This window comes from Panulirus ornatus, chromosome 8, assembly GCF_036320965.1.
Source record: "Panulirus ornatus isolate Po-2019 chromosome 8, ASM3632096v1, whole genome shotgun sequence".
NCBI lineage: Eukaryota > Metazoa > Arthropoda > Malacostraca > Decapoda > Palinuridae > Panulirus > Panulirus ornatus.
In genome coordinates this window covers 35439908-35511996 of record NC_092231.1, presented here as the reverse complement: position 1 = coordinate 35511996, position 72089 = coordinate 35439908, and the positions used below count along the sequence as shown (strand labels likewise).

Below are 72089 nucleotides of genomic sequence, written 5' to 3'. Positions count from 1 at the left end.
TATATATATAGTATATATATACATATATATATTATTTATATATATATATATATATATATATATATATATATATATATATATATATATATATATATATATATATATATATATATATATATATATATATATATATATATATATATATAGCGGCCCCATCCATGGACAAATTGAGCAACCATGGAGACATCACGCACCCCTGCCGCAGACCTGCATTCGCTGGGAACCGGTCACTTTCCTCTCTTCCGACACGTACACATGCCTTACATCCTTGATAAAAACTTTTCACTGCTTCTAGCAACTTGCCTCCCACACCATGTATTCTTGATGCCTTCCACGGAGCATCTCTGTCAGCTCTATCATGTGCCTTCTCCAGATCCATAGGTGCTACATACAAATCCATTTGCTTTTCTAAGTATTTCTCACATACATTCTTCAAAGCAAACACCTGATCCACACATCCTCTACCACTTCTGAAACCACACTGCTCTTCCCCAATCTGATGCTCTGTACATGCCTTCACCATATATATATATATATATATATATATGTGTGTGTGTGTGTGTGTGTGTGTGTGTGTGTGTGTGTGTGTGTGTGTGTTCCCTGGGGATAGGGGAGAAAGAATACTTCCCACGTATTCCCTGCATGTCGTAGAAGGCGACTAAAAGGGGAGGGAGCGGGGGGCTGGAAATCCTCCCCTCTCGTTTTTTTTTTAATTTTCAAAAAGAAGGAACAGAGAATTGGGCCAGGTGAGGATATTCCCTCAAAGGCCCACTCCTCTGTTCTTAACGCTACCTCGCTAATGCGGGAAATGGCGAATAGTTTGAAAGAAAAGAAATGTATTTATATATATATATGTATATAATATATATATATGTATATATATATATATATATATATATATATATATATATATATATATATATATATATATATATATATATATATATTTTTTTTTTTTTTTGCTTTGTCGCTGTCTCCCGCGTTTATATATATACTTCCCACGTATTCCCTGCGTGTCGTAGAAGGCGACTAAAAGGGAAGGGAGCGGGGGGCTGGAAATCCTCCCCTCTCGTTTTTTTTTTTTTTTAATTTTCCAAAAGAATGAACAGAGAAGAGGGCCAGGTGAGGATATTCCCTCAAAGGCCCAGTCCTCTGTTCTTAACGCTACCTCGCTATCGCGGGAAATGGCGAATAGTATGAAAAAAAAAAAAAAAAATATATATATATATATATATATATATATACATATATACATATAATTTTTTCGCCTCTCTGTCTTCCTGTCTCACATTTCTACCTTTCCCTGGCATCATTCACCCAAACCGTCGTACTGACTCTTACAGAACGCTGAACACTCGATCTTCAAGGAAGTCTGGGAGAAACTGGTCGCCCCGGATCCTTCCAGCGTGGTCGCGAACAGCCAGGATGGCATTAATAAGGTAAAGTGGACGATAAACGTCATCATTAAGGTAAGGCTGATTTACTTGGCCTCATTTAGGTAAATGTCGACTTCTATGGCATCAGTAAGGTAAATGTAGACTTTCATGGCATCATAAAGGTAAATGTCGACTTTGAATAAATTCTTGGTTCTTGCTTTCAGCGTTCGCTACAACCTTTTATCCTGCTCCTAATCTATCACTTATCAGTTTAGCGTCACTGAAGATACATTGAGGTATCGTTCCCACTCTCACTGTGAGTCAATTATATGTCTTAGAAATAACAATGGCTCTTTCGCTACTTTCGCTGAGTTTTAGGAAATATTTTTGACATGTGTTTTTTTGACAACCCTCTGTAAAGTATGATTTCAATCCATTTAAATAGCCAACACCAAATATCAGTTTAGAAATCTATCATCCTGTTGTAAGGGTCGTGTCAAAGGCTTTGTAAGGGTCGTGTCAAAGGCTTTACCTTTTGGCAGTTCCATAAAACACAGTTAGCCAACTCATCTCCAGTTTCAAAGATGTTTCTTGCCCTATGATAGGCATCCAGTTAATGTCACTCATGAGGTCTTTCCAGTGAGTCCATGTCAACTCTCGATGATTTAATTCTTTTGACAGAGTAGCCCCTTTCTTCATTTTCTGTTTATATCTTCTAGCAATTTGCATACCAATCAGAGACAGATCCATAGTTCAGGAGACCTCCACGTTCACTTTTCTTTAAAGACTGTATCACAGTTCCTGTCTTCCACCCTATACATACACAATCCTCGTAAAGTAAGATACTGGAATACTTCTCTTACGGTCTGTGTCCTTTACATTTTCTCTTTCCATTTGTCAAGATTTCATCTGGTCTATGGCTCATTATAAGCCCCGGCACGCCCTCTCCCCTGATAACGATGAATTCCAAGATCTGAAACCCATTCCAGTCCAGCAGTCACAAGAACTGTGAATCCTTAATGGCATACAAATGCACATCTAAACTTCGTATTTGATTGTCCACGTATACCTTCATGTTTGTCAGTTAATCATCATCATAAATCATTTGATTTACTTATCTCGTCTTTTGGTAATAGCTTGCTCCTGATAATTTCATGGAGCAGTGTTGGGCGATCCTTTCTGATGTGTTCCTCTTTTCATATTTTCTTTTAATCATTTCTTCCCCCTAATATCTTTCTTGCTGTTATACCTTACACATTTCTACTGTAGTCTGCCTAGTCTCTTTTGGTTATTAACATCTGCTGAGCCTGGCTTTCTTCGGTTGAACTGACCTTCGTACTCGTCCACAAGGTATGCACCTACCAACCCGTTCATTCTACATGTATTTCACAAAATCTGTTTAAACACGATTTTTTCCTTCAGCTCTTCAATCCATCCTCCCCGTAGTCTGTATTTCTGTAAAGGTTATTCAGCTTATGTTCGTTTTCTTTCTTATATCATCCTCTGATTATGGAGTTCTTCACTTTTTCCTTGTGCACCTCCTCAATGAGGTTAGGTTTCATCTTGAACACAAAATGGTCGACTGTTCCCGAGCGCAACTGTATAGTCAACCACTATCATTTCCAGGCTACTACAGGTAAGAATTATAACCGCTGCAGAAAGTGTCGGCTCCTTTGTGTTGTACTCAAGGGTATGTTGGTACATATACCTCTCCTACGGGAACTTATATCTCGATGTGTCCTGCAAGATCAGTAATTCCTCTTCGAATACGGGTGCTTAACGGAATTCATCCTTGAATTCTGCTTTGAAAATGCTCAATGCCCCACATGAACTGTGTCTGCAGTCACCTTATGTTCCTTCAGTGGACCATGTATGATCAAGTGCAAGCGTTCAATGAGTAACGTCATTTGTTTACTTGTAGCAACAGTTGTCCGACGAGCGTAAGGTAATCTGTCTACCCTTCCACTACTCCCTATACAGGTGGTGAACGAGAGGTATATATACATGATGGAAGGAAACGAGTTCAGGGTGTTGTTCGGCAGACAGTGTCGGGTGATCCTGGTGAAGACCATGTACTTCTCCACACAGACTGGCTTCGCCCTCGCCCCCGACTCACCCTACAGGAAGGTCTTCGATACACAGTGAGTTATTCCTCAAGAAGGTCTATGACGCAATAAGTAGTCATTTGGAAAAATCTTGGACACAGCAAGTAATACCTTAGGAAGGTCTTTGACTCAATTACTATTTGTGCCAGGTCAGTCTTTGACACACTGAATAATGCCCAAGGTAGTTTTTTTGACTCAGTAAGAAATGCCTAAGGAAAGTCTTTGCCTTAGTGTGTAATGCCTCAGGAAGGTCTTTGACTCAGTAGGTAATGCCCGAGGAAGGACTTGGCTAAAGAAAATAATGCCTCTGGAATTTTTTTTGACTCAGTGTGTAATGCCCTCAGGAGGTTATTTTACAGAGCGAGTAATTTCCCTGTGACGCCTTCAGCAGAGAGTAAGTAACCCGAGGTCTCGGGAGTAAGGCATTTAAGAAAGCTTTTTGGACTTACAGTGAGTGACATCGCAGCCAGAGACTGGCATACAGTATATAGCACCCTGGCGAATGCTTCCCAAGTAATTTCAGTTCCTTCAGAATCAAGTGAAGATTTACCTTCTACTGTGGTGGCCGCCATTTGGGATATTTGAATAACAGCAGAATGTTTTTGACTGTAAGACAGAACAAACTTTGCAAGCAGGACATATAGGAGGATCGGTGAAGGGGTCACAGGGGGAAGTGGTAACAGATAGTGATGAAGTAATGAAGAGATGAAGTAAGTATTTTGAAGGACTGTCGAATATGTTTGATGACAGAGTAGCAGGTGGAAGGTGATTGATTCAGGGTGTCATGCGAAGCAAAAGAACCATGGAGAGTGATTTGGTGAAAAGATAGGAGGTGGTGAAAGTCTGGCACAAGATGAAATGTGGCAAGGCGGCAAAAGTGGATGGTATTGCATCTGACTTTATTGAGAAAGGGGTTGGCTGTGTTTTAATTGGTCGGTAACAATTTCTAATGTATATATGGATCATGGCAATGTATCTAAGGATTGGTGGAATGCAAATATAGTGCGATTATATGAAGACAGGGTGATAAAGGAGATTGTTCAAACTGAGAGAGGAATAAGTTTGTTGAATATATCTGGTGAGTTGTGTGGTAGAGTATTGATTGAGAAGGTAAATGCATGTACAGAGCATCAGAATGGGGAAGAATAGTGTAGTTTCAGGAGTGTTAAAGGATGTGTGGATCAGGTATTCACGTTAAAAATTGTGTGTGAAAAATACTTAGAAAAATAGATGGATTTGTATGAGGCATCTATGGATCTAGGAGGAAGCAGATGATAGGGTTGATACAGACTATATGGTGTGGAAGGAAACCTACTAGAAGCAGTGAGAAGTATCTATCAAGGGTGTATGACACATGTAAGAGCATGAAGAGAGCAGAGTGAACGGCTACAAGTGAAGGAATGTCTGAGGCAGGGTTGTGTGATGCCACCATGGCTGTTCAATTTGTTCAAGAATGGGGAAATGACGGAGGTAAATGCGACATTCTTCGAGGGAGGGGCGAGTATGCAGTCTGTGGGGGGATGAGATGGCCTTGGAAGTGTCAATTCTTTGTTTGTTGATGAAGCAGCACTAGTTGCAGATTCGAGTGAGAAACTGCAAAAGTTAGTGACTGAAATTGGAAGAGTGTGTGTAAGGAGAGAGTTGAGAATAAATGTGAATATAAGCATGGGTATTAGGTTTAGCATAAGGTCCTGGGTTCGAGCTCTGGCTGTTGGAAGATATTTTGCATTCTATGAAAGTGTGCGTTCACATGCACTATATTCGTGTTCATATATCTCCGCGTTTGTACAGGTAGGTTCTGTAAAATGCTATCTACTGGTTATGTGAGCCTGATAGGATTTGACCGGTCTAGATGCGGTTGTTCGTGTATATGAGACGAAGGGCATTCGATGACTTAGTGATGGAATAATAATTTCCCTATTACGGGTGATCATAGCCTAGCCGTAGTCTCACACCTACCACGTATAAGGTCCTGGGTTCAAACCCTGGCTGTTGGAGGGTTATGTTTTCTATGAATGTGCGCGTTCATAAGCAATATATATATATATATATATATATATATATATATATATATATATATTTTTTTTTTTTTATACTTTGTCGCTGTCTCCCGCGTTTGCGAGGTAGCGCAAGGAAACAGACAAAAGAAATGGCCCAACCCCCACCATACACATGTATATACATACGTCCACGCACGCAAATATACATACCTACACAGCTTTCCATGGTTTACCCCAGACGCTTCACATGCCTTGATTCAATCCACTGACAGCACGTCAACCCCGGTATACCACATCGCTCCAGTTCACTCTATTCCTTGCCCTCCTTTCACCCTCCTGCATGTTCAGGCCCCGATCACACAAAATCTTTTTCACTCCATCTTTCCACCTCCAATTTGGTCTCCCTCTTCTCCTCGTTCCCTCCACCTCCGACACATATATCCTCTTGGTCAATCTTTCCTCACTCATCCTCTCCATGTGCCCAAACCACTTCAAAACACCCTCTTCTGCTCTCTCAACCACGCTCTTTTTATTTCCACACATCTCTCTTACCCTTACGTTACTCACTCGATCAAACCACCTCACACCACACATTGTCCTCAAACATCTCATTTCCAGCACATCCATCCTCCTGCGCACAACTCTATCCATAGCCCACGCCTCGCAACCATACAACATTGTTGGAACCACTATTCCTTCAAACATACCCATTTTTGCTTTCCGAGATAATGTTCTCGACTTCCACACATTCTTCAAGGCCCCCAGAATTTTCGCCCCCTCCCCCACCCTATGATCCACTTCCGATTCCATGGTTCCATCCGCTGCCAGATCCACTCCCAGATATTTAAAACACTTCACTTCCTCCTGTTTTTCTCCATTCAAACTCACCTCCCAATTGACTTGACCCTCAACCCTACTGTACCTAATAACCTTGCTCTTATTCACATTTACTCTTAACTTTCTTCTTCCACACACTTTACCAAACTCAGTCACCAGCTTCTGCAGTTTCTCACATGAATCAGCTACCAGCGCTGTATCTTCAGCGAACAACAACTGACTCACTTCCCAAGCTCTCTCATCCCCAACAGACTGGGGAAGAGCAGTGTGGTTTCAGAAGTGGTAGAGGATGTGTGGATCAGGTGTTAGCTTTGAAGAATGTATGTGAGAAATACTTAGAAAAGCAAATGGATTTGTATGTAGCATTTATGGATCTGGAGAAGGCATATGATAGAGTTGATAGAGATGCTCTGTGGAAGGTATTAAGAATATATTGTGTGGGAGGAAAGTTGTTAGAAGCAGTGAAAAGTTTTTATCGAGGATGTAAGGCATGTGTACGTGTAGGAAGAGAGGAAAGTGATTGGTTCTCAGTGAATGTAGGTTTGCGGCAGGGGTGTGTGATGTCTCCATGGTTGTTTAATTTGTTTATGGATGGGGTTGTTAGGGAGGTAAATGCAAGAGTTTTGGAAAGAGGGGCAAGTATGAAGTCTGTTGGGGATGAGAGAGCTTGGGAAGTGAGTCAGTTGTTGTTCGCTGAAGATACAGCGCTGGTAGCTGATTCATGTGAGAAACTGCAGAAGCTGGTGACTGAGTTTGGTAAAGTGTGTGGAAGAAGAAAGTTAAGAGTAAATGTGAATAAGAGCAAGGTTATTAGGTACAGTAGGGTTGAGGGTCAAGTCAATTGGGAGGTGAGTTTGAATGGAGAAAAACAGGAGGAAGTGAAGTGTTTTAAATATCTGGGAGTGGATCTGGCAGCGGATGGAACCATGGAATCGGAAGTGGATCATAGGGTGGGGGAGGGGGCGAAAATTCTGGGGGCCTTGAAGAATGTGTGGAAGTCGAGAACATTATCTCGGAAAGCAAAAATGGGTATGTTTGAAGGAATAGTGGTTCCAACAATGTTGTATGGTTACGAGGCGTGGGCTATGGATAGAGTTGTGCGCAGGAGGATGGATGTGCTGGAAATGAGATGTTTGAGGACAATGTGTGGTGTGAGGTGGTTTGACCGAGTGAGTAACGTAAGGGTAAGAGAGATGTGTGGAAGCAAAAAGAGCGTGGTTGAGAGAGCAGAAGAGGGTGTTTTGAAGTGGTTTGGGCACATGGAGAGAATGAGTGAGGAAAGATTGACCAAGAGGATATATGTGTCGGAGGTGGAGGGAACGAGGAGAAGAGGGAGACCAAATTGGAGGTGGAAAGATGGAGTGAAAAAGATTTTGTGTGATCGGGGCCTGAACATGCAGGAGGGTGAAAGGAGGGCAAGGAATAGAGTGAATTGGAGCGATGTGGTATACCGGGGTTGATGTGCTGTCAGTGGATTGAATCAAGGCATGTGAAGCGTCTGGGGTAAACCATGGAAAGCTGTGTAGGTATGCATATTTGCGTGTGTGGACGTATGTATATACATGTGTATGGGGGGGGGGGGTTGGGCCATTTCTTTCGTCTGTTTCCTTGCGCTACCTCGCAAACGCGGGAGACAGCGACAAAGTATAATAAAATAAATAAAAAAAAAAAAAAAAATATATATATATATATATATATATATATATATATATATATATATATATATATATATATATATATATATATATATATATATATTAAGAGAGAGAGAGAGAGAGAGAGAGAGAGAGAGAGAGAGAGAGAGAGAGAGAGAGAGAGAGAGAGAGAGAGAGAGAGCGCAGGTATAATACTAAAAACTTTATCAATCTCTCAGTTACCTTGAAGACTAAGTGTACTCAGTTACAGAAATGATTCTCAATAATTCTTAAATCTGCTGAGTATAATCTTTTCCTCTCCTGTTGCTGCGTTGCTGAGGCTGATGAGGATGCGAGACGGAGGAGTGCTGAGCAGGTCGTGGCACAGGTGGCAACCGCCCCCCACCCTCTGCACAGCACCGAGGGTTGTCGCCCTCGACATACACCACCTCTTCACCGCCTTCCTGCTACTGGTGTTGGGCCTCATCCTGTCCATCGTGCTCCTCCCCTGTGAAAGGTAAGGCAGTCACCACCAGCAGGTTATCACTGTTGCTGAGGCAAAAAAAAACTTATAATACCTACTTGTTATCTTATATACAGACTAGTTTACGTACCACCTCACTTAATCATTTGCTTGATCAGTTACTTACTTGTTATCTTACTTACAGACTAGTTTACGTACCACTTTACTTACTTATGTGCTTGATCAATTACTTACACCCCCAAGGCTAGCTTTCCAGCTGATTAGCATAAGAAACGTTATAATATGTTAAGGCAGATATATACAGAGTGAGGAACATCTTTATTGAAGAGTCTTTTGCCAAACCTGACAACGTCTCGCTGTTATGAGCTTCGCCAAGTCACTCAGTGACTTTGGCATATCCCGGCAGAGCGACGCAACTGTCATCTGAGTAAGACTCCCATCCCAGAAAGGTGTTGTTAACACTACTGTTAGCATTCCTTTTCTTGTGTATAGTGAGTTAATGTGAAAAGCTTACACTTATATTAAGCGCATTATGAAGTGTATTATCTCTCACCACCACCGAAATGTGTAAATTGAAGTAATTGATTTAGTATAATTCAATTAATCTAATATGACTTAAATGGCTTTAATTGTTTAATCAAATATTGACAAAGCGTTTTGTGATAGCGTGGATGAAGGGCTCATGCGCAGGTGGAGGCAAGCCTAGAACGTACAGTGGGTACAAAAACATGTGTGTAACATACAGTTCCTCCACTGTATTTAACGGAGGGTTACCAGTTCCATTTGGTGAAGTATTGAGGCATTGATTCCCTTTTCGAGTGATCTTGATCCAGGTAAAGATTTTTCTTTTTTTTCACGTTTGATGATAATGTACGTCGGTGTCTGGTAGATACTTCTTCCTGTACGTCAGCTTGCTGGAAGATATTTCCCAGTGTACGTCAGCTGGTTGGTAGATACTTCCCAACGTAGGTCAGCTGACTGGTAGATACTTTCCAAAGTAGGTCAGCTGGTTGGTAGATACTTTCCAAAGTAGGTCAGCTGATTGGTAGATACTTTCCAAAGTAGGTCAGCTGGTTGGTATCATTCTACCATTTGGTTTGTGCTCAGATCCAATTGTCCAAAATTATCTATTTCATTTCAATCAAGATTTCACCTTCATATAGGAATCATCAAGAATCTACAGAAAAGAGAAAAGGCTGCGTCACAAAACTGGGATACGAAATATAAAACAAAAACAATATGTATATAAGAAACAAATTCAAGCACACACACACAGACACACACACACACACATACACACACACACACACACACACACACACACACACACACACACACACACACACACACACATATTATATGTGTGTGATTACTATTTGTGTGTTACAGAAAGAGAATTTTACACATGTGTAGCCCCTCCTCTTAATCTTGTTGATATGCCATATTATCATTCCTATACATGTATGCACACACACACACACACACACACACACACACACACACACACACACGCGCACACACACATTTACACTACTCTTTGCCAGGTGTGTGTGTGTGTGTGTGTGTGTGTGTGTGTGTGTGTGTGCGTGTGTGTATGTGCTTGCGTGTGTGTTTGTGCTTTTTGTGTATTTCATTATAATCGTTACTGAATTCAAACGTGTCTTCGTTTGCTGAAAACAAGCGTACAACAGAATCATAATATAGTGTACCCTAATATAGTTTTCTCTCGTGTAACTCCTGGCTTTCAAAAAACGGTTCAATGGGAGACTAAACTTTAAATGCATGCCTTTTTTTTTTTTTTCACCTTTTTTAAATATCAGAAGTATATTTTGGAATTATGCCAACACTGTGGCACTATAGAAAATAGAATATAGATATCGGAATTTGGAAAAAAATATGGTATATCTATGCTTTTTTTTGTCATTCTAACTTTGGATTCATCGACCTTTCTTCAAGAACGGATTAGTTTTTAAGGGAAGGAAATGGTATAAAAAAGATAAAGAAATAAATCTGAAATCCTTCAAGCATTTGTAGACCTTATCGGTAAAAAATTGATGGAAGGGTCGAGTATATGATTTTAGTGAGCTGAAGTAAGCTACTTGTTAGAAAGGCAGAGAGGAGCGACCACAAGCTGGGCCAACGAGGGAAACACGACAGTCACTGTAGTGCTGCACCGGTCACTAGACCTCACAGTACCCAGGGTATCACCTCACTGCTCAGTTGTTGCCTCCTCTGCCATACTTAACGTTCTGTGCGGATCTTAACTTTAATTTTTATTCTCCTGAAGTGTAAAACAAACGTAATATATAACCCATGTTCGGAGCTTAGTTGCTTCGCGCATGCGCTATTTCAGTTGTGGTGGTTCGCTCATACCTTCACTATATAGCGAGAATAGCTTATTACGCTTTTTTTTTTTTTCTCCCCACCGGCTGCTGAAAATAGCAGCGTCTCATCGTCCAATTATCTAACGTCACTTCTGTTTCACAGGCTACACTGGAACGCCGTCGGGAAGCGGAAATTACACAGAGAAAAGCTGCTTCTGCCCCTGCCCGAGTCTCTCCGCGCTGCCACCGACCCTTTCAGACCCCAGCCTCTGGTAAGACTGGGTCCGGGTCCCATCTTCGTCCAGCCTCAGAGACCTCAAGACTTCAACTCACTTCGAGGGTTACACGACTTCGTCTTCAACAGTCGAACTTAGACCATCTTATAGTCATTCATTATACATCCATTTGGCTGCTTCTTTTTGTACTTGTCTGAATGACGTCGATTTCTGACTGGAAAGACAGAGTGTAGTGATATCCACTAGTAAAATACGAATGTGGAATGCAGGCTGAAAGAACTGGATCGAATATGGTGATATAAGGGGTTCAGGTGCGTCAGTGTCTGTCTTAGATGGAGGGTAATACTGCTCAAATGTACTTCATGTGCGCCCAGGTGAACGCTGAACCATGATGTACAGGGCAGAGAAGTTGGTCATGTCTATCGCGTCTCATAGAGTCTCAGCAAAGGTAAAATGTCGGGCGTATGGTTATGGGAACGAATTAGTGTTAATTATGTCATGTGTGGACCACTAGACAACTCCTGGCGCTTCTACTAGCTTTGTGGAACTGATGTCTGGCATGTTTGGTAGAGCTGGTACATATAAGCCAGGATAACAAGTGTCACATTGAGTAAACAAGTGTTCAGACATGCACCATCTGTGAGGAACTTGTCGGACATAATCTTGACAAAGTCAAGTTTGAAATCTAAGGAGTAAGTTGATCCAGACAGAGCCAATCACACTTAATAAAGAAAAAATGAAGATCTACCTTTATTGAAACTTAGAATCTCGTCTCAGAAGTAACAAAACGAAACAGCAATAACTCATCATCCTTCAATAACTCATCCACAATAACTCATCATCCTTCAATAACTCATCCACAATAACTCATCATCCTTCAATAACTCATCCACAATAACTCATCATCCTTCAGTTCCTTAAAAAAAAAAAAAGAAATTCATCTCTTTGAGAAGCTCAAAGAATACAATGGAATTATAGTTATCCAATATATCTCACCCATGATCATCTCTGGTAACGTATACAAAATCTTGACGAGTTTTTTTGGTTATGTGTTTGCTGACTGTGAAATACACTGTAAGATTAATGATTTGTGCATTTTGATCTGTAAGTTAGGAAAGCGTACAATGAAATTGTTAACTAGAACTGTGTATCATTGCAATGCTGACATGATGCCTAGAATCTACCATTAAACTGACTTGCTTCGTCTCTGTATCTTAACGTTTATTGAATCATTTCTCTCTATACATTTCTCTGAGTGCTGTGGTAAGTTACTAGTAAGTTATAAGCCCCAGTGCAGCCCCACCCCCCCAGAATATGAAGGTACTGCTTGTCACTGTTTGGAAAGCTTATGTTGTGCATGTCGAAGCAGAGAATCTCTCATATACACATTTGTCATATACCTGGACACGTAACGTAATGGCTCCTACATAACTGGTCACATAGCATCAAGAGTTGATGAATCAAATGAAAATGAAACAACATTAGAAGTAGACTAGATAACAAACCTCAACTAATCTAAATCTAAGCATAGATTGTACTGTATCTAAATCTATATCTTCGTAAAACTAATGTAGGTAAAGAGAAATACCGAATCTGAACTTAAATGAAGATGTGGTTGATGAAGCGATTATGGGTATGATCAGGGGACTTAGAGTCCTTTGAGGAAACGAGGGAATAAATGAGGAAAGACTTGTTGAGTTGAACACATGCCTTGAAAAATAGATGCACTCACATATATGGGGGGGTGAAGGGGATTAGGAATCAACCTATATTATTAGATTAGGTAGTGATCGACAAGTTACTGATTAGTTAGCTAAGCTCCTAGACGTTTGTATGGCCCAGGGTGAGGTGCTTGAGGAATGGTACAATACTTGCATGGTAATCTTGTGTACGGGAGATTGGTAATTAAGAGGATGGTGGCATGCACAGGGCATCAGACTGGTGAGGAGCGATGTGGCCTCAGGAGTGGTAGAGAATGGGTAGATCAGGTGTTTCCTTTAAGGAATATGTATGAAAAGTACTTAGAGAAAGAGAAGGATTTGTATGTGGGATTTATGGAGCTGGAGAAAGCGTAGGATAACTTTGACAGAGATGCTTTGTAGAAGGTGTATATATATATATATATATATATATATATATATATATATATATATATATATATATATATATATATATATATATATATATATATATATATATATATATATACATATATATATAGAGTGGAAGAAAAGCTACTGAATGCAATGAGGAGTTCATACCGAGAGAGTAAGGCGTGTGTGCGAGTAGGAAGGGAGAAGGTTGAGCGGTTACCAGTGAAGTGAAGGTGGGTCTGTGTCGAATGTGTATGTCACCATGTATGTTGGATCTGTTGATGGATGTGGTGGTGAGGGAGGTAGCTGTGTACGCCTTGGACAGAATGGCAGGTCTTCAATATGCTTTAAGGGTTGGGGGTTGGCTGAAAGGTGAGTCAGTTGGTGTTTGCAATCCTGCATTGAAAGTTGATGATATCTGTATCTGCCTTATGCAAGCACAGCTTGACTTAATGAAAATACCCAGCAATTCCATTAACTGGGTTTGCAAAAAGGCTTCCACTTCATAAACAGGTTTCAATTTCGAACACGGCACTTCATAAGGTAGCGTATATGTCTTTATTACACATTATGTAACATGGGGAATCTCCCTCAAAAAAGGGTGTTTGAAGCTGAGTTGATTCACTTCTTCATCCACAGTTATGCCCCGTAATCTTCATATGCTTTGTGAGAAAGCTGCACTTGGACAACTTATCCATGAGGCATAGCTACTCTAGAACCTTTGGAAAACCAACCTAAATCCTAGCTTACTACTCAAAATCTTGGATTTTTTTTTTTTTTGGTTTGCTAAGCAACAGCAATTTATCTTTTTAGTCAAACTAACATCATAGTCAAAACAACATCTTCGTGAAAATATCTTCATCAAAGCATCATCTGTCAAAAAGACATCTTTGTCAAAACATCATCTTCGTCGAAACAAAGTCTTAGTGAAAAGAACATCTCAGTCAAAACTATATTTTAATCAAAGAATATCTTAGTATACAAACACCTTAGTCAAAACAGTAATTAGTTAGAATAATATCTTATTAGAAAACAGTATCTTGGTCAAAAACGATATTTTAGTGAAAAACAGAATCTTGGTAAAAAGAATATGTCAAAACAATATCTGTCATAACAATATCTTAGTCAAAACAGCATCTCAGTAAAAACAATATCTTAAAAAACAGTATCTTCGTTAAAACATTTTATTCAAAACAATATTTTGGTCAAAACAATAACTTAGACGAAAACAGCCTATTAGTCAAAAGGATATCTTAGATAAAACAACATCTTAGTACGTACAATATCCTATTCAAAGCAGTATCATAGTAAAAACAATTTCTTAGTCTAAAACAATATTTGAGTCAAAACATCTTAGTAGAAACAACATTTTAGTCACTAACAGTACCCTAGTCAAAAACAATATCGTAGTCAAAAGAGTGGTCTTAGTCAAAACAATATCTTAGTCAAAAGAACTTAGTCAAAACAATATCTTAGTCAAAAAAATGATCTATGTCAAAACAGATCTTTGTCAAAACAATAACTTAGTCAAAACATTATCTTAATCAAAACCATACCCTATGTAAAAAAAAAAAATCTTAGTCAAAAAATCTTAGCCAGTGACATTATGTTAGTCAAAACAATAATTTAGTCAAAAACAATATCTTAATACAGTGTCTTAGTCAAAACATCTTAATTAAACCAAAATATTAGTCAAAACAATATATCAGTAAAAACAGTATCTTGGTAAAACAGTATCTTAATCAAAACAATATTTTAGTACAAACAGTGTCTTGGTAAAACAATATCGTAGTTAAAACAATCTCAATAAAGAATGATATCATAGTCAAAACAACAATATACTAGTCAAAACAATATCTTAGTCAATAGCAGTATCTTAGTCAAAACAACATCTTAGTCACAAAAAAAATATCTTAGTCAAAACGGCATATTGATCAACACAACATCTTCAGGAGTTAATAGCGACCTTGAGACACCAAAAATACAACCCTGGATTAAACTCTCTCGCACTGTTCGCTTGCCAGACACCTTGCTTAATTAAGGTCAGTGCTACGAAACAACTTTCTGTTCTTCCTTATAGACTCTGATAAACTTACTGATGTTTTTTATGGTCTATAGTAACTAGGTTATCGTTATCCTCCTGCAGGGAAGTGAATATGAGAGAGTGTTTGACATCATCTCAGTTCATCATGACAAATACGACTTCCCATTTTCCCAGAAAAACCAACAAAAACATTCAAGAAGGACTAAAAAATTTTGATAAAGAAGTAACTGTCAGACACTCAGTTTTTAGGTGCTAAAAGTAATGGTCATGAGATTCGATCTTGTATGGACCTCCGTGGTGTAGCGGTTAGCGTTCCTGACCGTGACGCATTCCCTAGTCACCCAGTATCGGGCGCATAGGTTCGAATCCTGGTTGAGGCAATCGGTCCACCGTCAACTTAACTGTTCATCCACCCTTAGGGGTTGGTCGATGAGTACTTTGCTCAGGCTAGATTAGGGCCTCAGTTGCCCTTGCTGTCTGAGCCAACATAAAAGACTTGACAGGAACTAACTAACATATTAGATCTAACTGTACTGACAGGCAATGCCTGGAACGTTTGCTTAACCCGAAGCACCAGTAAGTATGTCACCTCTGAGGCTATACACACTTCCATCTCTAGTGTCAGACCTTCAAAGAAAGTTATCCATAAGTAAATGCTCAGGAGGGGAATAATGCCCTACCCTCACCTAACCCAACAGAACCCTTCCTCAGTATATCCACATCTATCACATCCAACGGCTATTCCAGTGCTGTGCCGTTCATTCCTCCTTCACCATCATCCCTTCCTCCTCACCCACACTCTTCCAGTCACTGCCAGTTCTCTCAGCCAGACACACAACACTGGCACAACCCTGGTCATCGTTCTGTCTTCCCTTCTCGAAACTAGTGGTGACGGAGACAAATTCAGTGATGCCATACACAAACTTACAACATTCTACCTCCTCTTCCTCTTCACACATCTTTCTCCCTCCGTTGATGCCCAAACCTCACTGTCTCGACTCCTTTTTAGCCTTTGATATATCCTGGCTCTCTCTATACAGATAAGGAAGTTAGAACACTTGTGCTGTTCTCCAGGTGATAACCTCGTCGTACGCCATCAGGTCTTCTCTTCTCTGTCCTTATCATGTGTTCCAGACGCGCACCTTTATGCCCTTCACGAAACCCTTACCATACGACGCTTCTCTGTCTTCCATACTTCCTCCTCATAGAAAAACTGTGGCATCTATCACCGCTGCCAAGTAGCAATCAACGAAGATTCCCTAGCTGCCAAAGACCTAGCAGGTCACCATCCCTCACCACCCCTGCAAATCCAAGCCCTGAAGATGGTACAGTTCCATGTGAAATAATATTACAATATCGTCATAATTGACAGTTGAATGAATCTAGATTTTCCTATGCAGTACAGCTTAACTGTACTTCAGTAATGTATTCATCCATGAATAGATATTGTGGACATATATCAAGGCAAACAGCCTGTGAGACATACGGGAAGTCGCTATTCTTAGCAAAAGTTACTTCAAACGCGAATTTCTCCGCTATCTCTCTGCGCTTCGAAACATTTCCCTCACACTCTGCAGCCACCACAAACGACCTAGCAAATCAAACCTTCCCCAGCTTGGCTTCCAGAGAAGTTAACTGAGAAATATTTTTCTACGGTAGCTGAGACGGCACGGGCAGCTGAGGACATGTGGTCTGAGGTGGTTTGATCGAGCAAGTAATGAAAGAGTAAGAGAGATGTGTGGTTGAGAGAGCAGAAGAGAGAGTATTTAAATTGTTTGGTCACATGGAGAGAGTAAGTTAGGAAAGATTGACAAAGGAGATATATGTGTCAGAGGTGGAGGGAACGAGGGGAAGTGGCAGATCAAATTGGAGGTGGAAGGATGGTGTGAAAAAGATTTTGAGCGATCGGGGCCTGAACATACAGGAGGGTGAGAGGCGTGCAAGGAATAGAGTAAATTGGAACGATGTGGTATACCGGGGTCGACGTGCTGTCAATGGACTGAACTAGGGCATAGGAAGCGTCTGGGGTAAATAATGGAAAGGTCTGTGGTGCCTGGATGTGGATGGGGAACTGTGATTTTGGTGCATTACACATGACAGGGAGAGATTGAGTGTGAACGAATGTGGCCTTTCTTGTCTGTTTTCCTGGCGCTACCTCGCTGAAGCGGAGAATAGCGATGCTATTTCCTATGGGACGGAGTAGCGACAAAAATGGATGAAGTATGAATATATATGTATATGTGCGTATATGTATATATATATATATATATATATATATATATATATATATATATATATATATATATATATATATATATATATATATATATATATATATTTTTTTTTTATACTTTGTCGCTGTCTCCCGCGTTTGCGAGGTAGCGCAAGGAAACAGACGAAAGAAATGGCCCAACCCCCCCCCCCCCATATACATGTATATACATACGTCCACACACGCAAATATACATACCTACACAGCTTTCCATGGTTTACCCCAGACGCTTCACATGCCTTGATTCAATCCACTGACAGCAAGTCAACCCCGGTATACCACATCGCTCCAATTCACTCTATTCCTTGCCCTCCTTTCACCCTCCTGCATGTTCAGGCCCCGATCACACAAAATCTTTTTCAATCCATCTTTCCACCTCCAATTTGGTTTCCCTCTTCTCCTTGCTCCCTCCACCTCCGACACATATATCCTCTTGGTCAATCTTTCCTCACTCATCCTCTCCATGTGCCCAAACCACTTCAAAACACCCTCTTCTGCTCTCTCAACCACGCTCTTTTTATTTCCACACATCTCTCTTACCCTTACGTTACTCACTCGATCAAACCACCTCACACCACACATTGTCCTCAAACATCTCATTTCCAGCACATCCATCCTCCTGCGCACAACTCTATCCATAGTTCACGCCTCGCAACCATACAACATTGTTGGAACCATTATTCCTTCAAACATACCCATTTTTGCTTTCCGAGATAATGTTCTCGACTTCCACACATTCTTCAAGGCCCCCAGAATTTTCGCCCCCTCCCCCACCCTATGATCCACTTCCGCTTCCATGGTTCCATCCGCTGCCAGATCCACTCCCAGATAAATAAAACACTTCACTTCCTCCAGCTTTTCTCCATTCAAACTCACCTCCCAATTGACTTGACCCTCAACCCTACTGTACCTAATAACCTTGCTCTTATTCACATCTACTCTTAACTTTCTTCTTCCACACACTTTACCAAACTCAGTCACCAGCTTCTGCAGTTTCTCACATGAATCAGCCACCAGCGCTGTATCATCAGCGAACAACAACTGACTCACTTCCCAAGCTCTCTCATACCCAACAGACTTCATACTTGCCCCTCTTTCCAGGACTCTTGCATTTACCTCCCTAACAACCCCATCCATAAACAAATTAAACAACCATGGAGACATCACACACCCCTGCCGCAAACCTACATTCACTGAGAACCAATCACTTTCCTCTCTTCCTACACGTACACATGCCTTACATCCTCGATAAAAACTTTTCACTGCTTCTAACAACTTTCCTCCCACATCATATATTCTTAATACCTTCCACAGAGCATCTCTATCAACTCTATCATATGCCTTCTCCAGATCCATAAATGCTACATACAAATCCATTTGCTTTTCTAAGTATTTCTCACATACATTCTTCAAAGCAAACACCTGATCCACACATCCTCTACCACCTCTGAAACCACACTGCTCTTCCCCAATCTGATGCTCTGTACATGCCTTCACCCTCTCAATCAATACCCTCCGATATAATTTACCAGGAATACTCAACAAACTTATACCTCTGTAATTTGAGCACTCACTCTTATCCCCTTTGCCTTTGTACAATGGCACTATGCACGCATTCCGCCAATCCTTAGGCACCTCACCATGAGTCATACATACATTAAGTAACCTTACCAACCAGTCAACAATACAGTCACCCCCTTTTTTTTATAAATTCCACTGCAATACCATCCAAACCTGCTGCCTTGCCGGCTTTCATCTTCCGCAAAGCTTTCACTACCTCTTCTCTGTTTACCAAATCATTTTCCCTAACCCTCTCACTTTGCACACCACCTCGACCAAAACACCCTATATCTGCCACTCTATCATCAAACACATTCAACAAACCTTCAAAATACTCACTCCATCTCCTTCTCACATCACCACTACTTGTTATCACCTCCCCATTTGCGCCTTTCACTGAAGTTCCCATTTGCTCCCTTGTCTTACGCACTTTATTTACCTCCTTCCAGAACATCTTTTTATTCTCCCTAAAATTTAATGATACTCTCTCACCCCAACTCTCATTTGCCCTTTTTTCACCTCTTGCACCTTTCTCTTGACCTCCTGTCTCTTTCTTTTATACATCTCCCACTCAATTGCATTTTTTCCCTGCAAAAATCGTCCAAATGCCTCTCTCTTCTCTTTCACTAATACTCTTATATATATATATATATATATATATATATATATATATATATATATATATATATATATATATATATATATATATGTATATATATATATATATATATATATATATACATATATATATATATATATATATATATATATATATATATATATATATATATATATATATATATATTCCTCACGTGTCGTGGAAAGCGACTAAAGGGGACGGGAGCGGGGGGCTAGAAATCCTTCCCTCCCTGTATTTTTACTTTCTAAAAGGGAAAACAGATGAAGGAGTCACGCGGGGATTGCTCTTCATCCTCGAAAGCTCAGACTGGGGTGTCTAAATGTGTGTGGATGTAACCAAGATGAGAATAAAGGAGAGATAGGTAGTATGTTTGAGGAAAGGAACCTGGATGTTTTGGCTCTGAGTGAAACGAAGCTCAAGGGTAAAATGGAAGAGTGGTTTGGGAATATCTTGGGAGTAAAGTCAGGGGTTAGTAAGAGGACAAGAGCTATGGAAGGAGTAGCACTACTCCTGAAACAGGAGTGGTGGGAGTATGTGATAGAGTGTAAGAAAGTAAACTCTAGATTGATATGGGTAAAACTGAAAATGAATAGAGAGAGGTGGGTGATTATTGGTGCATATGCACCTGGGCATGACAAGAAAGATCATGAGAGGCAAGTGTTTTGGGAGCAGCTGAGTGAGTGTGTTAGTAGTTTTAGTGATGGGAGATTTGAATGCAAAGGTGAGTAATGTAGCAGTTGAGGGAATAACTGGCTCACGAAAGAGAGACTTTTGGATGTTAATGTGCTGAGTACTGCAACTGTAGAGATGTCTGATCATTATATTGTGGAGGCGAAAGTGAAGATTTGTAAATGTTTTCAGAAAAGAAGAGAGAATGTTGGGGTGAAGAGAATGGTGGGAGTAAGTGAGCTTGGGAAGGGGACTTGTTTGAAGAAGTACCAGGAGAGACTGAGTACAGATTGGAAAAAGATGAGAACAAAGGACGTAAGGGGAGTGGGGGAAGAATGGGATGTATTCAGGGAAGCAGTGATGGCTTGCACAAAAGATGCTTGTGGTATGAGAAGCGTGGGAGGTGGGCAGATTAGAAAGTGTAGTGAGTGGTGGGATGAAGAAGTAAAATTATTAGTGAAAGAGAAGAGAGAGGCATTTGGACGGTTTTTGCAGGGGAAATAATGCAAATGAGTGGGAGATGTATAAAAGAAAGAGGCAGGAGGTCAAGAGAAAGGTGCAAGAGGTGAAAAAGAAGGCAAATGAGAGTTGGGGTGAGATAGTATCATTAAATTTCAGGGAGAATAAAAAGATGTTTTGGAAGGAGGTAAATAAAATGCGTAAGACAAGTGAACAAATGGGAACATCAGTGAAGGGGGCAAATGAGGAGGTGATAACAAGTAGTGGTGATGTGAGAAGGAGATGGAGTGAGTATTTTGAAGGTTTGTTGAATGTGTTTGATGATAGAGTGGCAGATATAGGTTGTTTTGGTCGAGGTGGTGTGCAATGTCAGAGGGTCAGGAAGAATGATTTCGTTAACAGAGAAGAGGTAGTAAAAGCTTTGCGGAAGATGAAAGCCGGCAAGGCAGCAGGTTTGGATGGTACTGCAGTGGAATTTATCAAAAAAGGGGGTTGCCTGTATGATTGACTGGTTGGTAAGGATATTTAATGTATGTATGACTCATGGTGAAGTGCCTGAGGATTGGCAGAATGCTTGCATAATGCCATTGTACAAAGGCAAAGGGGATGATAGTCAGTGCTCAAATTACAGAGGTATAAGTTTGTTGAGTATTCCAGGGAAATTATATGGGAGGGTATTGCTTGAGAGGGGGAAGGCATGTACAGAACATCAGATTTGGGTGGGGCATATGGTTTGAGATGTGGTAGAGGATGTGTGGATCAGGTGTTTGCTTTGAAGAATGTATGTGAGAAATACTAAGAAAAGCAAATGGATTTGTATGTAGCATTTATGGATCTGGAGAAGACATATGATAGAGTTGATAGAGATGCTCTGTGGAAGGTTTTGCAAATATATGTTGTGGGAAGTAAGTTGTTAAAAGGAGTGAAAAGTTTTTATCCAGGATGTAAAGCATGTGTACGAGTAGGGAGAGAGGAAAGTGATTGGTTCTCAGTGAATGCTGGTTTGCGGCAGGGGTGCGTGATGTCTCCATGGTTGTTTAATTTGTTTATGGATGGGGTTGTTAGGGAGGTGAATGCAAGAGTTTTGGAAAGAGGGGCAAGTATGTAGTCTGTTGTGGATGAGAGAGCTTGGGAAGTGAGTCAGTTGTTGTTCGCTGATGATACAACGCTGGTGGCTGATGAGAAACTGCAGAAGCTGGTGACTGAGTTTGGTAAAGTGTGTGAAAGAAGAAAGCCGAGAGTAAATGTGAATGAGAGCAAGGTTATTAGGTTCAGTAGGGTTGAGGGACAAGTAAATTGGAAGGTAAGTTTGAATGAAGAAAAACTGGAGGAAGTGAAGTGTTTTAGATATCTGGAAGTGGATTTGGCAGCAGATGGAACCATGGAAACGGAAGAGGAAAGTGATTGGTTCTCAGTGAATGCTGGTTTGCGGCAGGGGTGCGTGATGTCTCCATGGTTGTTTAATTTGTTTATGGATGGGGTTGTTAGGGAGGTGAATGCAAGAGTTTTGGAAAGAGGGGCAAGTATGTAGTCTGTTGTGGATGAGAGAGCTTGGGAAGTGAGTCAGTTGTTGTTCGCTGATGATACAACGCTGGTGGCTGATTCATGTGAGAAACTGCAGAAGCTGGTGACTGAGTTTGGTAAAGTGTGTGAAAGAAGAAAGCCGAGAGTAAATGTGAATGAGAGCAAGGTTATTAGGTTCAGTAGGGTTGAGGGACAAGTAAATTGGAAGGTAAGTTTGAATGAAGAAAAACTGGAGGAAGTGAAGTGTTTTAGATATCTGGAAGTGGATTTGGCAGCAGATGGAACCATGGAAACGGAAGTGAATCGTAGGGTGGGAGAGGGGGCGAAAGTTCTGTGGCGCGTTGAAGAATGTGTGGAAGTCGAGCACGTTATCTTGGAAAGCAAAAATGGGTATGTTTGAAGGAATAGTGGTTCCAACAATGATATATGGTTGCGAGGCGTAGGCTATAGATAGAGTTATGCGCAGGAGGGTGGATGTGCTGGAAATGAGATGTTTTAGGACAATATGTGGTGTGAGGTGTTATGATCGAATAAGTAATGAAAGGGTAAGAGAGATGTGTGGTAATAAAAAGAGTGTGGTTGAGAGAGCAGAAGAGGGTGTTTTGAAATGGTTTGGTCACAAGGAGAGAATAAGTGAGGAAAGACTGACAAAGAGGATACAAATGTCAGAGGTGGAGGGAACGAGAAGTGGGAGACCAAGTTGGAGGTGGAAAGATGGAGTGAAAAGGTTTTGAGTGATCGGAGCCTGAACATGCAGGAGGGTGAAAGGCGTGCAAGGAATAAAGTGAATTGGAACGATATGGTATACCGGGGTCGACGTGCTGTCAGTGGATTGAACCAGGGCATGTGTAGTGTCTGGGGTAAACCATGGAAAGTACTGTGGGGCCTGGATATGGAAAGGGAGCTGTGGTTACGATGCATTATAAATGACAGCTAAAGACCGAGTGTGAACGAATGTGGACTTTTGTTGTCCTTTCCTAGCGCTACCTCGCACACATGCGAGGGGAAGGGCTGTTATATCATGTATGGCGGGGTGGCGACGAGAATGAATGAGGGCAGACAGTATGAATTATGTACATGTGTGTGTATGTATGTGTCTGTGTGTATATATATGTATACGTTGAGATGTATAGGTATGTATATTTGCGTGTGTGGACGTGTATGTATATACATGCGTATGTGGGTGGGTTGGGCAATTCTTTCGTCTGTTTCCTTGCGCTACCTCGCTAACGCTGGAGACAGCGACAAAGCAAAATAATAACAACAATAATATATATATATATATATATATATATATATATATATATATATATATATATATATATATATATACATATATATATGAAGGTGCGCGTTCATATACACTTTATTCGTATATATGTATATATATATATATATATATATATATATATATATATATATATATATATATATATATATATATATATATATATATATATATATATATATATATATATATATATATATATATATATATATATATATATATATATATATATATATATATATATATATATATATATATATATATATATATATATATATATATATATATATATATATATATACATATATATATATATATATATATATATATATATATATATATATATATATATATATATATATATATATATATATATATATATGTATATATATATATATATATATATATATATATATATATATATATATATATATATATATATATATATATATATATATATATATATATATATATATATATATATATTATCTTGTGGAGGCTAAGGTGAAGATTAGTATGGGTTTTCAGAAAAGAGGAGTGAATGTTGGGGTGAAGAAGGTGGTGAGAGTAAGTGAGCTTGGGAAGGAGACCTGTGTGGGGAAGTACCAGGAGAGACTGTGCACAGAATGGAAAAAGGTGAGAACAATGGAAGTAAGGGGAGTGGGGGAGGAATGGGATGTATTTAGGGAATCAGTGATGGATTGCGCAAAAGATGCTTGTGGCATGAGAAGAGTGGGAGGTGGGCTGTTTAGAAAGGGTAGTGAGTGGTGGGATGAAAAAGTAAGAGTATTAGTGAAAGAGAAGAGAGAGGCATTTGGACGATTTTTGCAGGGAAAAAATGCAATTGAGTGGGAGAAGTATAAAAGAAAGAGACAGGAGGTCAAGAGAAAGGTGCAAGAGGTGAAAAAAAGGGCAAATGAGAGTTGGGGTGAGAGACTATCAGTAAATTTTAGGGAGAATAAAAAGATGTTCTGGAAGGAGGTAAATAAAGTGCGTAAGACAAGGGAGCAAATGGGAACTTCAGTGAAGGGCGTAAATGGGGAGGTGATAACAAGTAGTGGTGATGTGAGAAGGAGATGGAATGAGTATTTTGAAGGTTTGTTGAATGTGTCTGATGACAGAGTGGCAGATATAGGGTGTTTTGGTCGAGGTGGTGTGCAAAGTGAGAGGGTTAGGGAAAATGATTTGGTAAACAGAGAAGAGGTAGTAAAAGCTTTGCGGAAGATGAAAGCCGGCAAGGCAGCAGGATTGGATGGTATTGCAGTGGAATTTATTAAAAAAGGGGGTGACTTTATTGTTGATTGGTTGGTAAGGTTATTTAATGTATGTATGACTCATGGTGAGGTGCCTGAGGATTGGCGGAATGCGTGCATAGTGCCATTGTACAAAGGCAAAGGGGATAAGAGTGAGTGCTCAAATTACAGAGGTATAAGTTTGTTGAGTATTCCTGGTAAATTATATGGGAGGGTATTGATTGAGAGGGTGAAGGCATGTACAGAGCATCAGATTGGGGAAGAGCAGTGCGGTTTCAGAAGTGGTAGAGGATGTGTGGATCAGGTGTTTGCTTTGAAGAATGTATGTGAGAAATACTTAGAAAAGCAAATGGATTTGTATGTAGCATTTATGGATCTGGAGAAGGCATATGATAGAGTTGATAGAGATGCTCTGTGGAAGGTATTAAGAATATATGGTGTGGGAGGCAAGTTGTTTGAAGCAGTGAAAAGTTTTTATCGAGGATGTAAGGCATGTGTACGTGTAGGAAGAGAGGAAAGTGATTGGTTCTCAGTGAATGTAGGTTTGCGGCAGGGGTGTGTGATGTCTCCATGGTTGTTTAATTTGTTTATGGATGGGGTTGTTAGGGAGGTAAATGCAAGAGTCCTGGAAAGAGGGGCAAGTATGAAGTCTGTTGGGGATGAGAGAGCTTGGGAAGTGAGTCAGTTGTTGTTCGCTGATGATACAGCGCTGGTGGCTGATTCATGTGAGAAACTGCAGAAGCTGGTGACTGAGTTTGGTAAAGTGTGTGGAAGAAGAAAGTTAAGAGTAAATGTGAATAAGAGCAAGGTTATTAGGTACAGTAGGGTTGAGGGTCAAGTCAATTGGGAGGTGAGTTTGAATGGAGAAAAACTGGAGGAAGTGAAGTGTTTTAGATATCTGGGAGTGGATCTGTCAGCGGATGGAACCATGGAAGCGGAAGTGGATCATAGGGTGGGGGAGGGGGCGAAAATTTTGGGAGCCTTGAAAAATGTGTGGAAGTCGAGAACATTATCTCGGAAAGCAAAAATGGGTATGTTTGAAGGAATAGTGGTTCCAACAATGTTGTATGGTTGCGAGGCGTGGGCTATGGATAGAGTTGTGCGCAGGAGGATGGATGTGCTGGAAATGAGATGTTTGAGGACAATGTGTGGTGTGAGGTGGTTTGATCGAGTAAGTAACGTAAGGGTAAGAGAGATGTGTGGAAATAAAAAGAGCGTGGTTGAGAGAGCAGAAGAGGGTGTTTTGAAATGGTTTGGGCACATGGAGAGAATGAGTGAGGAAAGATTGACCAAGAGGATATATGTGTCGGAGGTGGAGGGAACGAGGAGAAGAGGGAGACCAAATTGGAGGTGGAAAGATGGAGTGAAAAAGATTTTGTGTGATCGGGGCCTGAACATGCAGGAGGGTGAAAGGAGGGCAAGGAATAGAGTGAATTGGAGCGATGTGGTATACAGGGGTTGACGTGCTGTCAGTGGATTGAATCAAGGCATGTGAAGCGTCTGGGGTAAACCATGGAAAGCTGTGTAGGTATGTATATTTGCGTGTGTGGATGTGTGTATGTACATGTGTATGGGGGGGGGGGGTTGGGCCATTTCTTTCGTCTGTTTCCTTGCGCTACCTCGCAAACGCGGGAGACAGGGACAAAGTATAAAAAAAAAAAAAAAAAAAAAAAAAAAATATATATATATATATATATATATATATATATATATATATATATATATATATATATATAATATATATATATATATATATATATATATATATATATATATATATATATATATATATATATATATATATATATATATATATATATATATATATATATATATATGTATATATATATATATATATATATATATATATATATATATATATATATATATATATATATATATATATATATATATATATATATTTTTTTTTTTATACTTTGTCGCTGTCTCCCGCGTTTGCGAGGTAGCGCAAGGAAATAGACGAAAGAAATGGCCCTACCCCCCCCCCCCATACACATGTATATACATACGTCCACACACGCAAATATACATACCTACACAGCTTTCCATGGTTTACCCCAGACGCTTCACATGCCTTGATTCAATCCACTGACAGCACGTCAGCCCCGGTATACCACATCGCTCCAATTCACTTTATTCCTTGCCCTCCGTTCACCCTCCTGCATGTTCAGGCCCCGATCATTCAAAATCTTTTTCACTCCATCTTTCCACCTCCAATTTGGTCTCCCTCTTCTCCTTGTTCCCTCCACCTCCGACACATATATCCTCTTGGTCAATCTTTCCTCACTCATTCTCTCCATGTGCCAAAACCACTTCAAAACACCCTCTTCTGCTCTCTCAACCACGCTCTTTTTATCTCCACACATCTCTCTTACTCTTACGTTACTCACTCGATCAAACCACCTCACACCACACATTGTCCTCAAACATCTCATTTCTAGCACATCCATCCTCCTGCGCACAACTCTATCCATAGCCCACGCCTCGCAACCATACAACATTGTTGGAACCACTATTCCTTCAAACAAACCCATTTTTGCTTTCCGAGATAATGTTCTCGACTTCCACAGATTCTTCAAGGCCCCCAGAATTTTCGTCCCCTCCCCCATCCTATGATCCACTTCCGCTTCCATGGTTCCATCCGCTGCCAGATCCACTCCCAGATATCTAAAACACTTCACTTCCTCCAGCTTTTCTCCATTCAAACTCACCTCCCAATTGACTTGACCCTCAACCCTACTGTACCTAATAACCTTGCTCTTATTCACATTTACCCTTAACTTTCTTCTTCCACACACTTTACCAAACTCAGTCACCAGCTTCTGCAGTTTCACACATGAATCAGCCACCAGGGCTGTGTCATCAGCGAACAACAACTGACTCACTTCCCAAGCTCTCTCATCCCCAACAGACTTCATACTTGCCCCTCTTTCCAAAACTCTTGCATTTACCTCCCTAACAACCCCATCCATAAACAAATTAAACAACCATGGAGACATCACACACCCCTGCCGCAAACCTACATTCACTGAGAACCAATCACTTTCCTCTCTTCCTACACGTACACAAGCCTTACATCCTCGATAAAAACTTTTCACTGCTTCTAACAACTTTCCTCCCACACCATATACTCTTAATACCTTCCACAGGTATCAACTCTATCAACTCTATCATATGCCTTCTCCAGATCCATAAATGCTACATACAAATCCATTTGCTTTTCTAAGTATTTCTCACATACATTCTTCAAAGCAAACACCTGATCCACACATCCTCTACCACTTCTGAAACCACACTGCTCTTCCCCAATCTGATGCTCTGTACATGCCTTCACCCTCTCAATCAATACCCTCCCATATAATTTACCAGGAATACTCAACAAACTTATACCTCTGTAATTTGAGCACTCACTCTTATCCCTCTTGCCTTTGTACATTATATATTTATTTTCCTTTGTCGCTGTCTCCCGCGTTTGCGAGGTAGCGCAAGGAAACAGACGAAAGAAATGGCACAACCCACCCCCACACACAATGTACACACACACACACGCCCACACACGCAAATATACATACCTATACATCTCAATGTACACATATATATATACACACACAGACATACATATATACCCATGCACACAATTCACACTGCCTGCCCCTATTCATTCCCATTGCCACCTCGTCACACGTGGAATACCATCCCCCTCCTCCCTCATGTGTGCGAGGTAGCACTAGGAAAAGACTACAAAGGCCTCATTCGTTCACACTCAGTCTCCAGCTGTCACGCAATAATGCCCGAAACCACAGCTCCCTTTCCACATCCAGGCCCCACACAACTTTCCATGGTTTACCCCAGACGCTTCACGTGCCCTGATTCAATCCACTGACAGCACGTCAACCCCGGTATACCACATCGATCCAATTCACTCTATTCCTTGCCCGCCTTTCACTCTCCTGCATGTTCAGGCCCCGATCACTCAAAATCTTTTTCAATCCATCTTTCCACCTCCAATTTGGTCTCCCACTTCTCCTCGTTCCCTCCACCTCCGACACATATATCCTCTTGGTCAATCTTTCCTCACTCATTCTCTCCATGTGTACAAACCATTTCAAAACATCCTCTTCTGCTCTCTCAACCACGCTCTTTTTATTTCCACACATCTCTCTTACCATTACATTACTTATTCGATCAAACCAGAGGTATAAGTTTGTTGAGTATTCCTGGTAAATTATATGGGAGGGTATTGATTGAGAGGGTGAAGGCATGTACAGAGCATCAGATTGGGGAAGAGCAGTGTGGTTTCAGAAGTGGTAGAGGATGTGTGGATCAGGTGTTTGCTTTGAAGAATGTATGTGAGAAATACTTAGATAAGGAAATTGATTTGTATGCAGCATTTATAGATCTGGAGAAGGCATATGATAGAGTTGATAGAGATGCTCTGTGGAAAGTATTAAGAATATATGGTGTGGGAGGCAAGTTGTTAGAAGCAGTGAAAAGTTTTTATCGAGGATGTGACTATATATATATATATATATATATATATATATATATATATATATATATATATATATATATATATATATATATATATATATATATATATATATATATATATATATATATATATATATATATATATATATATATATATATATATATATATATAAAATATATATATATATAAATATATATATATATATATATATATATATATATATATATATATATATATATATATATATATATATATATATATATATATATATATATATATATATATATATATATATATATATATATATATATATATATATATATATATATATATATATATATATATATATATATATACATATATATATATGTATATATATGTAGATTTATGTGCTGAAAAAGGACTGATGATTGGGAATACCTGGTTTAAAAAGCGAGATATACATAAGTATACTTATGTAAGTAGGAGAGATGGCCAGAGAGCGTTATTGGATTACGTGTTAATTGACAGGCGCGCGAAAGAGAGACTTTTGGATGTTAATGTGCTGAGAGGTGCAACTGGAGGGATGTCTGATCATTATCTTGTGGAGGCTAAGGTGAAGATTTGTATGGGTTTCCAGAAGAGTGAATGTTGGGGTGAAGAGGGTGGTGAGAGTAAGTGAGCTTGGGAAGGAGACTTGTGTGAGGAAGTACGAGGAGAGACTGAGTACAGAATGGAAAAAGGTGAGAACAATGGAAGTAAGGGGAGTGGGGGAAGAATGGGATGTATTTAGGGAATCAGTGATGGATTGCGCAAAAGATGCTTGTTGCATGAGAAGAGTGGGAGGTGGGTTGATTAGAAAGGGTAGTGAGTGGTGGGATGAAGAAGTAAGAGTATTAGTGAAAGAGAAGAGAGAGGCATTTGGACGATTTTTGCAGGGAAAAAATGAAATTGAGTGGGAGACGTATAAAAGAAAGAGACAGGAGGTCAAGTGAAAGGTGCAAGAGGTGAAAAAAAGGGCAAATGAGAGTTGGGGTGAGAGAGTATCATTAAATTTTAGGGAGAAAAAAAAGATGTTCTAGAAGGAGGTAAATAAAGTGCGTAAGACAAGGGAGCAAATGGGAACTTCAGTGAAGGGCGCAAATGGGGAGGTGATAACAAGTAGTGGTGATGTGAGAAGGAGATGGAGTGAGTATTTTGAAGGTTTGTTGAATGTGTTTGATGATAGAGTGGCAAATATAGGGTGTTTTGGTCGAGGTGGTGTGCAAAGTGCGAGGGTTAGGGAAAATGATTTGGTAAACAGAGAAGAGGTAGTAAAAGCTTTGCGGAAGATGAAAGCCGGCAAGGCAGCAGGTTTGGATGGTATTGCAGTGGAATTTATTAAAAAAAGGGGGTGACTGTATTGTTGACTGGTTGGTAAGGTTATTTAATGTATGTATGACTCATGGTGAGGTGCCTAAGGATTGGCGGAATGCGTGCATAGTGCCATTGTACAAAGGCAAAGGGGATAAGAGTGAGTGCTCAAATTACAGAGGTATATGTTTGTTGAGTATTCCTGGCAAATTGTATGGGAGGGTATTGATTGAGAGGGTGAAAGCATGTACAGAGCATCGGATTGGGGAAGAGCAGTGTGGTTTCAGAAGTGGTAGAGGATGTGTGGATCAGGTGTGTTCTTTGAAGAATGTATGTGAGAAATACTTAGAAAAGCAAATGGATTTGTATGTAGCATTTATGGATCTGGAGAAGGCATATGATAGAGTTGATAGAGATGCTCTGTGGAAGGTATTAAGAATATATGGTGTGGGAGGAAAGTTGTTAGAAGCAGTGAAAAGTTTTTATCGAGGATGTAAGGCATGTGTACGTGTAGGAAGAGAGGAAAGTGATTGGTTCTCAGTGAATGTAGGTTTGCGGCAGGGGTGTGTGACGTCTCCATGGTTGTTTAATTTGTTTATGGATGGGTTTGTTAGGGAGGTGAATGCAAGAGTTTTGGAAAGAGGGGCAAGTATGAAGTCTGTTGGGTATGAGAGAGCTTGGGAAGTGAGTCAGTTGTTGTTCGCTGATGATACAGCGCTGGTGGCTGATTCATGTGAGAAACTGCAGAAGCTGGTGACTGAGTTTGGTAAAGTGTGTGAAAGAAGAAAGTTAAGAGTAAATGTGAATAAGAGCAAGGTTATTAGGTACAGTAGGGTTGAGGGCCAAGTCAATTGGGAGGTGAGTTTGAATGGAGAAAAACTGGAGGAAGTGAAGTGTATTAGATATCTGGGAGTGGATCTGGCAGCGGATGGAAACATGGAAGCGGAAGTGGATCATAGGGTGGGGGAGGGGGCGAAAATTCTGGGGGCCTTGAAGAATGTGTGGAAGTCGAGAACATTATCTCGGAAAGCAAAAATGGGTATGTTTGAAGGAATAGTGGTTCCAACAATGTTGTATGGTTGCGAGGCGTGGACTATGGATAGAGTTGTGCGCAGGAGGATGGATGTGCTGGAAATGAGATGTTTGAGGACAATGTGTGGTGTGAGGTGGTTTGATCGAGTAAGTAACGTAAGGGTAAGAGAGATGTGTGGAATAAAAAGAGCGTGGTTGAGAGAGCAGAAGAGGGTGTTTTGAAATGGTTTGGTCACATGGAGAGAATGAGTGAGGAAAGATTGACCAAGAGGATATATGTGTCGGAGGTGGAGGGAACGAGGAGAAGAGGGAGACCAAATTGGAGGTGGAAAGATGGAGTGAAAAAGATTTTGTGTGATCGGGGCCTGAACATGCAGGAGGGTGAAAGGACGGCAAGGAATAGAGTGAATTCGAGCGATGTTGTATACCGGGGTTGACGTGCTGTCAGTGGATTGAATCAAGGCATGTGAAGCGTCTGGGGTAAACCATGGAAAGCTGTGTAGGTATGTATATTTGCGTGTGTGAACGTATGTATATACATGTGTATGGGGGTGGGTTGGGCCATTTCTTTCGTCTGTTTCCTTGCGCTACCTCGCAAACGCGGGAGACAGCGAGAAAGCAAAAAAAAAAAAAGAAAAAAAAAAAAATATATATATATATATATATATATATATATATATATATATATATATATATATATATATATATATGCATTTGAACATATACATATCTATACATACATAGATACATACATATATACGCATGTACATGATTCATACTTGCTGCTCCTATTCATTCTCGTCGCCACCCCTCCACAAATCAAATGACAACCCCCTTTCTCGGCATGCAGGCGAGGTAGACCTAGGAAAAGACAAGAAAGGCCACATTTATTCACACTCATTCTCCAGCTGTCATGTATAATGCACCGGAACCACAGCTCCCTTTCCACATTCAGGCCGAACAAAACTTTCCATGGTTTACCTCAGATGCTTCACATGCCCTGGTTCAATCCATTAACAGCACCCCGATCACTCAAAATCTTTTTCACTCCATCCTTCCACCTCCGATTTGGTCTCCCACTTCTCTTCGTTCCCTCCACCTCTGGCACATATATCCTCTTTGTCAATCTTCCTTCACTCATTCTCTCCATGTGACCAAACCATTTCAATGCATCCTCTTCTGCTCTCTCAACCACACTCTTTTTATTACCAAACATCTCTCTTACCGTTTCATTACTCACTTGATCAAACCATCTCACAGCACATATTGTTCTCAAACATCTCATTTCCAACACATCCACCTTCCTCCGCACAACCCTATCTATAGCCCACGCCTCGCAACCATATAACATTGTTGGAACCACTATTCCTTCAAACATACCCATTTTTGCTTTCCAAGATAACGTTCTCGACTTCCACACATTCTTCAACGCGCCACAGAACTTTCGCCCCCTCTCCCACCTTATGATTCACTTCCGTTTCCATGGTTCCATCTGCTGAGATAATGTTATCGCCTTCCACACTTTTTTCAACGCTCCCAGATCTTTCGCCCCCTCCCCCACCCTGTGACTGACTTCCGGTTCCACGATTCCATCCGCTGCGAAATCCACTCCCAGATATCTAAACCACTTCACTTCCTCCAGTTTTTCTCCATCTAAACTTACCTCCCAATTGACTTGTCCCTCAACCCTACTGCACCTAATAGCCTTGCTCTTATTCACATTCACTCTCAGATTTCTTCGTTCACACACTTTACCAAACTCAGTCACCAGTTCTGAAGTTTCTCACCCGAATCAGTCACCAACGCTGTATCATCACCGAAGAAGAACTGACTCACTTTCCAGGCCCTCATCCACAACAGACTGCATACTTACCCCTCTCTCCAAAACTCTCGCATTCACCTCCCTAACAACCCCATCCATAAACAAATTAAACAATCATGGAGACATCACGCACCCCAGCTGTAAACCCACATTCACTGAGAACCAATCACTTTCCTCTCTTCCTAGTCGTACACATGCCTTACATCCTCGATAAAAACTTTTCACTGCTTCTAACAACTTGCCTACCACAACAGATACTCTTAATACCTTCAGAGGAAACACCTGATACACAGATCCTCTACCACTTCTGAAACCACACTGCTCTTCCCCAATCTGATGCTCTGGACATGCCATCACCTTCTCAGTGAATACCATCCCATATAACTTCCCAGGAATACTCAACAAACGTATACCTCTGTAATCTAAACACTCAAATTTATCCCTTTTGCCTTTGTACAATGGCCCTATGCATGCACTCCGCCAATCCTCAGGCACTTCATCATGAGCCATACATACATTAAGTATCCTTGCCAACCAGTCAACAACTTAGTCACTCAATTTCTTGATAAATTCCACTGCAATACCATCCAAACCCGCCGCCTTGCTGGCTTTCATCTTCCGCTAAGCTTTCACTACCTCTTCTCTGTTTACCAAATCATTTTCGCTAACCCTGTCACTTTGCACACCACCTCGACCAAAACACCCAATATCTGCCACTCTATCATCTAACACATTCAACAAACCCTGAAAATACTCACTCCATCTCCTACTCACATCATCAATACTTGTTATTACCTCCCCATTAGCCCCCTTCACCGATGTTCCCATATGTTCTCTTGTCTTACTCACTTTATTTACCTCCTTCCAAAACATCTTATTCTCCCTAAAATTTGATTTTACTCTCTCAACCCAACTCTCATTTGCCCTCTTTTTCACCTTTTGCACCTTTCTGTTGACCTCCTGCCTCTTTCTTTTATACATCTCCCAGTTATTTGCACTATCTATCTGCAGAAATCGTCCAAATGCCTCTCTCTTCTCTTTTACTAATAATCTTACTCCTTCATCCTACCACTCACTTTCCTTTCTAATCTGCGCACCTCCCACGCTTCTCATGCCACAAGCATTTTTTGCGCAGGCCATCACTGCTTCCCTAAATACATCCAATTTCTCCCCCACTCCCCTTACGTCCTTTGCTCTCACCTTTTCCCATTCTGCATTCAGTCTCTTCTGGTACTTCCTCGCACAAGTCTCATTCCCAAGCTCACTTACTCTCACCGCACTCTTCACCCCATGCCCTTTTCTTTTTTGAAAACCTCTATACATCTTCACCTTCCCTTCCACAATATGATGATCAGATGTTCCTCTCATTGCACCTCTCAGCACATTAACAGCCAAAAGTCTCTGTTTCACACGCCTATCAATTAACACATAAACTAGTAAGGCTCTTTGGCCATCTCTTCTACTTACATACGTATACTTACGTATATTTCTCTTTTTAAGCCAGGTATTCCCAATCACAAATCCTTTTTCAGCACACAAATCTACAAGCTCTTCACCATTTCCATTTACAACACTTAACACCCCATGAACACCAATTATTCCCTCAACTACCACATCACTCAACTTTGCATTCAAATCATCCTTCTCTATAACCCGGCCTCGTACATCAAAACTGCTAACACTCACCTAGCAGCTCCCAAAACACTTGCCTCTCATGATCTTTCTTTTCATGCCTAAGTGCATAGGCACCAATAATCACTCATATCTCACCATCCACTTTCAGTTTTACCCATATCAATCTAGAGTTTTCTTTCTTACACTCTTTCACATACTCCCACAACTGTTTCTGGTGTAGTTTTATTCCTTCCCTTGCTCTTGTCCTCTCACCACCCCCTGACTTTACCCCAAAACATTCCCAAAGCACTCTTCCCCTTTAACCTTAAGCTTCGTTTCACTCAGAGCCAAAACATCCAGGTTCCTTTCCTCAAACATACTACCTATCTCTCTTTTATTCTCATCTTGGTTACATCCACACACATTAAGACATCCTAATCTGAGCCTTCGAGGAGGATGAGCACTCCCCGCGTGACCCCTTCTTCCGTTTCCCATTCTAGAAATTTTAAATACAAGAAGGGGAGGGTTTCTAGTCCGATATATATATATATATATATATATATATATATATATATATATATATATATATATATATATATATATATATATATATATATATATATATATATATATATATATATATATATATATATCGGAAAGGATCACAATTTTGCGCGTGATCAAGATATTCCTATGAGTCCACGGGGAAAATGAAACACGATAAGTTTCCAAGTGCACTTTCGTGTAATAATCACATCATCAAGAGAGAAATATAACAGTTAGTTGATATACATCGAAGAGACGAAGGTAGGACGCCATTTGGTAAACATGCGATTGTCCAAGACATACAACGAGCTTTAATAAACTTATCGTTTTACAAATTTTGTCAACAATAAAGCTATCTAATTTGTATAGACCATCACTAGTATTAAGATTATAATTCTTTGTGTATTTAATGATAGAAGATTCAATGATATTTCTCGTGGTAATAGAGTTAGAGTTAATAACTGAGATGGCATTACTCCAGTCAATACAATGATCCTAGTTTTTAACGTGATTAAACAAGCATTTGATTCTTGTTCCGTTCTTATACTATATTCATGTTGCATAGGTCTAACAGAAAGATCCTTACCAGTCTGACCAACATAGAATTTATTACAATTTCCACATGGCTCTTTATAGATGCATCCAAGAGAATTTTCTGGTGAATTCCTGATTAAGATATTTTCTATAGTATTATTTTTGCTGGAGGCAACATTTACATTAAAGGATTTAAGCAACATGGAAAGTAAAGTGAAATTATTATAATAAGGGAGAACTAAAAGAGGTTGGTGTCACTGGGAGGTTTGGGATCAACTCAATAAAATGATTTCTTTGCTAACTTAAGGGATTTATCACTGAAAAATCTAGGGTACTCTAACTTAGATCCAATAGAATATATCTTCGTGTTTCATTTCCCCCGTGGACTCATAGGAATATATATATATATATATATATATATATATATATATATATATATATATATATATATATATATATATATATATATATATATATATATATATATATATATATATATATTTTTTTTTTTTTTTTGCTTTGTCGCTGTCTCCCGCGTTTGCGAGGTAGCGCAAGGAAACAGACGAAAGAAATGGCCCAACCCACCCCCATACACATGTATATACATACCTACACAGCTTTCCATGGTTTACCCCAGACGCTTCACATGCCCCGATTCAATCCACTGACAGCACGTCAACCCCGGTATACCACATCGCTCCAATTCACTCTATTCCTTGCCCTCCTTTCACCCTCCTGCATGTTCAGACCCCGATCACACAAAATCTTTTTCACTCCATCTTTCCACCTCCAATTTGGTCTCCCTCTTCTCCTCGTTCCCTCCACCTCCGACACATATATCCTCTTGGTCAATCTTTCCTCACTCATTCTCTCCATGTGCCCAAACCATTTCAAAACACCCTCTTCTGCTCTCTCAACCACGCTCTTTTTATTTCCACACATCTCTCTTACCCTTACGTTACTTACTCGATCAAACCACCTCACACCACACATTGTCCTCAAACATCTCATTTCCAGCACATCCATCTTCCTGCGCACAACTCTATCCATAGCCCACGCCTCGCAACCGTACAACATTGTTGGAACCACTATTCCTTCAAACATACCCATTTTTGCTTTCCGAGATAATGTTCTCGACATCACACATTCTTCAAGGCTCCCAGAATTTTCGCCCCCTCCCCCACCCTATGATCCACTTCCGCTTCCATGGTTCCATCCGCTGCCAGATCCACTCCCAGATAGCTAAAACACTTCACTTCCTCCAGTTTTTCTCCATTCAAACTCACCTCCCAATTGACTTGACCCTCAACCCTACTGTACCTAATAACCTTGCTCTTATTCATATAAACATATATAAACATATGTATCTGTGTGTGTGTATGAGTGGATGGGCCATTTTTAGTTTGTGTCCTGGTGCAACCTTACTAATGCGGGAAGCAGCGAACAAGTATAATAAATTAATAAAAGAGAAATATAGCTAACCTTTACACCACGATGGTCCACGCTCTGGGTTACACCAGCTACGCCTCTGAACATGAGATGGGCCACATTCATGGTAGAGTGTCTGTGGTCTTAGAATTTTCTTCAATACCTGAAGAAGGTGCCAAAGATTACCGTTGGCGGGTGTAACTTGACACATACACACACACGCACACACAGACACACACACACACACACACACACACACACACACACACACACACACACACACACACTGGAACCTCCTCCTCAGCTCCTGTCTTGCACAAGTTACCCAGTCGTGTATCCTAGACCGTCACTGTCACATATTGTTGAAAACTTCTGCCCTGCTGGCGACAGTGTATGACGTCAGGTGTCGTAAAACTTCAGTGAGCCTTAGTTACCTCTCCATGATGCGTCGTGTTTGATAACGCATCAAGGGAAGTCGAACCCTGACTCAGCGTCGTCAGGGGTCCGTGGTTGATTACCGTTTCTCGAGGGCGCTGACCCGCTAGCTACGCCGGGAGCTTCGATGGGAGTTAAGGAACCAGAACAGAACAGTATTACTAAGACGTCTCGTTCTCACACACGCCTAAAGTCTGCGACGGAAAGTCATGACAGACGATTATTATATCTTCTCAGATAAACTCACCAGAAGTGTTCTTAGAGACGATAAAACCATTTTCCAAATCCTTATCATATGTTGCCGCAACTAACTTCGTAATACAACGTAAAGCAGAGTTAGATAATGCGAATGTCTCCTATCCACGAAGCCATCTGATGTGTACTGGGAAGGTGGTAAGCAAATTAGAACATAAAGACGGAGGGTAATAAGAGAGAGAGTAAGTGAAAAGGGTAGACGGACGGAGGGAGAGAAATATACGGAAGGAGTAGATAGAAAGAATGATAGTCATAAGAACGTAAGGATATGTTACAAAGAGAAAGATATATAAAGAGAGACATTGGTATAAACGGAAGAAAAAAAAATAGAGAAGGCAGGAGGATGAGGGATGTAAACAAAAGACCAGGGTGGACCGAAAGAATAAGGGAGAGAGAGAGAGAGAGAGAGAGAGAGAGAGAGAGAGAGAGAGAGAGAGAGAGAGAGAGAGAGAGAGAGAGAGAGAGAGAGAGAGAGAGAGAGAGAGAGAGAGAGAGAGAGAGAGAGAGAATATATATTTATTTCTATGAGTCCACGGGGAAAATATATATATGGGGCAGAAGGTAAGGAAGACGAAAGGAAGAGAGAGAACCATTGAAGATACTGAGCTAGCTTTAAGAGGTGGACCAATTATCTTTAACCAGTTTTATCGTCAATAAATTGCCACTACCGCCAACACTCCCTCTCATCACCTGGTTCTGAGTGTCGTCGTAGGTAACTCCCCTCCTCCGCTATACCTATCCCCGCACTTCTCAGAGGTCCGCTATGTTAAAACCACCTCCTCGGAGGAACGACAGATCCTCCCTCATCACCTCCCTCCTAGAGCCACTCACCCACAAACGACCCTCAGCGACCCAGGGACCGCTTGCTCTCTATTATCTGTATTGTGGATACTTACGTTTCCTGCTTTAACCTTTATCGTACACGTATGAATGGTCTCTCTCTCTCTCTCTCTCTCTCTCTCTCTCTCTCTCTCTCTCTCTCTCTCTCTCTCTCTCTCTCTCTCTCTCTCTCTCTCTCTCTCTCTCTCTCAGTAACTCCACACGCGTCTCCTAACGATTGTATATCTCTCCTTAGTCGATAAATTTCCTAACTTCGCTCAGTTCTCATTTCCCTCGTTCTCCAAGTAGACAACTTTGGGTTGATTCTTTTAACAAGATATTGTGTCGTACGCAACCGGCAAGTCTTACTGTATTAGTTTATCACCTGTACAGATTGTGTCTTAGGTTCAAAATGTAACATACGATTCAGAAGTGAGAGAACATCTTAATCACTATTGCTTTGGTTTTCATGTGCTTTCAAAAATATAAGCATTGCCATTATTGCTTCAGCTTTTTCATATTCATACAAGAGACCAGAACCACAACGTATGTAACGGTGAATAAGAATGAGACATTTCCTACACCTTAAGATAGGTAAACAGGAAATAAGAGAACAGAGATATGAAGGAAGGTATACTTAACGAGAGAGAGAGAGAGAGACTGAAGGTAAAGAGAAGGTAGCTTCCTCTTTACTCAACCGTCGTAACATTAAGTCTTGACTTCCTCTCCAACACCATGTATGAATAGGTTTCTTCATGACTGTTAAATTCGCGCTTGCTACAGGCTGAAAACTGATCTATGACACGTAGCAGTGGGCAGGTTATAATTACATCAGTACTGCAGATGATGTACTTAAGATGGTTAATTTCTTTAAGCTCTTTTAAAAAAGCCTTTTATTAGACCTGGACTTAGCTATCAACAAGTCCAACAGTTTTTCAGAACTAACTTTATAAGGAAACTATAACGTTTTACATAAGATTTCTTGGACCAAAATGGGATTTTACATAAATACTTTTTTATGCATGATAGATATGTAGATATATATGCCTGTTGTAAGGGAGAAAGAATTATGCCTCCGTATTCCTGGCGTATCGTAAAAGGCGACTAAAGGAGTTTGAAGCCGGGGTCTAAGAACCCTCCTCTTTTTGTATGTTAGTTTCTCAAAATGGAACAGAAGAAAGAGCCAAGCAGTGAGCTCTTATCCTCCTCGAAGGCTCATGCTGGGGTTTCTAAATGTGTGTGGATGTAACCAAGATGAAAAGAGGGAAGAGATAGGTAATATTTTTGAGGAAAGAAACCTGGATGTTCTAACTCTGAGTGAAACGAAGCTCAGCGGTAAAGGGGAAGAATGATTTGGAAACGTCTTGGGAGTAAGGTCAGGGGTTAGTGAGAGTACAAGATGTCAGGAAGGAGTAGCACAACCCCTGCTGCAGGAGTTGTGGGAGTGTGCGAAAGAGTGTATGGAAGTGAGCCTTAGACTGATATGGGTAAAAAGGAAAGTTGATGGCTAGAGATGGGTGTATTAATGCTTCTGCACCTGGCCATGAGAAGAAAGATGATGAAAGGCGTGCTTTTGGGAGCAGCTGAGTGAGTGTGTTAGCAGTTTTGATGCACGAGACCGGGTTATAGTGATGGGTGATTCAAAAGCAAAGGTGAGGAATGTGAAAGTTGAGTGTATGATTGGTAATACTGGATATTCAGTAAAGTGAATAGAAATAGTAAACAGGAGATGTGCTGAAAAAAGAACTTAAAAAGAGGCACATAAACAATGTACGTATGCGAATAGGGGATATGGTCGGCGGGTATCACCGGATTACATGATGAATTTTGAATGTAAATGTGCAGAGAGAGGTAGCTGATGGGATGTCTGGTCACTACCTTTTGGAGGCGAGGGTGAAGATTTGTAGAGGTTTTCGGAAAAGAGAAAATATTATGGGTGAGAAGAAGTTATGAGAGTGAGTTTGGAAATGAGACTTGTGTGGAGAAATACTAGGAAAGATTGAGTGTCGAGAGAAAGGTTAGAGAAGATGAAGCCAGGGGAGTGGGTGAGAATGGGAGTTATTTAGGAATGAAGTGTTTGCATGTGTGAAAGATGCTCGTAGCATGTGAAAGGTGGAGAGGTGGGCAGATTAGGAAGGGTAGTGAGTGGTGGGATGAAGAAGTAAAGTTGATAGTGAAAGTGGAAAGAGAGGTGTATAGGCGGTACTTATAGGGAAGGAGTGCAAGAGAAAGAGAGTTGTATGGTCGGTACTTACAGGGAAGGAGTGCGAATGATTGGGAGATGAATAAGAAAAAGCGGCAGGAGGTCAAGAAGAAAGTGTTGGGGATGAAAAGTGGGGGCGAATGAGAGATGGGGTGATGGAGTATCAGTGACCTTTAGGAGGAATAAGATGTTTTGAAAGGGGAAAAATTACGCGAGGAAAAACAAAAGAACAAATGGAAAAATCGGTAAAGAGGACAAAGTGGGAAGTGTTAATAGGTAATAATGAAATGAGGTGGAGATAGATAGATAGATAGATAGATAGATAGATGGAGAGAGAGAGAGAGAGAGAGAGAGAGAGAGAGAGAGAGAGAGAGAGAGAGAGAGAGAGAGAGAGAGAGAGAGAGAGAGAGAGAGAGAGAGAGAGAGAGAGAGAGAGAGAGAGAGAGAGAGAGAGAGAGAGAGAGAGAGAGAGAGAGAGAATTTTGAAGGACTATTGAACGTGTTTGATTATAGGCTAGCAGGTGTAGGGTGTTTGGGTCAGAATGGCTTGATGGGGAGAGAAGAGGTGGTGAAAGCCATATGTAAAATGAAATGTGGCAAGACGGTAGGAGTAGATGGTATTGCAGTAGAATCTATTACGAAAGAGTGTGACTGTGTTGTTGATTGGTTACTTAGGATTTTCCATGTATGTATAGATCATGGCGAGGTGCCTGTGGATAGGTGGAAATGTATGTATCATAGCACTGTATAAAGGTAAGAGGGATAAGGGTGACTATACAAAATACAGACATATGAGTTTGTTGGTAGTGATGACCGAGAAAGTCAAGCAATGTACAGAGCATCAGACAGGGGTAGTGCAGTATGGTTTTCAGAAGTGGTAGAGGATGTGAGAATCAGGTGTTTGCTTTGAAGAATGCATGTGAGAAATACTTAGAGAAATAGGCGAATTTGTATGTGACATTTATGGATCTGGAGAAAGCATATGATAGAATTGACAGAGATGCTTTGTGGAAAGCCTAATGGATGTTTGAATGCAGAAGGAGAGCCGGTAGAAGCAATGAGATTTATTTTTTCATCAACAGTATAAAACATGTGTACGAATATGAAAAGAGGAGAGTAAATGTTTCTAAATGAAGTGGCTCTGAGGCAGGAGTGTATGATGTCAACATGGTTGTTTGATTTGTTTAAGGATGGGGTGGTGATGGAGGTAAGGCGAAAGTCTTGTTGAGAGGAGCAAGTATGCAGTTTGTGGAGGATTAGAGAACGTGGGAAGTGTCAATTGTTGTTCGCCGATGATACAGTACTGGTGGCTGATTCGAGCGAGAAACAGCTGAAGTTAGTGACTGAGTTTGTAAGAGTGTGTGAAAGGAGGAAGCTGAGAGTAAATGAGAATAAGAGCAAGGTTATAACATTTAGCATAGTTGATGGATAGGTTAGTTGGGGCTCTGAATGGAGAAACAATTAGAGGAATGAAGCATATCAGATATATATGAGCGAACATGGAGGCGAATGAAACAATGGAAGCGGAAATGAGGCATAGGGTGGGTGTAGAGGTGAAGGTTTTAGGAGCACTCAAGATTGTGTGGAAAGGAAGATCGTTATTTGGAAGGGCAAAAATGGTTATGTTTGAAGTATACTAGTTCCAACAATATCATATGGATGTTTGAGGATAATATGTGGTGTGAGGCGGTTTGATCGAGGAAGTAATGAAAGGGTAAGAGAGGTGTGTGGTAATAAAAAGTGTGGTTGAGAGAGCAGAAGAAGGTGTTTTGAAATGGTTTGGACTTACGCAGAGAATGAGTGAGTAAAGGTTGACGAAGAGGAAATATGTCAGAAGTAGAGGGAATAAGTATGAGGGGGGGGACCAAATTGGACATAGAAGGATGGAATGAAGAAAATCATGAGTGATCAGGGCCCAAACATGCAGGAGGGTGAAGAGTGTGTACGGGGTAGAGTAAAATGGAACGATGTAGTATACAGGGGTCGAAGTGCTGTCAATAGACTGGGCCAGGGCATGTAAGGAGGCTGGGGTAAACCACTGAAAGGTCTTTGGGTCTGGTTATGGATAGGGAGCTATTGTTTCGGTGCATTACACATGACAGCTAGAGGATAGATGTGAGCGGATGTCTTTCTACGTCTGTTTCTGGCGCTACCTCGATAACTGGAAAACCAAAAAAAAAAAGGAAACGACGATCACATATGGAAAAAAGATGAGATACATTCGAAATCCTTCATATATATCAAACATATACTTGATGGCGCTGCAAAGTGTGTTCACTGGAACCTGAAGGCAACTCAAGTTTACAGGTTCAGTGGGAACGAACATGGACTGGTGAACAGCGCGCTGGTGTTATGGTCTCTGGACATATGGTGCTCTACTCTTTCACGGGCGGGGCTGGCACATTCTCAGTATCAATGTATGTTTAACCATCGCCCTGGTCTCACTACCACAGAGAGAGTCCTTGATAAAAAAGAGAGTTCGTTTTCTATTTCCGTGATAAGCGGGAGGACCTGTAGTAACCGGAGGTAAATGAATCTTACACAAACCACAATGAAACCTGAGAATGTGAGCGATGGCAACTTTATAACGGCGGCGGAGGGAGAGGGTGTTGATGCGAGCCTCTGCTGGGAACATCACTTCAGTATGGAGTTGACCTCCAACGCTGTGGTTCTGTCATTCAGCCAACGTCTGCGGGAGTGAGAGTTCTCTATATATATGGTCCTCGCAAGGCGCGTTGTACAGGTAAAGAGAAATCCAGAGATACTTTGTTACCAAACTTTATATTTTTTCTTTTCGTGATGAGGAACGTTTGCTTGCGTGATTACAGATAGAAGATGGCGTAAGGTAACTGGTAATTTTGCGGTGAGATTTCAATATTAAGGCTCAGGTATCAGAATTCAGTCATAGTGACTTTAAAGTTTCACAGAATAACAAGAAGAGGAGAAAGGATTGTACATACTGTCTCAAATAATTAGGTAAACATGAGAACTTGTGTGTGAGGAAGATGCTTGGGTAACGATTGTCAGATAATGACATATTCTGGCTCTCGAATGGCTTTCAGGATTGAGATTGTAATGGAATCATGGAATGGTGGCAGCTTCATGACTTATATGACTGATAGCGCCGTGTTTATGTGGTGACGACGCTGGCGACTTAGTTAAGGAGGCAGCAAAAGAGACATTTCTTACCAACAGATCTGAAATCAGACTTCGACTTGGTGATGATCGTATAGAAGGCTGCAGAGTGAGGAAGACTCGGCACATGATGGATCTCAGTGACCGAGAGATTTTCATAAGTAATACACACAACGTTCCCATGGCTCGTAAAACATTATCATGTGCTGCTTCCATCACTGGGTTCTACTAGTGTAGTTAGCTGTTTATTGAGGATGAAGAGGAACATAGAATATATGCATATCTGATTCTGCTTCAGGAAATACTCTTTCTAAACATGGGCTGAGTGTGAACAAGAATGAGGAGCGTCTATTGTAAATCTACTTCCATAAATGTGTAGTCTTGGGGCTATGTGTCTGTGCTATTTTCTATTAGATATTCAGTCAGTGTGATCTTCAGTTAGGTGATTCATTTCATATGTAATCCTATGGGTGGTAGTAGGGATACTGTGTGTGGAACTGTATCTAACAGAGGAGACCTCCAGACTTGAGGCAGGCTCGTTGAGAATCATGCCAGCACAATGGACATTGAGTCTCACATGCCGACAGGAGTTGACGCTACGGTAGGAAACGCCAGAGGCCTAGTGTAGATCTCTCAGTTAGATATTCCAAGGATGGTGTTCCTGAAATGTAAATGGAAAAATGATGAGAGACGAACTCTGTCTATATTTTAAGATTCAGTAACATTTAGATGGTGTTATACTAATGTTACATTGTTGAAGCTTCGGTAGAAGATATAGCTAACCTTCTCAATTGCTCTAAGAAATGAAAAAATACGGATTTTCAAAGCATTCTTTACAGATATAGTCACTTAAATTGCGCAGTGGATCTACCTTTTGCGTTGCCTAAATTCATACGTGTGTTCAGTCAGTCGTTTTCTTTCTAATCGGTCCATTACTACAGTTGTTGAACTTAGGTTTCCAATCTTTCCTGTGAACTGTGTCTGCGCCTCTCTTCTTTCTCTGTGCACATAAACTTCTAACCAATACCCGCAGGCAAGCCTACGATGATTGTAACTCGGTTCTGTACTTTTCTTCTGGTAGGTATCAATCTTCCTCACTTGTTGGTGTTAATTTCTTACTTTACTTAGACTTTTTCCTTTACATTGGACTTGGATAACATCTCATAGTGGGGTTGAAGCAATATAGTCAACTTTCTTCCATTTTCTAATAAAATGTCCATCAAATCGTAATTTTCTTCCAAAGTTATTGCTTCTACTTACTAGAATTTGATACGCACGCTCCGTGCATTAACATATCTTGATATATGACCGAGACTTCTCGTTACTGGCATTGTGTGTGTGTGTGTGTGTGTGTGTGTGTGTGTGTGTGGCAGCATTGGAAAAGGGAAGCCTGACGATGACCCCAAGTTAACCTGCCCCGGTCCCCACCTGCCTTTATCCCGTCCCCACCTGGGAACACGCCCCTGCCCTGGTCTGCCTTAACTCCTACCTACTTCGATCCCAGCCGGCGGCCACTGACAGATCCCAGCACATCCCGCGACCTTCTCTCTACCTGGGAGAACCTCAGACATGCCCTCAACCTTGAAACTTACCACTACTTGCCTCGTTCAGTTCCTCCTCGTCTACACCTGTCAAACGTGTTTCTTATACTCTTGGTTCTACTTACTCCCCTTGTCGCTACATGCCGGGTATGTGCTTAACTTGAATCCATTTTTCCTCTCTCCCTCTTCTAAGTTGTCTGAGTACGCCAACATTGTGTTTTCTTCCATGGGTAATTTGTATTGGCCAGTACGACCCTCTGAACATGACGTTACGACCCTTTGAGCTACGACGTTACGACCCTAGACTATGATGTGTCAGACCTTGAGCATAACGGTGCGACCCTTTGAGCATAACGGGACGCGCTCCTTGAGCACGCCGGTACTCCTCTTGAGCACGACGGTACGACCCTTGAGCACGACGGTACAGCACTTGAACACGACGGTACGGCCCTTGAGCACCACGGTACGACCCCTGAGTATGGTTGTACGACCCTTGGGTGTGACGACCTTGAATCGTGTCGTTGGGTCTCAAGGGATTAAGAAAATATACTTATATCTTCACAACCTTCTGTGGAAAAGCCACTTACCCGAGATGGTCTGGCCAGCAACCAGCAGAGATATATAAGACCCACACGGGTGGTGACTCTATGCTTCAAATTTTTGTTAAGGAAGAAAAGGATAGAATGGTGGATGGAGTGGATGTGCTCAGACCTGTGGGTTGTTTGTTGTGTGTGAGGGGAACACACACACACACACACACACACACACACACACACACACACACACACATACACACACACGTTCAGATAATACACGAATGTAGGACAGAAGTGAAAACTGTAGTTAACATCATGTTTCCTCATTTGCAGACTTAATGTATCAATTCTAGTTGATACAATAGCTCTGCATCATGGGGATTTAACCTTTTCTTTCACCAGAACTTCCTGGGTCATCTGCTTGGCTTGTGGAACACCTCTGCAAATTTAGGGGATGGATGACAGTTTCGAAAAGAATATCGCCCAGTAATATGTATGCAATATAACACTTCCAAGTTGTCCGTGTCTCATACAGAAGCTTGAAAGTTGCGGAGAAGATAAAAACTTTAGATTCATTTACAGACTTTTTTTTTTACCGGCTACAGATAGTCCTGGTGGCATTAAACTTGGCTGAAAAGGGAATAATTTTTTGGCTGGTGATGTAAAAATTTTGTACACGTGTGAATATAGTGGATATATAATATATGAGATACATAAAGGAATTCATACAGTAAGAGCCATTGGGCTGTACTGCGGTACTGAAGACAAAGCAATTCCCTTTAGTTCCCGTTTCTCCTCTAACTCAACCTTGGATGACTCTAATATTCCTTCATCCCCTGATGCTCCTCTTACTAGTCCTATGCCCCTCTTCCTACTCTCTTTTCGAACAGTTCGAAAAACGTTTCTCTTTCTGGACACAAGCAATGCTTATGGTCCTGATAGCATCCATACCCATGTACTGAAAGAGTGTAACTCTGAACTTGCACCTGTATTTGCCCGTCTTTTTCGTTTCTGTTTAAAAACCAAAACTTTTCCGTATCCTTGGAAGCATGCATTGATGCATCCCATCCCTAAAAGAGTGACCTTTTTAACTCCTCGAAGCATTGTCCTACTGCTTTGACGTCTACCATTTCCAAAGTCTTTGAATCTCTCTTCAACTCCCATATCCTCAAACATCTTGATTCTTATAGTCATCTCTCTGATCAACGGTATGGCTTCCGTATGGCGAGATCCACTGGTGACTTCTTTCCTATCTTACTAGTTTCTGGTCACCAACCCTGGAAGATTTTGGGGAGTCATGTGCAGTCGTTTATATCCACAGCTTTTGAGAGGATGTAGCATCGAAGTCTCAATCTAAACTCCCCCTTTTGGCTTCCCTTCTCCATTTTGCTTCATATCTAGCTTCCTTTCCGGCCGATCTTTCTCTGTGGTTATTGACGGATCAGCCCTTCCCCCTTTCTCCATCAACAGCGGTGTCTCTCAAGGTTCTATTTTGTCTCCTACATTTTCTCGCCTTTTTTCAACAGTTTTCTACTTTCCACAATTAACCAAATGCACTCATACGCTGATGACAATACTGTATTGCTCCACATCCCTCAATTCTGCTCCTCTCACTCGATCTGCATTTCATTTCGACGCAACTTCCTCAATAAACTCAGACTTGGACAGGATATCTCAGTGGTGTAGACGACATCTGGTTAGGTTTAAAGCATTTAATTCCTCTCAGACCCAGTTTTTACCCATCTCTCTATGGAAATTTCATTACAACTTTTCTCTCTCCTTTAACAGTTCTATTATTCCACCTTTTGAAATATTGAACATATTTGTATTACTGTAACTTCCACTCTTTCTTGTAGGCCTCGCAATAAGGAAATAGCTAAGTCAGCCTCTAGGGAACTTGGAGTTCTATTCAGATGTCGAAAGTTCTTTTCTTCCGAAGAGTTCCATTTATACACAGGATTGATCCCTTCTTGTATGGAGTACTGCTCTCACATTTGGGGTGGTTTTAGCTCTGCACACGTTACTGGACAGAGTTGAGTCGACAGAGGTCCAACTCATGAACTCTCCCACGCTAACTTGACATCTTGCCGTACGCTGCAATTTTGGTTCACTTTCCCTTTCTATGGTTATATTTTTTGGGGTTTTTGCTCCCGGGAACTGGATGCTTGTGTGCCCCTATCACTAGTTAGACCACGCAATACTAAGCATGCTGTTTCATCACATGATTACTGTATGACTATCGGCAACTCAAGGGTGGGCCGTTTTGATATCTGTTTCTTTCCCTATACGTGGGAGCTTTAGAACGCTCTACCTTCTCACTTCTTACCCAATAACTATGACCTGGCACATGTTGAAGGACAGATTTTCCAATTCCTCGAAAATTCGTAAATACCATACTTTGTCATTTCCCCCTTTTATCAATCTCTATATTTCAACGGAGGCCACAACTGGAGCCTTTAACCTGAAAAAAGTATTTTATTGACATTTTCTTTGCTTGACCCATCGCCTTTTTTAATACACTTGGTCTAAAGGTAACTATTACTTCATGGAAGGTTTACACACCTGACTTAAAACCTAATCGTTTCCTTTTTCAAGATTGTATCCAAAGGGTCTATAGCTTCAGATGGGAGAAGGAAAAACAGAAATAAATGTTCTTTTTCCGACAACAGTCATGGTTGTTCTTGGAGACTCCTTGTATCTTACATTTGTGCGTTTGTACCCATGAAACAAGTACCCGTTTTTGGAAAAAAATTACTTTTGTGATGAAACTAAGATAATGGAGCATTCATTTCGCCTGCTGACTGATGAGACTTCAGTATGAAATAATCTGAAGCATTACAAGATAATAAAAGTTTGGACTGTAGGCCAGTAAGACATCCTCCAGTCAAACTACAATGAAGGTACACAGAAATACGAGCATCTGTAAAGGATTAAAATAACTCGTATACACGCTGGACTAGACAGGCAGATCTTTTCTTTTACACTGTATAAGAACACAATGAGGAGCTCTTATATTGTACGTGTTTGTTGATTATTATAACCACTGTCCTTCCCTCAGATGGATCCCAGAATGCCGCTGCTCTGGGCGCTGGTGATAGTGTGCTTGATCTCGCTGTATGACATCTACAACGGGATTCAGCTCTTCAGTGCGGACAACACTGCCTCAGGCACGGAGGGTCGCGGAGCTGGTCGCGGGTGTTACCACAAACGCTCAGCAGGTGGTGTATGTTGACCCGCTCTCCCTCCTTCCCCATCGCCGTTACGTTCCCCTCCTATACCGCTACTGTACAGATACTCCTTCTACTGGAGCTGCCGCTGCTCCCACTACAGGCAGGGACTATGTATTCTAAACACTTGAAGAAGGTGTTCAAATTTCATTTTCTTTTTTTTTTTCGACCGATGATTATGATATGACGTTAGGCATCCAGGGAGCCGATAGGCTTTTGATGTTTCTCCTCATACTACCATAGTGAAAGGGAGGGATGTACTACTATGTAGTATTTGTGACTGCTTTTCCTATCACTTCTAATGGTGTAATCTGTTGTTATTTCTGTAGATGCGTCAGCTACTACAGCTGCTTTGACACTCCTACTGTTCCTTCTATTACTACTGCTACTACAAGAACATCAACAACTACAACAACAGCGACAACTACCACAACTACTGCTACTACAACTGCTGCAACTACTAGTACTACTATTACTATTACTATTACTACTGTTACCACTGCTTCTATCACTACTTCTACTACTATCACTAGTACTATAATGTCTATACTAGTGCTGCTACTGATACTACCATTACTGCCACTACTACTACTACTACTACTACTATCACTAGTACTATAATGTCTACTACTAGTGCTACTACTGATAATACTACTACTACTACCGCTACTATCACTAATACTATAATATCTACCGTTAATGCTACTACTGATACTACTACTACTACTACTACTACTACTACTACTACTACTACTACTACTACTACTACTACTACTACTACTACTACTACTATTACTACTGCTACTATTACCACTGCTTCTATTACTAATATTTCCACCATTACTATTGCTTCTACTGCTAGTACTACTACTGAAACTAATACCACTAGTACTACCACTACTACCACTAGTACTACCACTACTATTACCAATGTTGATGGTGTTACTTTAAGCACTGTCGCCATATCACTTTCACGATTCTCACTATTATCACAACAACAACATCTGTTAAAAACTACGACAACAACAACAACCATACAACCACTGGGAGCATCACTGTAGTTCCCTCTACTGTGACCATCCCCACCACTACAATTACTGGTAATAATAATGCTAACAATGCTATTACTAATACTACTGCTACAATTACTATTCCTAGTACTACCGCTATTGCTATATCTACTTATATATATACTACTTTCCTTATAACAACTTCTATGTATACTACTTTCCTTATAACAACTTCTATGTATACTACTTTCCTTATAACAACTTCTATATATACTACTTTCCTTATAACAACTTCTATGTATACTGCTTTCCTTATAACAACTTCTATATATACTACTTTCCTTATAACAATTTCTGTATATACTGTTTTCCTTATAACAACTTCTATGTATACTGCTTTCCTTATAACAGCTTCTATGTATACTGTTTTCCTTATAACAACTTCTATGTATACTGCTTTCCTTATAACAACTTCTATGTATACTGTATTCCTTATAACAACTTCTATGTATACTGCTTTCCTTATAACAACTTCTATGTATACTGTTTTCCTTATAACAACTTCTATGTATACTGCTTTCCTTATAACAACTTCTATGTATACTGCTTTCCTTATAACAACTTCTATGTATACTGCTTTCCTTATAACAACTTCTATGTATACTGTTTTCCTTATAACAACTTCTATGTATACTGCTTTCCTTATAACAACTTCTATGTATACTGCTTTCCTTATAACAACTTCTGGAGTTGCTAGACCAGGCTGCATCTCTGCTGCGTACAGTTACGATAACTGTCTAAGTTATTTCCCTCACCACCACAGGCCACATCTGCCGCTTCGCCTCTGCCACTACTGTTACTACCACAGTAACTTTTGTTAAGTCTCTTCCGCTACTGTTACTACCACAGTAACTTCTGCTATGCCTCTACCACCTACAGTCATTACCACAGTAACAACTGCTGTGCGTCTGCCACTACTGTTACTACCACAGTAACTTCTGCTGTGCCTCTACCACATACTCTCATTACCACAGTAACACCTGCAGTATCTTTGCCACTATTGTTGCTGCCACAGTAACTTCTGCTGTGCCTCATCCACCTACTGTTACTACCTCAGTAACTTCAGTTAAGGATCTGTCATTACTGTCACTATCGCAATAACTTCTGCCATTCCCGTTACTATTATTATCATTATTATTATTATTATTATTATTATTATTATTATTATTATCATTATTATTATTATTATTATTACTATTACTATTATTATTATCACTATCATTATTATTATTATCATCATTATCATCATTATCATTTTTATCATTGTTATCATTATTATTATTACTATTATTATTATCATCATTATCATCATTATCATTATCATTATTACCGGTCGTCTTGCATAATATATACAATGATAGAGATATTTGTGTTTGGTGCCGAAAGTCGATTCAAGATGCAGACTGTTTCTCTTGATATTTCAACGGGTTCTGATGAAACAGTGTAAGGCAATATATGCTCACTGTCTAGGTAGTATTGATAATACCATTTGAAATAAAAGGGTAAAATAGTTCTTTGAGTCGTGATGTGTTGAGGCTTCACTGCGGCCGTCACCATGATCTGAGACAGAAGTTTATCTGTTTTCCGTTGACCTTATATTCTTATCTATCTTATGGTTGATCCCTATGTGTGAAAGTGTCTTAAGTGCCTGCTTGACTTGGATGTGACTAGGGAGTGAGATAGAGTCTTCAGGTGTGGACAAGAGGCTGCTTCGAGAAGAATGAGAGGTATTCCTTTGCTACCTATTTGACAACCAAGAGCAAAATCCCACAATGTACTACTTTCAACAAAGAACTTATTTCCAGTCACTGTAAATGATTTATCATCCATAATAATTAAAAGAATAATGGAAGGGAACTATCCTGTTGATAAGTCAGTTCTTGTCATATATGCCTCAGTTTGAAGATACTCACTACCCTATATTCCTCCCTAGCAATATCGGCGTTTACCACTAACCAGACGTCTGGTATGCATGTTCTTGAAGTTACGTCTTCAGACCTTTAGCAACAATATCCATCACAACATTGACTTGTTCTATAGAATCCGAGTGTCTTTCTGCAGCATACTCTCTGCTATAGTCGTTCACATTTCCCATTTCCTGTACCAATGCATATTTTCTTTAGATTGAAACAAGAAAAGTATGGGAAGAACGAAGATGGGTAAGAGCCTACTACTCTGACACTGACTTATCTTTATGCTTTAAGGATATAATACTTTAAGGCTAAAGTATTGGGTTTTCTTAGTTTAATGACTGTCATCTCTAGACCTTTGAACCTTCTAAACTCTACTCTCGAGACCAATTGCTCTTGATAACTCCTTAACATTTGCTTCTTTCAGAGAGCAGTGAAGGCCATGCTGATAAGTCAGGGAACCAACTGCTGACGTTTGCCGTCGTACTGTGTGAAGGTAAGTGCTGACGCTCTGTATAAGTTATTGAAGGCATGGGAGACATTGTGCAACCCTGAGGATGTACGACACAGTAGATGAAACTGGGAATGCATGAAGCTGTGTCTCAAATGAGATTAATCTAATTACAAGGCTTTGCAAATGCAACAGTTTAACCGCATCTGCATGCATACATACCCGTATGCACAAGCACACCACATACACTCTATATGTATTCAGATGTAAGCACACAGGAGCAGTACACAAACGCTTGTATGCAACGCAAACTGAAACACTGACACGCCCACTGAATCTGGCTATTACTTGCAGGGAGGGAAGAGACCAAGAACCAAGATGGAAGCTTGGGCCGACAGCTGCGGCAGGTGAAGGTCCTCCTTAAGTCTGTCATCGTCCTCACCACCAGCAGGATCAGGTGAACATCACCACCTGTAGCAGGGACGGGGAGAAGTGCTGGAGGAGGCTCCTCTTCAGTGGTACCATGAGCCTGGCTGTGCAGATGAGGGGCTGATCATAAGTTCATGTGTTGTCTTGAGATGATCTTGAGGTCCAGGTGTATTGAGGCTGATCCCGAGACCAGCTGTGCTGAGCTGGGGCTGATCCCGAGACCAGTTGTGCTGAGCTGGGGCTGATCCCGTGACCAGTTGTGCTGAGCTGGGGCTGATCCCGAGACCAGTTGTGCTGAGCTGGGGCTGATCCCGAGACCAGTTGTGCTGAGCTGGGGCTGATCCCGAGACCAGCTGTGCTGAGCTGGGGCTGATCCCGAGACCAGTTGTGCTGAGCTGGGGCTGATCCCGAGACCAGTTGTGCTGAGCTGGGGCTGATCCCGAGACCAGTTGTGCTGAGCTGGTGCTGATCCCGAGACCAGCTGTGCTGAGCTGGTGCTGATCCCGAGACCAGTTGTGCTGAACTGGGGCTGATCCCGAGACCAGTTGTGCTGAGCTGGGGCTGATCCCGAGACCAGTTGTGCTGAGCTGGGGCTGATCCCGAGACCAGTTGTGCTGAACTGGGGCTGATCCCGAGACCAGCTCTGCTGAGCTGGGGCTGATCCCGAGACCAGTTGTGCTGAGCTGGTGCTGATCCCGAGACCAGTTGTGCTGAGCTGGGGCTGATCCCGAGACCAGTTGTGCTGAGCTGGGGCTGATCCCGAGACCAGTTGTGCTGAGCTGGGGCTGATCCCGAGACCAGTTGTGCTGAGCTGGGACTGATCCCGAGACCAGTTGTGCTGAGCTGTGGCTGCTCTATAGTATGCGTGTGCAAAACATAATGAATGATGACGTGAACAATTTGCAGTGTAGTTAGATTATAAATGAGCTGTGGAGAAATATCTGATGTAAAACAGTGCATTAGAAGTGCGATATATATAACACCCGAACCTGAGACAGCGCACCAAAAAGAACGATGGCATCTTTTGGTGTCTGAACCTTTCTTGTGGGGTGATTAATGTGTTTGATAATGGCCATAGGGTGTGGAAGTCTATGGCTTTTGTGTTCCTAAACACGTGTTGTTACAAAGATTCTGAATCCCATAGGTTCGAAATCGTGACAGACTCAGAGGAGATGTACAGCAGTGTGGTGAACTCGACCCTCTCGTGGCCGCAGGAGTACCAACAGCGCCTGCAGTTCGGGGCGCGACGCGATGTGTACTATCCCAGGGGCAGCAATGAACTACGTCACTGGTGGCGTGAGTGCTCCACTGGGAGGCTCTTCCTGCATGAGATCTTCAACACCACAGATGCCCTCATCTTCCTAGACACGGATATCATCTTCATGCAGCCGCCCGAGTACCTGTGGGCGGAGTTCGGTAACTTCGACGTGAAGCAGGTGGTGGGTGAAGCGCCCTCCGTGTATGTCTACAGCCCGGCGTTTAAATTGGTACGCCACGCAGACCAAGCGGCTGACTTTTGTCACCTTTAAATATTGTCTCAGCACACGGCTCTAGCCTTTAGACTACCAGTCTAAAGGCTACAGGTATAGTATATCCCCAGTGATAGTGAAGTCTTAATGTTAAAAACTAATGACGCTGATCAAAAGATGACGACAGGTGGACATAGGGCGCGTATTGCAGTTAAATCTTGGCTCTCACCGTTATTTCTGTATATCAATTAACCCGGATCCAGGGATTCTCCAAGATACCGTATAGATAACTCAGTTCTCACCTCCCTCACAAGAGCCTAGACCTTATCCGTCCTAATACTATAATAAAGCGTAGGCCTCACCCTCTCTAGTATACTTGAGATATATCCCAGTCGCAACCTTCCTTTGGTACTAATCTCTGCCTCACCTCGACAGTTCCCGACCTTCGGCAGTACCGGGGTGAACAACGGGGTCATCCTGATGAACCTCACCCGCTTGAGGGAGTTCCCGGGCGGGTGGAGCAAGTCGGTGTTGGTCGTGGCATACAAGTACAAGAACAGACTGACCCTCGCTGACCAAGATATCGTGAACATCATCTTCAGCCGGGTGAGTGTTGACCTACAAGGGACGTACGTTAGAAACAGGATAGACTGGAGGATAGCAGAAGGAAAGTCATCACTGATGGATAGAGAAATAGATAAAAGAAATAGTTGATAGGAAGGTGAATAAGTGAACGTACTGTGGGAGAGGCAGAACGTTGTGGAGCTGTGTGTATATCAGAAGGTGGCTAGAGTGAACAGCTACGACTGTGAAAACATGAACGCTGGAGGGACGGGGTGGGTAAGCTGTGTGTTGCCAATGCAGAGGACTGAACTCTCGTGCCATATCACAAACAGAGGGCTGCTTGCTGGTGAACCTGGGTTTAAGGAGAGAACCAGTCTAGTGTTGACAGAGCAAGTACTGTCCTGTGACTAGATGTAAGACGAATTAGGAGATATAGATATGTGATTCTACCTACACTTAGCACTAAAAGTACAATAGGTGCACAAAATGGAGGATAAGTGAGGCGATGTGTAAGGAAGAGTTTTGTAGAGGAGTGTGTGTGTGTGTGTGTGTGTGTGTGTGTGTGTGTGTGTGTGTGTGTTTGGAGGTCTTGCACATCAGGCCATTGGAAACCCTGCAAGAAATACTCTCCATAGAACTGTCGACGTTAGAAACTTTCTAGAAAAAACAGAAGAGCTTTAAGCCTCCATTGACTTTCTATTGAAATTGCTTTTCATAAGAGGCGGAACCTAACCAATCTGGCAGAGCATCAAATTTTTCTCGTTTCACAAGATAAAAGACAGTAACACTGTTAACTGCACCTGACGAAAGGTGTTGAAATCATCATAAAGTATAGAATTGGAACGGCAGCGAATTTCCTCTGACTTACAAAAAGGTTGACTAAGAGGACTGTCATATGCCATTAGATATGCCACTATGACTAAGATAGTGACAGTGAATAAAAGTTTTTTGTATGAATTCTTTTTTTTTTTGTCTGTGATATTGTTCTTTCTCATTTTGTTTACAGAGAGACAATATTCTTCATTTCTTTCGTAGGTTATGATAATTATCGCATCTCTTAGTTTAGTGTGGGATGAGGAAGGCCATGTATCCAGTGATGGGAGGCGTTACCCTGCAGTGATGGGTAGTATGTGATGGGGAAATGATCTTTAGCAATGATGGGCAGTATGTGATGGGTGAAGTGGTCCTCAGCAGTGATGGGTAGTATGTGATTGGTGAAGGGGTCCTCAGCAGTGATGGGCAGTATGTGATGGGTGAAGTGGTCCTCATCAGTGATGGGCAGTATGTGATTGATGAAGTGGTCCTCATCAGTGATGGGCAGTATGTGATTGATGAAGTGGTCCTCATCAGTGATGGGCAGTATGTGACTGGTGAAGTGGTCCTCAGCAGTGATGGGTAGTATGTGATGGGTGAAGTGGTCCTCATCAGTAATGGGCAGTATGTGATTGGTGAAGGGGTCCTCAGCAGTGATGGGCAGTATGTGATGGGTGAAGTGGTCCTCATCAGTGATGGGTAATACCTTCCTCTACAGGAGCACTCAGGGCGTATGTATGAGCTGGGCTGCGAGTGGAACGTGCGGCCGCGGGTGTGTTCGAGGTCCATGAACAAGTGCTCGGGGGCGGCCTCCAGGGGCGTGGCTGTCCTGCATGGCTGCTCCATGACCTTCATGACGGACGAGGAACTCAGGTTCCGGGTATGTACATGACAGATCCCCACACGGCTCTTTTTTTTTAAGGGGAATCTGAATGCCTCAGTTGTCCACAAGACAACTAAGATGACTAAGGCCATCTTGTATCCGGATCAACACAGATGTCAAAAACGTCTTAAACTCAGCACACATGTCAGCGTTACGTATACCCAGTACAGGTGTCAACACAGCAAATGCTGATACTACATATCGAAAATACGGAAACGTTGACAACTTATTGCAATATCTTTCAATTTTACTCTGTGGCTCATTTTTAACTCTGTTCAAGACGTTTGAAAATTGGTTGTTTCAGAAGTTCCTAGCAATATATACCGTAAGTTTTGTATTAATTATGAAGTAACTGTAATCCAATGACGTAAATCCACAAGATAAGTAAGTTCTACATGAATCATGATGTATCTGTAGGCCTCTGACGTAAATCTACAAAATAAGTAAGTTCTATATTAATCATGAAGTATCTGTAATCCACTGACGTAAATCCCCAAGATGAGTTCCGTGTTGATCATAAAGTATCTGTAATCCACTGACGTAAATCCACGAGATGAGTTCTATGTTGATCATGAAGTGTCTGTAATCTAATGAATCAAATCCACAAGATAAGTTCTACGTTAATCATGAAGTGTCTGTAATCCACTGAAGTACAGCCACAAAACAGGATATCATGGAATGTATGTAAGGCGAAAGGGAGACTAAACTTTGTCCTTCGGTACAACTAAGACTGTTCTTGCAGGCGGTGTTTGAGGCGTGGGAGCAATACGACCTGAGGAGGCCGGTACGCCACCTGCTGAGGCAGCTGGAGGCGGCCCTTCGCGCCACCCCGAAGGACGGCTGCGGCATCCTCTCCAATATTGACGAAATCCTTCTGAAGGGCTTCCGGAAGTACGTGGAAAACATAGAACCAGGGACAGCATTGCCAAGTGGGTGAGGGTACCGAAGAGTTCCTGGCGAACACTAACGTCCGCCTTAAGACACCTCACAAAAGACCTGTTGAGTCGAGGTTGAAGACATCTGGTTCCTTGTTCCCTCTGGTCGATCGTCTTATGACACCATAACTGGAATTTCTTCTCCGCACTACAATCTATTTGCCTCAGGGAACCAACTTCTCGAGATACAATGTAGCCTGCTGAGTGATCTCTGTGTAATCAATCCTGAAAATGTTGATTATATTATTCATTCTCATTTGATACATAGTCAGAGCCGGGAGTGTCAAATGCAAACCTGTAGCTGCAAAAATAGACACAGTCTACGACAAAAGATGACACCAATCCATCACTAGACATATAATGATGCTAAGGTGTAATCCTTTAGTATGAAGGTGCTAGTCTGTGGTATATCAGTGGTTATATCAGTGTTAGTATGTCCGGATGAATAAAGAATAACTTATTCTCTTTGAGTAAATGGGAGACCTGCTTCATAAAGGCCAACATCATACAAAGGGTCAAAGAAAAATATGAGAGGGTAGAGAGTTCCACAGTCTGGCTGTGGAAGGAAAGAAGTAGACATTGAAACGACAAGTGGTCGAGCTGCCAACTCTCTATCACATTATCTCTGTAGGTGTAGTTACCTGCAGGATGTAGTTACCTGCAGGATGTAGTTACTTGCAGGATGCAGTTACCTGCAGGATGTAGTTACCTGCAAGATATAGTTACCTGCAGGATGTAGTTACCTGCAAGATGTAGTTACCTGCAGGATGTAGTTACCTGAAGGATGCAGTTACCTGCAGGATGTAGTTACCTGCAAGATATAGTTACCTGCAGGATGTAGTTACCTGCAAGATGTAGTTACCTGCAGGATGTAGTTACCTGCAGGATGCAGTTACCTGCAGGATGTAGTTACCTGCAAGATATAGTTACCTGCAGGATGTAGTTACCTGCAAGATGTAGTTACCTGCAAGATGTAGTTACCTGCAGGATGTAGTTACCTGCAGGATGTAGTTACCTGTCAGTGGATGAGACTTGCTAACAACTTACTTTAGAGTGGAAAATTTTAAGTGATAGTTATAAGATAAATAGTTAGATAGATAGATAGATAGATAGATAGATGAATAGATAGATAGATAGATGAATAGATAGATAGATAGATGAATAGATAGACAGATATATATATATATATATATATATATATATATATATATATATATATATATATATATATATATATATATATATATATATATCTTTCTTTCTTTCATACTATTCGCCATTTCCCGCGTTAGCAAGGTAGCGTTAAGAACAGAGGACTGGGCCTCTGAGGGAATGTCCTCACCTGGCCTCGTTCTCTGTTCCTTCTTTTTTTTTTCTTTTTTTTGCTTTGTCGCTGTCTCCCGCGTTTGCGAGGTAGCGCAAGGAAACAGACGAAAGAAATGGCCCAACCCACCCCCATACACATGTATATACATACGTCCACACACGCAAATATACATACCTACACAGCTTTGCATGGTTTACCCCAGACGCTTCAAATGCCCTGATTCAATCCACTGACAGAGCGTCAACCCCGGTATACCACATCGATCCAATTCACTCTATTCCTTGCCCTCCTTTCACCCTCCTGCATGTTCAGGCCCCGATCACACAAAATCTTTTTCACTCCATCTTTCCACCTCCAATTTGGTCTCCCACTTCTCCTCGTTCCCTCCACCTCCGACACATATATCCTCTTGGTCAATCTTTCCTCACTCATTCTCTCCATGTGCCCAAAACATTTCAAAACACCCTCTTCTGCTCTCTCAACCACGCTCTTTTTATTTCCACACATCTCTCTTACTCTTACATTACTTACTCGATCAAAACACCTCACACCACACATTGTCCTCAAACATCTCATTTCCAGCACATCCACCCTCCTGCGCACAACTCTATCCATAGCCCACGCCTCGCAACCATACAACATTGTTGAAACCACTGTTCCTTCAAACATACCCATTTTTGCTTTCCGAGATAATGTTCTCGACTTCTACACATTCTTCAAGGCTCCCAGGATTTTCGCCCCCTCCCCCACCCTATGATTCACTTCCGCTTCCATGGTTCCATCCGCTGCCAGATCCACTCCCAGATATCTAAAACACTTTACTTCCTCCAGTTTTTCTCCATTCAAACTTACCTCCCAATTGACTTGACCCTCAACCCTACTGTACCTAATAAACTTGCTCTTATTCACATTTACTCTTAACTTTCTTCTTTCACACACTTTACCAAACTTAATCACCAGCTTCTGCAGTTTCTCACATGAATCAGCCACCAGCGCTGTATCATCAGCGAACAAGCACTGACTCACTTATATATATATATATATATATATATATATATATATATATATATATATATATATATATATATATATATATATATATATATATATATATATATATATATATATATATATATATATATATATATATATATATATATATATATATATATATATATATATATATATATATATATATATATATATATATATATATATATATATATATATATATATATATATAAATACAAAGGCAAAGGGGATAAGAGTGAGTGCTCTAATTACAGAGGTATAAGTTTGTTGAGTATTCCTGGTAAATTATATGGGAGGGTATTGATTGAGAGGGTGAAGGCATGTACAGAGCATCAGATTGGGGAAGAGCAGTGTGGTTTCAGAAGTGGTAGAGGATGTGTGGATCAGGTGTTTGCTTTGAAGAATGTATGTGAGAAATACTTAGAAAAACAAATGGATTTGTATGTAGCATTTATGGATCTGGAGAAGGCATATGATAGAGTTGATAAAGATGCTCTGTGGAAGGTATTAAGAATATACGGTGTGGGAGGCAAGTTGTTAGAAGCAGTGAAAAGTTTTTATCGACGATGTAAGGCATGTGTACGTGTAGGAAGAGAGGAAAGTGATTGGTTCTCAGTGAATGTAGGTTAGCGGCAGGGGTGTGTGATGTCTCCATGGTTGTTTAATTTGTTTATAGATGGGGTTGTTAGGGAGGTGAATGCAAGAGTTTTGGAAAGAGGGGCAAGTATGAAGTCTGTTGTGGATGAGAGAGCTTGGGAAGTGAGTCAGTTGTTGTTCGCTGATGACACAACGCTGGTGGCTGATTCATGTGAGAAACTGCAGAAGCTGGTGATTAAGTTTGGTAAAGTGTGTGAAAGAAGAAAGTTAAGAGTAAATGTGAATAAGAGCAAGTTTATTAGGTACAGTAGGGTAAGGGTCAAGTCAATTGGGAGGTAAGTTTGAATGGAGAAAAACTAGAGGAAGTAAAGTGTTTTAGATATCTGGGAGTGGATCTGGCAGCGGATGGAACCATGGAAGCGGAAGTGAATCATAGGGTGGGGGAGGGGGCGAAAATCCTGGGGGCCTTGAAGAATGTGTGGAAGTCGAGAACATGATCTCGGAAAACAAAAATGGGTATGTTTGAAGGAATAGTGGCTCCAACAATGTTGTATGGTTGCGAGGCGTGGGCTATGGATAGAGTTGTGCGCAGGAGGGTGGATGTGCTGGAAATGAGATGTTTGAGGACAATGTGTGGTGTGAGGTGTTTTGATCGAGTAAGTAATGTAAGGGTAAGAGAGATGTGTGGAAATAAAAAGAGCGTGGTTGAGAGAGCAGAAGAGGGTGTTTTGAAATGTTTTGGGCACATGGAGAGAATGAGTGAGGAAAGATTGACCAAGAGGATATATGTGTCGGAGGTGGAGGGAACGAGGAGAAGTGGGAGACCAAATTGGAGGTGGAAAGATGGAGTGAAAAAGATTTTGTGTGATCGGGGCCTGAACATGCAGGAGGGTGAAAGGCGGGCAAGGAATAGAGTGAATTGGATCGATGTGGTATACCGGGGTTGACGTGCTGTCAGTGGATTGAATCAGGGCATTTGAAGCGTGTGGGGTAAACCATGGGAAGTTGTGTGGGGCCTGGATGTGGAAAGGGAGCTGTGGTTTTGGGCATTATTGCATGACAGGTAGAGACTGAGTGTGAACGAATGGGGCCTTTGTTGTCTTTTCCTAGTGCTACCTCGCACACATGAGGTGGGAGGGGGATGGTATTCCATGTGTGGCGAGGTGGCGATGGGAATGAATAAAGGCAGACAGTGTGAATTGTGTGCATGGGTATATATGTATGTGTCTGTGTGTGTATATATATGTGTACATTGAGATGTATAGGTATGTATATTTGCGTGTGTGGACGTGTATGTATATACATTGTGTATGGGGGTGGGTTGGGCCATTTCTTTCGTCTGTTTCCTTGCGCTACCTCGCAAACGCGGGAGACAGTGACAAAGCAAAATAAATAAATAAATTATTATATATATATATATATATATATATATATATATATATATATATATATATATATATATATATATATATATATATATATATATATATATATATATAGAGAGAGAGAGAGAGAGAGAGAGAGAGAGAGAGAGAGAGAGAGAGAGAGAGAGAGAGAGAGAGAGAGAGAGAGAGAGAGATTTACAAATCGTCCAATGTACTTTTTCAAGCGGGGAGACTAGAATACGACGGCATATCCCAACTTTGACCGAATATGTCATGTACGTCTTGTTAACCATCCCACAGTCCAGGAACTTGAAGATGTTTATGACACTTGCCACAGTTCAGGAACATGAAGATGTTTATGACACTTGCCACAGTTCAGGAACATGAAGATGTTTATGACACTTGCCACAGTTCAGGAACATGAAGACGTGTATGACACTTGCCACAGTCCAGGAACATGAAGACGTGTATGACACTTGCCACAGTCCAGGAACATGAAGATGTTTATGACACTTGCCACAGTCCAGGAACATGAAGATGTTTATGACACACCAATGTACAGTCTGGTTCCCTCACGAACTCTATCACGTGCTGTTCTGTTGACAAGTTTGACGCGATATCGACTCCCAGGTTCCTTCCACAGTGGGTGGCTGATAACGGTATAGTACACTTTGTCTAGTCTGACTGAGCACATTCCCAGATAAGAATGGTGTACCTAACCTCGCTAACACACGAAGAGCCAGTGTTACCTTGAACGTGACTATATCTAGAACGATAAATGAATTTGTAAATGTGTCAACTTCGTGAAAATAGCAAGGTAGATTGTATGGGTAAATATTAGCCATTTGCATCATTGTAAATGTTAGTCATGTTTACTTCTCGAAACTGAGAGTTGAGGGATTGATGTATATAGGTAACGAGGTTTTGCACATTGTCCAAGATCGATGCACAGTTCCTGAGGTGAGCGAGGAAGCACTTCTCCTAAAACAGCCTTGTCACCCTCAATCCCTTCATTCATTCTCTGAGAGAAGCATCATACATATGAGTCTTTTGTAGGCATTTGACCGTATGGCTCAAGGTTCAGTGAACCCAAGGGAGAGGGAGGGAAGATGACTGACTGAAAAGAGGTTCCACATGCGTAACCACACGTTCCCTGAGGCAGTAGTACGGTGTTTGAACCAACATCACAGCATTCACGTCCCTGGGTTTACTGTTAGGATTTTTACCAAAAACTAAGTTGCGCTTTTTCCTTAGGTTTGTGTGTGTGTGTGTGTGTGTGTGAGTGGAGCTTTTACTTATAACAACCTTCGTTCAAGGAGTTCCCATGTTGTTGTTCAACGATCACTTATAGAAATATGTAACTTAGCATAGGTTTGTGTTGTTAGGAGGCTGGTAACAGGGAATGGTGTTTTAACATATCACTACCTGAATACACTTTTCCCTTGTTTCGTCCACTGATATCCTGTCTCTATATTCTATATTTTTCTTCGACTATCCAACCTTCTGCCATGAGACTGTGGCATCATCACACCCGTAAGCCAAGATTCTCTACTCAGGAGATTTCAGTGTTCACCATAGGGAATGGTTGAATTCCTCTCATACGTATAGTGGAGCGATTGAAGCCCTTACGTTTTCCATTCTCAATAATCTAGAGCAAATCATCTCCCACTCTAGCTCTATTCCTGACCGTTGAGGCCATTCTCCTTATCATCTGGGTCTATTTTTCATATTTAATCCTTGGCACAATGAATACCTAACCTCCCTTTTCAGCTGCCCCTTCTAAACGTAGATATCGGCACTTCAACAAAGCTGACTGGAACAACTTATGAAAATTCTTTTCTAGCTTTCCTTGGATAAATTACTGTCTCTTGAGTGGTGATGCTTCTGTTTAGGCCAAACGCCTAGCACAGGTTATTGTTGGTGGAATGGAAGTATTTATCTCCTCTTCCTCCAAGACAACCTCTCCTTCTAATCCATTGCTCAACTGATCCTGTTCTGAGGATATTCAGGCAAAGGATCAGGCTTATTGGGCTTAGATAATCTTTTCTTCTTGTGGCTCTTGTTCAGCATCAGTCACTGCCCGTAATCATTGTAAGTGCGTTATCCGTGATGCTATGCGTTCCTTTATTCAAAGAAAGTGCGATAACCTCCCCTCATCATCCACTGATGGGTGTTTCTGGTCTTTAGCTGAGGGTACCTCTAACAACTTCTGTCGCGCTAGCTTTCCTTCACTTTTCCGTTCTGACGGTACTATAGCTGTCTCTCCCGCAGACAAAGCAGCTTTCTTTAGTCCCCGTTTCTCCTTTAACTCCCTGATGCTCCTCTTACTAATCTTATGCCCCTTCCCGCAATCTCTCTGAATCTTCGAACTGTCCGAGAAGTGTTTCTTTCTCTAGACACAAGCAAAGCAATGGTTCTGATGGCATCCAGCCCCATATACTTGAAGAGTGTGCCTCTGAACTTGGATTGTGCCTATTAGTTTGTTCCATCCTTTGAAACCCGAACTTTTCGTTCTTCTTGGAAGCAAGCGTTGGTGACTCTGACCATCGTCATTGCTTTGACATCTACCATTTCCCAAGTCTTTGAATCAGTCCTCAACTCCCATTTCCTTAAACACCTAGAAAATCACAGCTTTCTCTCTGATCTCTAACATGGCTTCCATAAGGCGAGATCCACTGGTGATGTTCTTTCCTATCTTACTAAAGTGTGGTCATCATCCCTGAAAGATTTTGAGGAATCCTGTATAGTCATCTATGACATATTCATAGCTTTTGACAAGGTGTGGTATCGGGGTCACATCTCTAAGCCCCCGTCTTTTGGCTTCCCTCCCTCACTTTGCTTCCTCATATCTAGCTTCCTTTCTGGCCGATCTGTCTATGTGGTTGTTGATGAATCAGCCTTTCCCCCTTTCTCTATCAAGAGTGGTGTTCCAAAAGGCTCTGTCTTGTCCCCTACACTTTTTCTCCCATTCATCATCGATTTTCTTTCTTCCATAAATAACGAAATGCGCTTTTACGCTGACGACTGAACATTGCATTTCTCCATCATTCAATTCTGCTTCTCTCATTCGATCTACATCTCGTTTCGACACGATTACCTCAGTAAATTCACACTTGGACAAGATATTTCAATTGGGTAGACGAAATCTGGTTAAGTTTAATGCCTCCAAGACTAAGACCCAGTTTCTGCCAATTTCTATATCGAAAATTCATCACAAATTTCTTCTCTCCTTTAACGGATCTGTGATTCCACCGCTTGACTTAATCAGCCTGGCTCTAGAGGTGTTGGTTGTGAAATTACTTATCAGCGTCCAATCAGATCCTCCACGGTCCGTGTACTTAACGAAAAGTCCCTGCTAAACATCCTTTCTCAACATTTCACAAAGAAAATAAAACATTTATCTCGAACGTTTTTCACCTTTATATTCCATTTGGTTCCTCACTCTGTAGATGAATGGTACTCCTAGACATTTTAGATTGAGTCATGTTGACAATTAACAGCTGAACGTGACATTTGGACAACGATATGACCCCGTGACAATAGTGTCACGCAAGAAAGTTTTTTTGTTGTGACACGCAGGAACAGTGTTATGCCAATGGGCTACGATAGGTGACCTAGCAGGTCTCAACTTCTGGCCTGAAGAGATCCGTCCCGTTCGTCCTGTTCTGTTCACAATCATCAATTTTCTGGATGATGAAGGACACCATGTGTCATCCCACATCACGTAGCCATAATGAAAGAAACTCGCACTGTGTAAGGAGCCTTAAGTCATCTCGGATGTCTATTTGGACTCATCTACACTTCTCTTACATCTGCAACTCATGTGCAAGGAAGAGAAGAGTCGTGGATAAACGATTGCTCTCGCTACGATCACCTCACAATACACTCACAACCTACTGTGGTCACAATAGATATTACCACAATAACATACCCTCGCTGCATCTGATATCAATCATCCTTCATACTGACCTCACATTGGCTGGATCATACGAATCATGTGGAGAGGAATGATCAACCTCTCTTGGTGATACGTGGTGACTTCGTCCTTATCATCCATCCTTCTGTGTTGTAAAGGTAAGAAAACTCTATTCATTAACCTTCGTTCCCTTTCTACAGTCAAGGGAAATTCTCACCATAAAGTAGTCGAGGTTGGAAGGAGAGGTTGGTACTGGGGTGATCTGACCGTGTTTCCAGACTAAGTTCTGGCACTAAACAGTGAACTCGTGAGGCGCGTTTCCTCGCGCGTTTTTTTTTTTTTTCTTTTTCGCCGTAAACGAGCTTTTTTTTTTGTAAGTGATTTACGAATTTTAAAGTAACTCTTCTTACGCTTTTTTTCAGTGAAACTTGAATGAGAATGTATGGAAACCTCGTTGTTAAATCTTTATATGAATTTCTTGAACACTAGGGGAGAGAGAGAGAGAGAGAGAGAGAGAGAGAGAGAGAGAGAGAGAGAGAGAGAGAGAGAGAGAGAGAGAGAGAGAGAGAGAGAGAGAGAGAGAGAGAGAGGAACTTCTCTCAGTGATCTTAAACATTTAACTGGTCTGTGCCATTAGTCAAAACGCTAAGTATGTAAGGCGTCAAGAGCCCTCTGGGTGAGGCGTGACACAGACAGAGAGACCGGGTACAGAAAGGTTCAGAATGATCAAATCGTGCTATACGACTCTGATATGTGATCAGGTTTCCCTGGTTATTTGACTGATCCCATATGTGACTCCAGCGGTCTTGGACGAGAACCTTATGAGGATTTCACGGATTTTATGGCAAAAAAAAAAAAAAATTTATTCTTTGTGAATCATCTACTCTAGCTGGAATTGGGATCTGTGGTAAAATCTATTGTGTATCTGCCTGGTCTTGCGTGTGTAGTGTAAGGAACATAGATTGTATCTGGCTAGAATCCTGGTATTTGACGCTACATCATTATAAACGCTCTGGTCTTGTGTTGTTCACGGGCATATCTGTTTATACGTAAGTCAAAAGGCATGTTTCAATATCCCTTTTTAATGTCACTTTAAGTTGGCCATTAAGTTTTCCACTGTGATCTTCCTCCGTACAGCAATAGGTCCATCAGTGCCATGTGGAGGGTGGACAAGAATGCGTTCAGATATCATATAACATAATGTGAATCTCAACTCTAGTGCAGTTAACGTTATCCACACCCACATTGGTACGAACCAGCTGAGCATATGTCCTTATGCGTGCTAGTGGATTAGTGTCCTTATATCGTACAATACATCACCTGCTTCTGGCATAAGCTAAGGCTTTTATGGTCGTGCTCTGTTGAACAGTAAAGTTATGGTAGGGTTTACGTAGCAGTAAATCCCGTGCACCAACTCATGTAATAATTGAGCAGAAAGACGGACTTACCACTCACCTTGTCTGTGTTGCAGAAATAAGTATGCACCAGTTTCCTTGTTTGTGTTGCAGCAATACACATGCACCAGTTTCCTTGTTTGTGTAGCAGCAATACACATGCACCAGTTTCCTTGTTTGTGTAGCAGCAATACACATGCACCAGTTCCCTTGTTTGTGTAGCAGCAATACACATGCACCAGTTCCCTTGTTTGTGTAGCAGCAATACACATACCCCAGTTCCCTTGTTTGTGTAGCAGCAATACACATATACCAGTTCCCTTGTTTGTGTAGCAGCAATACACATAAACCAGTTTCCTTGTTTGTGTAGCAGCAATACACATACACCAGTTCCCTTATTTGTGTAGCAGCAATACACATGCACCAGTTCCCTTGTTTGTGTAGCAGCAATACACATACCCCAGTTCCCTTGTTTGTGTAGCAGCAATACACATGCACCAGTTCCCTTGTTTGTGTAGCAGCAATACACATACCCCAGTTCCCTTGTTTGTGTAGCAGCAATACACATGCACCAATTCCCTTGTTTGTGTAGCAGCAATACACATGCACCAGTTCCCTTGTTTGTGTAGCAGCAATACACATGCACCAGTTCCCTTGTTTGTGTAGCAGCAATACACATGCACCAGTTCCCTTGTTTGTGTAGCGACAATACACATGCACCAGTTCCCTTGTTTGTGTAGCGATAATATACATGCACCAGTTCCCTTGTTTGTGTAGCGACAATACACATACACCAGTTCCCTTGTTTGTGTAGCGACAATACACATGCATCAGTTTGTGTAGCAGCAATACACATGCACCAGTTCCCTTGTTTGTATAGCGACAATACACATGCACCAGTTTGTGTAGCAGCAATACACATGCACCAGTTCCCTTGTTTGTGTAGCGACAATACACATGCATCAGTTTGTGTAGCAGCAATACACATGCACCAGTTCCCTTGTTTGTGTAGCGACAATATACATGCACCAGTTCCCTTGTTTGTGTAGCGACAATACACATACACCAGTTCCCTTGTTTGTGTAGCGACAATACACATGCATCAGTTTGTGTAGCAGCAATACACATGCACCAGTTCCCTTGTTTGTATAGCGACAATACACATGCATCAGTTTGTGTAGCAGCAATACACATGCACCAGTTCCCTTATTTGTGTAGCGACAATACACATGCATCGGCTTCCTTTGTTTCTAATAGGGCAACGGCCTTGGTCCTTGCAGTGTAAACATCAGCAACCCGTACACGAACGTCACCTGCTGGCGTCTGCACGCACGGGTTCACGCAGGCTAATTAGCTCCTGCTGCTCTGGATTCCTCTTTTGTCAGATTTCCTCGTATCATCTGCCTAATTGACCGCCACGCCACCTTAGCTATATTAAGACCATCAATTTCATGCTGAGCCCTCGCAATGTCCGTTCCCTAAGCTCTTGATGATAGGGTTTTTTTTTTTTTTTTGCACGAACTTTTCTCATTCGGAAGCTTTTTTTTTTTTTTATTAGACATTCTTATTGTTAGGGGAGAAATGTTGGGGTCTGTTTCATTTACGCTGTTGAATTGGTGTGACGTAAAACCTGTGGGGTGTAACGCGATGTTTTGCAGAAGGTTGTGGAGGAATGACAGTGACGTGTGTTGCAAACAGACGAAAGGAGGAGAAACGAGGCTAAAAGTGGTCTACTAGTAGGAGTCCTTCTTGTCACTGTGTTCGTTTTCTTAACCTTCGACCTTCACTTCCCTCCTCTGCTTCCTACCGTTACTCTAATTCTTTTCCCATTATAATCTTTATCTACGTAATGAAGCCTCTTGCTCTGTCTCTCCAGTTTCACTCATCTTGCTGCTTTATTGTGCTACAGGCTATCACCAGGGAACAACCAAACACACGGTCTTATCACATCCAAATCTACTGTCCCACACCATATCGTACCTCCTTCTTCTATCCTTCTCTCTATCCTCATTCTCTCTCTCTCTCTCTCTCTCTCTCTCTCTCTCTCCCCGTTGGACCATCCCGAGTCCCATTCCCCACTCACTGCGGGCTTTCCAACCTCCTTCTGCTTACAGTATGTAAAGCACCTTTTAGTTCCACCCCTTTCATAACAGAGTCGCTGCCTCTAACCAAATACCACTTAAGTAGGATATTTTGTCCACCTACTTGCCACTTACCGAGGGCGTCCTTATCATCCCTTCTGCTGGGACACCTAAACCTCCCACGTAGCAGCCAGGACTCACTTGCTCTACCCATCTGCTGCCTGGTGTGGGACACCTGGTGTGGGACATCCTCACCTCTCTTCATCATCAAGATAGGACATCCATCCCCTCACTCAAAACTAAATAAAGACACTCTTCTCCCCCACACATACTGTACACTCAACGCTAAACAAGCACACTCCTCCACTCATCACCAAGCAAGGACACTCCCTCACCCACCCAGCACTAGGAGAGGACGCTACTACATTCCCTCCTTCTTCACTTAGACATCCTTCTTTGCCTCATCCCATTTGTCCACATCTCCCTCGCACCCTGACACTTATCTAGGACATCATATCCTCCCAATTACAACTTACTAAGGAGATCCCCTTCACCTCCCATTACCCACTAAACAACAGCGCTTTCCTCCACCCATTTCCAGCTGGCTAGGACATCCCTGTTACCCATCATCCACTAAATTAGAACACCAACTCCACTCAGTACCCTCTTTCTCAAGCAATCATCTGTTGACATACTTCGACGCTCTCCTTCACCGGTCACATGTGCAAGAGCACCCTTATTCTTAACCCATTAAGCTGGGACAAATTCATTCTCAATTGATTAAGCTTGGACACCTTCATTATTAATCCATTCTGCTTGGACACCTTCATTTACAACCCATTAAGCTGGAACGCCCACATTCTCAACCCACTGAGCTAAGACACCTTACTTCTCAGCTCAGTAAACTGAAACACCTTTATTCTCAACCCGTTAAAGTGAGACACTTTCTTTCTAAACCATTAAGCTGGGATATCTGCATTCTCAACCCAATAAGGTGATGCATCTTCATCCTCAACCCATTAAGCTAGGACACCCGTATTCCCAACCCATGAAGCTAACACACTCCCTACCTAACCTGCAATACATGTTCGCCTTCATTCTAGATAAACAGTGACACCTTTGTTCCCCAGACCTACCAGTAACCCAGCGCCCATCCCCCCAACCCCCATTGAGGTTGTCCAACCCCTAAAAAACCTCAACCTGCCTGCTCCACCCCCTGCAATCGCGTGTTGCTGGGTCGTGATAACGAAAACTAAACGCAACAGGTCAGGCAGCACTGTAATAACCCAACACTGTGTGGGGGTCTCCGCAGGACATCGATCTGTTGAGCAAATGGTCGGTAATTACCATGCATTCTCAGTAATTTTCTGTCTTGCTAACTGACTGCTCTGTTCTCTGTCTTTTTTTTTCCACGAAGAACAGACTCGTGTTTTGTAATCTGTGGAGGTTATGTGGGGGGCGAGTGGTTGATCATGACAGTAAAGGACTGGACACAAGAACAACCAAAGGATTATCTTAAGAGACAAATGAAACAGTGATTTCAAGAATTGCTGTTAGATTTTTACTAAAAGATCGCTGAGGGAATGCAATAAATGAGCAACTGAAGGAAGAAACTAATGGAAAAAACTGAAAGAATGTGTTAAAAGACAGACGAAGTTTTGTATTAAGAGATAATTGAAGACATGCCGAAGGAGTTAGTAAAGTCTAGGAGTAAGAATGTAGTAAAGGACAGTTTAGGGACTGTATTGAAGTAGGCTGTATTAAGGGATAGTTAAGGAAATGTCTCATAGAACAGGTAAAAGACTGTATTGCAATACACCTGAAGAGATGTATAGATAACCGGATCAAACATTGTATTAAAGGATGGCTGAAATAACATAAGAAAAATCCCCTGAAGGAATATAACAAAGAACAGAAAAACAGTCCATTAAAAGATAGTTTATCTGTATAGCAAAAGATATCTAAATGACTGTGTGGAAGAATGAGGACACAAAAAGAGTGATTGAATGACTCTATCAAGGGAATACAAAATAAATTGAAGTAATTGATATAATCACTGGATT

The 72089-nt window shown here is 41.3% G+C and overlaps 2 protein-coding genes across 2 annotated transcripts in view; both read left to right on the top strand.

The window, feature by feature from the left end:
• Positions 1-12105, top strand: part of LOC139749710 (glutamate receptor ionotropic, kainate 3-like) — a 190658-nt gene extending 178553 nt beyond the window's left edge. The window contains exons 9-12 of the mRNA XM_071663864.1: positions 1344-1439; positions 3357-3517; positions 8293-8469; positions 10924-12105. Of these exons, the coding sequence (XP_071519965.1) occupies positions 1344-1439; positions 3357-3517; positions 8293-8469; positions 10924-11134 (645 nt within the window). The 3' untranslated portion in view covers positions 11135-12105. The remainder of the gene's footprint in view (positions 1-1343; positions 1440-3356; positions 3518-8292; positions 8470-10923) is intronic.
• A 31875-nt stretch (positions 12106-43980) lies between these two features.
• Positions 43981-58752, top strand: LOC139749684 (glucoside xylosyltransferase 1-like). The gene is made up of 8 exons (XM_071663849.1): positions 43981-44074; positions 49602-49761; positions 53178-53246; positions 53556-53658; positions 54775-55117; positions 55535-55705; positions 57195-57356; positions 58102-58752. The coding sequence occupies exons 1-8, from the start codon at positions 44048-44050 to the stop codon at positions 58294-58296; spliced, it is 1230 nt and encodes a 409-aa protein (XP_071519950.1). The 5' UTR covers positions 43981-44047; the 3' UTR covers positions 58297-58752.
• Positions 58753-72089: the final 13337 nt, after the last annotated feature.

Excerpts from the sequence above, each read along its gene's own strand:
- LOC139749684 (XM_071663849.1), top strand. The coding sequence starts at position 44,048 with ATGGTCCTCGCAAGGCGCGTTGTACAG. Across the intron at positions 44,075-49,601 it reads TCGCAAGGCGCGTTGTACAG|ATGGATCCCAGAATGCCGCT; the intron begins GTAAAGAGAAAT and ends TCCTTCCCTCAG. Across the intron at positions 53,247-53,555 it reads TGCCGTCGTACTGTGTGAAG|GGAGGGAAGAGACCAAGAAC; the intron begins GTAAGTGCTGAC and ends TATTACTTGCAG.